Source organism: Mastacembelus armatus, chromosome 13 (genome assembly GCF_900324485.2).
Source record: "Mastacembelus armatus chromosome 13, fMasArm1.2, whole genome shotgun sequence".
Lineage (NCBI taxonomy): Eukaryota > Metazoa > Chordata > Actinopteri > Synbranchiformes > Mastacembelidae > Mastacembelus > Mastacembelus armatus.
Window position 1 is genome coordinate 25,077,520 of NC_046645.1, and position 52,466 is coordinate 25,129,985.

Here is a 52,466-nt window from a genome sequence, read left to right on the forward strand (position 1 = left end):
CTCCTCCAGAGTCATGGGCCCGTCAATCTCTATTTTTAGAAATATGAGATACAGCGTTAAACACACACACACACCCACACACACACCACACCCACACGCACACACACACGCACAAGCACACACACACCTAACCATCACACTTGACCCCACCATAGGTCTCCAGATTCTTACCGTCCTGTCTCACAGGCTCTGAGTCGCACCTTGCTCAGCACGCGTGTGACACATTTCCTCAGCAAATTCCATGTCATCATAAAGCAAGCATCTCCTAACCCCATCAGCATCTGAGATACCCTCGTCCTCTCTGCTTGCATTGTCAATCTTGGCGAACACATCCTGCAGTCCCCACCAATCTGCCCACTGGATAAAGTAAAAATCCTTGAACCATGAGACATTGTCGCCGGACCACACCGGATAGGAGTGAATGTTCCACTCTGTATGATTACACCGCGATACGATTTGCTCTCTATCATCACACACTCTTATCAGAATGAAATCTGAAGTGTGCGCATCAAAACGAATAGCCTGAATAACTGCTGACTGTCAGGACTGGCCCACTGTATGACATAAGCATCGTTCTCATCACCACGCTGGTTGAGATCAGTACATATCTCAGTGCGAAATATCAACCAGTCCTCTCCACCCATACTTCGTGTCCCTCCCTGCCCCCATTGCTCCCCGGTGCACACATTTTCCCCGAGAAACACGACCTTCCCCTCACTATATTTAAACTCGTAAACGTACCCTGTAATGCCCTCGTACAGCCATACGCGGGGACCTGCCGCACCGCTAGACAAATGCCTTCTACGCCGCTTGCGCGGCGCGTCAGGAACAGCCGCGCCAGATGTACCTAGGTCACACGACGCATGTGCGTTGTCACTGTTTCCGCCGACGCGCCCACCGCCACATCCGCCCCTGATAACGACGTCGCTAGAGATTCCGCTGCTGCGCATGGTTGCTTGAAGTCGTACTTAGATTAAAAAATCATACTGAATGACCCACATACACCAACATTTATACACCATAACAGCTACAGCCCACGAGTAACGTCATGACCAATAGGAAAACAGCGACGCCCGATGGGAGGAGAGCGTGACGCCGATTTTATGGCTTTATTATTTTTATGACTGTCATAAATAACGATCATAAAAAGTGACCCCTCCCGCTTGTGCCCAGACAACAAACCATTTCTATACTACTGAGTTCCCTCATGGGATCAGGCGGAAAAGCATCAGTTAGTTAGCCACAGTCTCTTATCCCAGAGTTTCTCCCATATTTCCATGATAACCCTTTGGGAGGACATCTCGGTCAAGTGAAGACTTTACTAAGGGTCCTTGACGTGGCATGGTGATCTAGTGTTCGGAAAGACATATGGGAATACACAAAATCCTGCAAGATCTGTCAACAACATAAAGCTGACAACACAAAGCCCTCTGGTTTACTGCAAAGTATTTAAGTCCAAGCCTTTGGTGAAATGCTTGGAATTGATCTTATGGGTCCTTTTCCTAAAAGCAAGAGTCAAATGTCTACCTCCTAAATATTGTTGACTACTTCTCTAAGGGGGTATGGAGAAGAAACAGCTTCCTATGAACTTTTGTGTGTTGGGGATGCTGACCCGTGACTCCGAGTTTACTGATCGTCTGGAAACATCACATTTGAGACGGGTGAGAGCGATCCATTTTTCTTTGTTTTGATCTTTTGCTAAATTAATGTCGGACTCCGTAGTTTTCTCTGGACCCCTCCCCAATCTGACCAGCGATGACATGTTTAGCCGCATGTCGTCGTTCCGTCGCTGGCTGTCTAGGTGGTGTCCAGCAAACGATGTGGGCTTCATAGACAATTGGGCCACTTTCTGGAGAAAACCCGGTCTGGTAGCGAGAGACGGCATCCATCCCACTTTGAATGGTGCAGCTCTCATCTCTAGGAATTTGGCCGAGTTTCTTAGCCGACCTAAAGCCTGACAATCCAGGGTGGGGACCGGGATGCAGAGACTCAGTCTAAAACGCTTCTCTGCAGTTTCCTTAGAGCCGCCGCCCCCCTCAAACCACATAGAGACTGTGTCTGCCCCTCGAACATATAAATCAAATAAATCAGAAGTTAACAGAAGAGGAGTTATTCATAAAAACTTAATAAAAATTAAGACCACTCCTCTTATTGAACAGAAAAACAGAACTGTCAAATGTGGATTATTAAATATTAGGTCCCTTTCTTCTAAATCTCTGTTAGTAAATGATTTGATAACTGATCACCAAATTGACCTACTTTATCTTACTGAAACGTGGTTACAGCAGGATGAATATGTCAGTCTGAATGAATCAACGCCCCTCAGTCATAAAAATTATCATGTTCCTCGAAGCACAGGTCGAGGTGGAGGAGTAGCTGCAATCTTCCAGTCAAACTTATTATTAAACTTTCATCCTCAGAACAGTTATAACTCATTTGAGAGCTTCACTCTTAGTCTCTCACATACAAACTAGAAAACACAAAAACCAGTTCTACTTGTCATTTTGTACCGTCCACCTGTTCCTTACTCAGAGTTTTTAACTGAATTCCCTGACTTCCTGTCTGATTTAGTGCTTAGATCAGATAAAGTCATTATAGTGGGAGATTTTAACATTCATGTAGATATTGAAAATAACAGCCTCAGCATTGCATTTAATTCTATATTAGATTCAATTGGTTTCATTCAAAACGTTAATAAACCCACCCACTGTTTTAATCACACCCTTGATCTTGTTCTGACCTATGGCATCGAAATTGAACATCTAATAATTTTCCCCCCAAATCCTGTTTTGTCAGATCATTCTTTAATAACTTTCGAATTTAAAATGATGGATCATGCAGCGTCTGGAAGAAAATTCCACTACAGCAGATGTTTATCCGACAACGCTGTTAATAAATTTAAGAAAATGATTCCATCTTTATTTGCATCTATGCCAAGTATAAACATAGTGGAGGGCAGCTGCCTTAATCCTACTCCCTACCAAATTGATCATGTTGTTGACAGCGCTGTAACCTCACTGCGTGAAACGCTTGATTCTGTAGCCCCTCTGAAAAAGAAGTTAGTGATTCAGAGAAGACTAGCCCCATGGTATAATTTACATGTTCGTACCTTAAAGCAGGCATCACGAAGGCTGGAAAGGAAGTGGCGTTCCACAAACTTAGAGGAAATTTTTCTAGCCTGGAAAAACAGTCTATTAACATATAAAAAAGCTCTCCGTAAAGCCAGAACTGCATACTATTCATCACTAATAGAGGAAAATAAGAACAATCCCAGGTTTCTTTTCAGCACTGTAGCCAGGCTGACAAAAAGTCACAGCTCTGTTGAGCCCAGTGTTCCCTTAGCTCTCAGCAGTGATGAATTTATGAGTTTCTTTACAAATAAAATCACAACTATTAGAGATAAAATTCAGCAGATGCTTCCTATACCTGCAATAAATGAATCTTCTACTACAGTAGCTCTTGAATCATCTGTAGGACCTCAGTTATGTTTAGACTGCTTCTCTCCTATAGATCTCTCTGAATTTACATCAGTAGTTGCTTCATCGAAATCATCAACGTGTCTCTTGGACCCCATCCCTACTAGACTGCTTAAAGGCACCCTGCCATTAATGAACTCATCTTTATTGGACTTGGTAAATTTATCTCTAGTATCAGGCTACGTACCACAGGCCTTTAAGACTGCAGTATTCAAACCTTTACTCAAAAAGCCTAGTCTTGATCCAGGAGTCTTGGCTAATTATAGACCAATATCCAACCTGCCATTTATTTCTAAAATCCTAGAAAAAGCTGTTGCTAAGCAGCTATCAGACCACTTACACAGGAATGAACTATTTGAAGATTTTCAATCAGGATTTAGAGCACATCATAGTACAGAAACAGCACTGTTGAAAGTTACCAACGATCTTCTCTTAGCCTCAGATAATGGACTTGTTTCGATACTTGTCCTCCTAGACCTTAGTGCAGCATTCGACACCATTGACCACAACATCTTATTACAGAGACTGGAGCATGTGATTGGTATCAGAGGAACAGCGTTAAAGTGGTTCCAGTCCTATTTATCGGACAGATTCCAGTTTGTTCATGTCCATGATGAACCTTCCACACGAACAAAAGTTAGTTATGGAGTTCCACAAGGTTCTGTGCTAGGACCGATTCTGTTCACCCTGTACATGCTTCCTTTAGGATATATCATTAGGAAGCACTCTATTAATTACCACTGCTATGCGGATGACACTCAGTTATATCTATCTATTAAACCTGTTAACACAAACCAGTTAACCAGACTTCAAGCCTGTCTAACTGACATAAAGGCCTGGATGACCAGTAACTTTTTACTTTTAAACTCGGAGAAAACAGAAGTCATTATATTTGGGCCTAAAAATCTCAGAAATAACTTTTCTAAAATTATAGCTACTCTAGATGGCATAGCCCTGGCCTCCAGCACTACTGTAAAAAACCTTGGAGTTATTTTTGACCAGGACATGTCCTTTAACTCACACATAAAACAAATTTCTAGAACTGCATTCTTTCACCTGCGCAACATTTCCAAAATTAGGAACATCCTGTCTCAAAATGATGCAGAAAAACTAGTCCATGCATTTGTTTCCTCAAGGCTAGATTACTGTAACTCATTACTATCTGGATGTCCTAATATCTTAATAAAAAGCCTCCAATTAATCCAGAATGCCGCAGCCAGAGTCCTGACAGGAACTAGCAAGAGAGATCATATTTCTCCTATATTGGCTTCTCTTCATTGGCTCCCTGTAAAGTATAGAATAGAATTTAAAATCCTTCTTCTCACATACAAATCCCTTCATAATCAAGCTCCTTCATACCTTAAAGACCTCATAGTACCATATTATCCCAATAGACCACTTCGCTCTCAGAGTGCAGGCCTACTTGTGGTTCCCAGAGTTCTCAAAAGCAGAATGGGAGGCAGAGCCTTTAGCTATCAAGCTCCTCTCCTGTGGAACCAGCTCTCAGCCTGGGTTCAGGAGGCAGACACTCTCTGTACTTTTAAGGCTAGACTTAAAACCTTCCTCTTTGACAAAGCATATAGTTAGGGCTGGCTTCAGGCAACCCTGAACCATCCCTTAGTTAGTTATGCTGCTATAGGCCTAGACTGCCCGAGGACCATCGGTGCACTGAGCTCCCCTACCCTAACCCCCCCCTCCCTTCCCCTCCTCTCTCTTCTCTCCTCCCACCTCATGTATATTCCACCATTGAATGTCACTAACCTTGTGCTCTCTCTCTCCCCTAGTTTGTGCTCTCTCCCTCTCTCTCTGTTCTCTCTGTACCTTCTGCAGGTGTCCCTGGTCCTGGAGCTGTTTATCGCTGATGTGCAGTTACTGGCCCCACCACCTTGCAGTGTCTATTTGTTGTTTATTGTTGCTGTTCTTTTCTCTCTGCTCTATCCACTCACCCCAACCGGTCGAGGCAGATGGCCGCCCAAACTGAGCCCGGTTCTGCTGGAGGTTTTTTTCTTCCGTTAAATGGAGTTTTTTCCTCTCCACTGTCGCCAAGTGCTTGCTCATAAGGGAATTGTTGGGTTTTTAGTTTTAGTTTTTGTAAAGTGCCTTGAGATGATTTGTATTGTGATTTGGCGCTATACAAATAAAATTGAATTGAATTGAATTGAATCTCCTGCAAGTAGTTGGAGCTGAGAGCAGAGCGAGCACACACCTCAGCTGCGGTGGCTTTCTTTTGTTTTTTTACTCGACTATTCATGTGGATTACTTTGTCCTCTGGGGTGTTGTTTTTTTTTTTTGGACTATTTTTCTGGATGCCTCACACTACAGTGGACTCTAAAAGAAACTCGTATAAACTGAATGAACTCTAAAGATGATTACTCTATGATTACCCTTGCATAATATATTGATTTTGGATGAATGGGACCTACCTCTGTTGTATTTTTTTTTTTTTATTGTTGTTGTTGAAGTAGGTTGACCAAAGGTTACGAGTAAGCAACAGTCATTGGGTTATTTCACTGTTTTCCTACAATTTTTTGATTGATAACTCCTTACAGACTGTGTGAGCGTTATAAAGTTAATTTCTAGCCCTGAAGGGTAGGACCATGTTGCAGCAATGAGCTTAGTGACCCCGTTAGAGGTCATATATGTGTTATATTGTAGAGGATAACAGATAGGTATTTATCATAGGACATGACATGACACAGCCATGAGAATAAACACGATAAACTTGCAGGAAACAAAAGGGAACAGACACAGTGTGAATGTCTGAGGGAGAAATCAAATTTTTAAACAGTGATAAAGCTGCTTTGTTTCTACCCATAGCAGATTTTCCTGAAGTGATCCTATTAATGTTCCTGAGGTGTCACCACAACATGACAGATGGTCTTGTCCCCTAAGCTGACTCAACTGTGAGGGAGAATCTAAAACACTGTCTCTAAAGTTCCAGGATTAACAAAACAACCTGATCCCACAATCATTATTCTCAGCAAAATAGAAACAATAGCCAACTAACAATTCTTCACCTATGGACTTATAATGGTGAGGAAGGCGATGCTCTAATACTGGAAAATGCCTGAGGCCCTTCAGCATGGGACTGGTTAAATGACTTGTGAGGTACTTTTCACCTGGAAAGACTTGGACACACACACGTCGGCCTCTCACCACCTATGTATATTTACATAATTTTACATGTATACACATTACATAATGTGTATACTGTAAAGATGACAGGTACTAGAATATACAATCAACTTATTGCTCAGTCTGAGATGACATGGTGCACACTATTCTTTCAATGACTTTGGGTATCTTCTTGCGGTCACAGAAGAAAACTGGTTGAACAGCACAGTTCAATTCAATTCTATACAGCTCAATGCAAATAAGAAACATGTAGGACAACTTAATTTGAAGTGTCCACTTTCGAAATCAGACTTTTACATATGTTACGGATTTTGGACATTTTCAGGCCGTACATTACAGGATTGAAGAGCGGGGGGCATGTAAGAAAGTATAATGATAAAAAAATTCGTAACATATTTGGTACACCGCTCATATTATATCTACTCTGTATTATTTCAAAGCAAGCCCCGACAGAAAAATTCAGAAGGGCAGCAAGGTGAGGTGTGCAGGTACTGACAGCTTTCTGTCTGGTCTGTTCTGAACCAGAAAGACACACCTGAAGAATCCTCATGTATGTGTACATGATTGAAAGTAAACAGCCAACAATTGTGCTAAAAGTAGCGATGAGACCATAAATGTTAATTAAACTGGTGTTAGAGCAAGCAAGCTTGACAACAGAATAGGTATCACAGTAAACTTTGTAAATGATGTTCCCACACAGCTGTAAAGGTAAAGCCAAAGACAGCAAAACTATCATTGCAAAGCAAGGATAAAACCATGTTAGAAAAATAAACATGGCAACCTTGTTATACGTCATACGTGTGTTATAATGTAAGGGATCACAGATAGCAAGGTATCGGTCATAAGACATGAAGGCTAAGTTTAAATATTCTACAGCTCCATAAGAGTGAACACAGAAAATCTGCAGGAAACAAACTGAAGCAGAAACAATGTGACTGTCTAAAAAGATCTGAATCATAAGGAATGGAAACAACCATGTACTACCATACAGTCCATTTACAAACAGGCTGCACATTAAAATGTACATGGGCTCATGTAAGCTTCTGTTCATACAGATCACTACAATCAGCAATAAATTGGCACAAACAATAAAAACATATAAAGACAAAATTAACGTAAAAAGTAAGTATTTAAAAACCCCTGTATCAAAGTAGGCTGCAAGTGTGAAATATGAAATTTGTGTTGAGTTTATCATGATGCTTCCTCTGCTTCCACTATACACACAAACAAGAAGTATGTTACCTTTTGATGTACATTAAAAATTTAACCACCTTAAATTTGGACTGAGCCAGCACAATGTGCAACTTAACCATCAAGCACATATGGACATAAGTCAGTGTAGTAATACTGAACACATTCATTATCATGATACAGTTTGAACAAAGGTTCCCAGATGTATCATTTCCTTTTCAAAGTCAAAAATGATGCACAGCTTTGAAACTACTGATAAGACACTAGTGACAGTGAGTCTGAACATTCACCTGCTGTTCTGCTTTAGTCAACCTGAGAGTCTCTCCTGACTGAGTCTCAACTCTGCTTTGACTTTGTTTCAACACTTTAAGACAGAGGACGCCCACAGCGGCACACTGATGTCACAGTGGATGGTCCCACTTACTGAAGGATCCTGGGAATAGTCGGTTAAATTACAAAAATAAATAAAGTTGTGTTTGTTAATGCGTCCCTTATACAGAGTTTTTAACTGAATTTTCAGACTTCCTGTCTGATTTAGTGCTTAGTTCAGATAAAGTCATTATAGTGGGAGATTTTAACATTCATGTAGATATAGAAAATAACAGTCTCAGCATTGCATTTAATTCTATATTAGATTCAATTGGTTTCACTCAAAATGTTAATAAACCCACCCACTGTTTCAATCACACCCTTGATCTTGTTCTGACCTATGGCATCGAAATTGAACATCTAATAATTTTTCCCCCAAATCCTGTTTTGTCAGATCATTCTTTAATAACTTTTGAATTTAAAATGATGGATCATGCAGCGTCTGGAAGAAAATTCCACTACAGCAGATGTTTATCCGACAACGCTGTTAATGAATTTAAGAAAATTATTCCATCTTTATTTACGTCTATGCCAAGTATAAACATAGTGGAGGGCAGCTGCCTCAATCCCACTCCCTACCAAATTGATCATATTGTTGACAGCGCTGTAACCTCACTGCGTGAAACAAGTAGAACTGGTTTTTGTGTTTTCCAGTTTGGATGTGAGAGTGAGGCTCTCAAATGAGTTATAACTGTTCTGAGGATGAAAGTTTAATAACAAGTTTGAGTGGAAGATTGTAGCTACTCTTCCACCTCGACCTGTGCTTCGAGGAACATGATAATTTTTATGACTGAGGGGGGTTGATTCATTCAGACTGACATATTCATCCTGCTGTAACCAGGTTTCAGTAAGATAAAGTAGGTCAATTTGGTGATCAGTTATCAAATCATTTACTAACAAAGATTTAGATGAAAGGGACCTAATATTTAATAGTCCACATTTGACAGTTCTGTTTTTCTGTTCAATAAGAGGAGTGGTCTTAATTTTTATTAAGTTTTTATGAATAACTCCTCTTCTGTTAACTTCTGATTTATTTGATTTATATGTTCGAGGGGCAGACACAGTCTCTATGTGGTTTGAGGGGGGCGGCGGCTCTAAGGAAACTGCAGAGAGGCGTTTTAGACTGAGTCTCTGCATCCCGGTCCCCACCCTGGATTGTCAGGCTTTAGGTCGGCTAATAAACTCGGCCAAATTTCTAGAGATGCGTGTGTGTGCGTGTGTGTGTGTGTGTGTGTGCACGTTATTGTTTATATTGAGGAATTATAGAGTCTTATGGCCGTGGACACAAAAGACCTCTTGAATCTTTCAGTCTTGGCTTTAGGGGGAATTAGTCTGTGGCTGAATGAACTTCCCATTCGCCACAGTTCCTCATGAAGTGAATGGGCAGAATTGTCCAGTATGGAGTTTATTTTGTCCACCATCCTCCTCTCTGCCACAGCCTTCAGACTGTCCAGTTCCAGTCCAACAACATATTTTGCCTTCCTGATCAACTTATTTAGTCTGTTGGCCTCACCAGCCTTGATGCCACCTCCCCAGCACACAACTGCACAGTGCACTCGCTACTACAGACTGATAGAACGTCTTCAGTAGCTTGTTGCACACACCAAAAGAACGGAGTCTCCTGAGGAAGAACAGTGTGCTCTGTCCTTTCTTGAAGAGTGCATCTGTATTGCTTGACCAGTCCAGTTTGTTGTTAATGTGGACTCCAAGGTATGTGTAGGAGTCCACAATCTTTACTTCGTCTCCAAGGATGGAGACAGGGACTGGGGTCTTCCTGTTCCTCCTAAAGTCCACCACCAGTTCTCTGGTTTTCTTGATATTGAGCTTTAGCCAGTTGTTGTTACACCAATCAACAAAGCTTTTTATCAAGTGTCTGTATTCCTCATTGTTATTATTGTTGATGCATCCAATGATTGAAGAGTCATCAGAGAACTTTTGGAGGTGACAGGTTCCTGAGTTGTAGCGGAAGTCTGAGGTGTAGCGTGTAAACAGGAATGGTGCTAGTACAGTTCCTTGAGGTGCACCGGTGCTGCTCTTCACCACATCAGATATGCAGCCATCTAAGCGAACAAACTGTGGCCACCTAGTGAGGTACACTGATTTAAATTTTCTAAGACACTTTTTGTCCAGAAAGGCCATATGCAAGAAGGTGTGGCTCAGGATGAATAGTCATGTGATTTACCTGAGAAGACAAAAGACGCACTGAACGACCAGACAAAGACGCGCATAATGAGCCTTTCAGTCAATGTAGATGGGAGGGGATTAGTGCAGCACAATACAGCTATTTGTCTCTGTGTGGAATATAAGAAGTGCTTCTTCACGTCCGTGACGCTCCATCATCCAAACGCACAGAAAAAGTGAGTAAATTCTATGATGAAGTTTGACGTTTTATGTCATTTCTCGGTGGTGTGCACATATTTACCTGGTTCACCTGAGATTATTTACATGTGAACAGTGGACAGTGTACAAGGCGGAACCGCATTACCTGTAATGAGGTGAGACAGGAAAAAGTGATGATTTGTTTTCGACTTGAATTGTTTCACTCAAAAGAAAACATTTCAAGCTTTCTAGCCATATAATTCTTATTTTTATGAGGCAAGTATTCGCTGAGATTGTGGTTGTTTTATTTACGCGTCTGTGAAGAGAAATGGCAGAGACAGAAAAGACCGAGAGCGCACCCTGTCGGCTTTCTTTATTTAAAAAAAGCACAAAGTTTTGTTTTTATTATGATGGTATACAACTAAAACAACCCTTTACAGATTTGAATGATATATTTCCTTTATCTGTACGATCAGAATTGACGGAGTAATTTAAGTTTGTTTCGGCCTTATCAGGAAAAGGTGTGTCAAAACGCGCCGGCGCGTGCGTCGACCACAGAGGGGAAGACGGGAATATGTTTAAAAGACACTGAAAGAAACACAAATGTCAGGACATGTCAAAATTTGTCCAGGCCTCCAAAACCCCCTCAGACCTCAGAGGGTTAACCCATGCATGGTATGTGTTTTTTATTGTTTTAGGGTTTTAGAGGCTTGTAAATAACTGCCAACAATTTGTTTAGTGCTGGTAGAGGCCTGAAGATCGAAGACACCTGAACAAACATGTGGGGTCTTTTCCAATATGAGTCCACCCCTTTAGACAAAGATATATAAACCTGGTTCTGTAACACAAAGTCAGAGGATTTCTGCAAAGACTCTTCTCCGGGCCCCCGTGATTAAACCTGAGATGATTCATCACACTTGTGGTTGTTTGTGAGAATTAGCAATTCCATGACAAGAGAGAGAGATGATGGATAAGAGAGGCCAGAGTCTGCGGCTGACAGGAGATTGTTGGTGATTTTGACCAGGGCAGTTAAGTTGGCGGAAACCAGATTGGAACTGTTCATATAGGTTATTGGTGGAGAGATGTTTATGGACCTGGTGGTTTTTCAAGAATTTTGGAGGAACGGAAGATTGGAGATGGGCCGGAAGTTGTTTAGGTCTGCAGGATCAAGACCAGGTTTTTTTTAGAATGGGTGTGATGATGGCTGTCTTGAGTGATGGGGGTATAATGCCAGAATTGAGGGACGTGTGAATTATGTGGGTAAGATGAGGAAGGAGGGACGGGAGGCATTAGCTTGATGAGGTTGGTTGGTAGGGGGTCGAGTTTACAAGTAGAAGGTTTAGAATTGAGGATCAAGGAAGAGATAATAGTACTGGCTTGGGTGGTGAAACTAGAAAGCAGTGAAGAAATGGGTGGACGGGATAAGGTACAGTAATGGCAGTTTGCAGTATCGCAGATTGGGGGAAGTTGCTGATGTATGTTTTCAATTTTCGATGAGAAGAAATCCATGAAGTTATTGCACAAGGTGGTGGAGAGTGTGCAGGAGAGAAGAGTATCGGGAGGACACAATAGATTTTTGACAGTGGAAAAAAGAGAACATGTGGGACCGGAGGCAGATGCAATGAGTGAGGTGTAGTAGGCAGTTTTTGTTTGAATAATGGTTTGCTTATATTTCAGTATATGGTTTAGATATAAGTCATTGTGGATGGGTAAACCCATTTTTTTGGAGAGACGCTCAAGGCGACGGGCTTGGGTTTTGAGGTGGCAGAGTTCCATGGAGCAGAGTGCGAAAAGGAGACAGATCTAGTTTTGAGTGGAGCGAAGGTGTCAAGTAGATTACGTAACTCACTGTTAAAATTGAATAACATGTCGGGGAGGGAGGGTGACTTATTAATACATAGAAGATTGTTAAGTGCAGCAGTGAAGGAGGAGAGATCAATGTCCTTTATGTTGCAGAAAGTGATAGTATGGGAGAAGTAGAGTGGAGTTAGAACAGACTAGTTTGTTATCAGAAAAGAGGGTGTCGAGGGTAGAATATGACCGAGCTGTGACGCCAGAACAGCAAACTAAGTCAAGAATGTGGCCATAAGAATGTGTGGGGGAGGTGATGTATTGTTGGAGCCCAAAGCTGTCCAGACAGGAAATGAAGTCCTTTGTTGTAGTGGTGCTGGGATTGTCAAAGTGGATGTTGAAATCGCCAAGAAGAATTATATTTGGTGACTGTGAGATGAGATAGCTAGGTCTGACAGTTCGTCCAGGAATATCAGGTTGGGTTTAGGTGGGCAATAGATGGTAACCAAGAATGTTGGTGAGTCATCCGTCAGTGAGTCATCGTTACTCTGGATCACCTGGGCCAACCTCATCCCTAAAAACATCCACATTGTAGCCGTCATTATGCCTCAAAACAACTTGTACGTCACTAACCAAGGATGGTCCTTTTCAGTAATACATTCAACACACTGCCCTGTCGTGATACCTCTATGGCTCTGTTTACATCATCCAACCTTTCCCTCTCCCATGACCTTGTATGACAATGACTGTCTCACTCTTTTAGCAACCTGCAAATCATCTACACACAGACACACATTTAAAAAATACAGTATATATACGGTATATATCTTGGCTATGAGGGCTAATGGAAGGCTAACCGGATGCTACGTTTAACCCGCAGGCACGCATGCATTCGCCATATGTATACGTCATCACACAGCCGATAGCGCCGTCTGGAAAGCGTAGTAAAATTGTCATTTTCAAATTTGCACAACCCACAACTGCACAGACCAATAGTAAATAGCGCCGCCTAGAAGGTGGAGTAAAATTATGTAATTTACAAATTGGTACCACCCTCAACTTATTGAAACCAATGACAATTAGCACTGCCTAAAAAAGGAGTAGAAATTAATGACATTTATTTTATTGGTTCATGATGTCACGTGGTCATATGATCGGATACACCCACTTTTGACCCCCCTCCTTGTGCCCATCTTTAGATAAACCATTATTATACTACTATGGATGGAGGTGTTGAAGAGATGCATCGACTGTAGGAATGATACACTGACATAAGACTCACCAGACAATGTCAACATGGCAGCCACCACCTTTCTTACAGACCCCAATTGCTCTATCCACTCGCTTGTCTTTTTTCTTTTTCTGTAGACAAAGAAAGAGAGACACATATTACTGAAAAATTCACAATTCTCCTGCTTACATAATTTTTGTTTTCACACCTGATTTGGCAAAGTAAACATCTGTTCCCCGTGCCAGTAAAACACCTTTGAATTTAATTGAGAGAACTGCTGTATGTATAATCCATACAAATATGTATGTCTTGACTAAAGATTAAATTAATTGCCTATAAAATCACTTAAAAAAAAAAAAAATTGGATTTCAGCAGAAATAGCAGTTTCTCTGATAACGTCTATAGCGCAGTGGTCATGAACTACTTCATAAGGCATTATTGGAAAGATTAAATGAAAATGACATAGAAACTTTTCTGAAGACAGTCGGTTCCCTTCAGATACAATCATATAAAACAAAAAAAACCTGCGCCGCTTTTTGAGTGTGAAACATGTAGTGCTCATGTTTATTTAAGTCAAAGCCTTTTTGAAAATCTATTTGTGGCGGTCAGTCTTGATATTGTGGCGAGCATTTACATTAACTGTGTATAACTTACCAATGGCAGAGTTCAGAGGCTTTTAGATTGGTCCCGCTATCTGTGCTGCCGACCTGGCGGTCCTCGCTGAGTCGCCAGAAGGCGAGCGCATCTGTTAGTCCAGCTGCAATTGCTTCGCCCGTGTGATACTCCGGAAAGTAGACCGTCTGCAGGCATAAGCTGACAAAATTCCAATCTTTGTCAATAAAGTGGACTGTCAGACTCAGGTATGGTTCTGAGGTTCAACTAGACCAAAGGTCAGCTGTGGTCACTAACTTCAGTTGCTCCTCCACCCTATCCCTGACTTCACCATGAAGTGCAGGTATAGCTGTGTGTGAAAAATATTTTTGACCTGGGGTCAATGGCTGACATCATTTTCCTGAAGCCCACATTTTCCACTGTACTAAACGACATCATGTCCTTAGCCAAGAAGTTTGTAACAGCTTTAGTAATGTCTTTATGTCGTTTAGACTGTTTGTCAAAAGGTATGTATGAAGCCATCTGTGTTTGCTGCATGGACTTCTGTTTTGACCCGGCTGGTGTTGGGTGTGGTGATGGTGATGGTTCGGAGACAGGTTGGCTTAAACTTTTGTGGTGCCTCATCTTCTGACTGTCAGAATGTTCTGTCAGGTGGAACTGCTTCAAATGGTGGAACAGATTTGACGTATTCCCGCTGCTAGTCGGCACCACATTTTGCAGCGGACTGAAACCTGAAGTTTATCTGAACTTAAATAGCCGAACCACTTCCACACCACTGAATTAGTCTTTCCTCTCTTATCTACTATTTCGTCTGCTTTACTTGTGGAAGCTCGTTCAGTCACAACTGTATTATGTTCAGGGGTACTCATTTTGTAGCTAAAACTTGCCGCGACGGAGCTTAACCAACTACTGTTGAGCACTGGCTGCGTGTCTGTGATGTACGTCATCACGCAAGTGGCGGCTACTGAATGTTATTCAGTGACAAATGCGGTAATATATATCGAAATATCGTAAATGGGTTTAAAAATCACATCACCATTATTGAAAAAAATTTAATCACGATATAGGCCTATATTGATATTGAATTACTGTCCAGCCCTACCGTCTGTTGGTGTACGCATGGTCTAGTGTATTGCTACACATGGTTGCTAGAGAAATGCTGAAAAATGTGGGAAAATGTCCCCCAGTTTTGCCCAATTCAAGTCCCCTGCTACTAGGATGAAAGCCTCCGGATGCTTAGTCTGGAGCTCACAGATGTGATCGTGTAGCTCCTTGAGCGCTGCTCCAATTTTAACCACTGGTTCAACCACTGTTCTCATAAAGTACATGTGGTTTATTTTGTTTGTTTTTTTTATTATGTTTTGTTTTTATAAACACAGACATAATGTCTACAGTGACATTCAGTGAAACATGGTGGTGGGAGCATCATGTTGATTGCATCACCGACAAGATGGCGACCGACAAGATGGCGATCGACACAACCAGCCAGGCTCCTACAACGCCACCAACACCAAGAGCAACAACAACAACGCCAACACTACCTGACAATACCAACTCGGACAATGCCAATCTACTACTCCGTCTAGCAAACAATGAAATCACCAAATTAAAGCAGGAAATACGCCGCCTCTCTCACGATCTCCAACAGAAAGACTCCATACTGACTAGCTTCAGGGACGTTGCCCTCGAGCAGTCGAGGAAGATCTCCACACTTACCTTCACTCTCCAGGACACTGCCCCATGGGACCCGTCAACCTGTCCTCGACCCTCCTCCTCTTCTACACCATGTCTTCGGTCCTCCTGGACCGAGGTTGCGGTTCGTGGGCGGAAAAGATTTCACCACGGGTCTCCGCGTCCCTCTCTAGACCTCTCCAATCCATTTGCACCTCTGTCTTCTGCCACCCCGGACCTACATACGGCCTCATCCGCTAACCACGTACCGGATCGTTCCGCTCCGGTTTCCCAACAACCCCCGTCACCCGCCAATGTCGTTCAGCGCCGTCACCTGCTCTCGCTCCCCTCTGACGACACCCGCCGCCCCCGCCTTAGTCCAAGTGCTCCTCGCGGAGCCCGTTGCCACGGCGGAAAACAGTCTCCATCCCGCTCAGCTACTACATCCGTGCGCCGTAGGATCCTTCGCGAGGCCGTGCTCAGGCACACTCACGGGCTCCCTAGCTACGGACCAACCGAACTGCCGCCTCCATCTTCCACCTCAGTACCCGATGTCACCGCCCCGCCTCCCCGCCAGTCAGCAAGACGACACGACTCAAACGGCCAACTACTGGCGTCTTCTCCACGCCCCCTTTTTCCCCCAACCACGTTAATCATCGGAGACTCCATTATAAGGAATGTACGCTTTTTCAACGCCACTACTCACTGTCTCCCTGGAGCTATGGCCTCTGACATCTTGGCCATGCTTCCTGGATTACTGCCAACACATCCGTCTTCCATCTCTAGAGTGATTGTTCATAATGGAACTTGTGACACGTCACTCCACCGGTCTGAACTGACTAAAAAGGATTTTATCTCTCTCCTCCACCTCCTAAGCAACTGTGGTAAGACTATTTTCATGTCTGGTCCCATCCCCACGTTTGGAAGAGGCTCTGGCCGCTTCAGTAGAATCCTCAGTCTCAACACTTGGATCAAGTCTGTCTCCCTGTCCTACAATCTCCAATTCATCGACAACTTCAACCTCTTCTGGAACCGACCTGCCTTCTTTGCAGGAGATGGTCTGCATCCTAACCGCCTGGGCTCCCATATACTTTCCACCAACATTCAACATGCAGTTCACTGTACCCCACACGCTAACACTGGACAATCTGTCCATTCTGTCCCACATGCCTGACTATCTGACTCCATACTACCAATCCCCTCCATCTGGTCATCCTCCCGACCTCAGCCTAGAAAATCAGGTATACGCCAGATCAACCACTCTGTACTAGCTAACATCCCCAGAAACATGGACTCGACACCTTTCCACAACACTCATTTTGGGCTTCTTAACGTTCGCTCCCTCTCTCAAAAAGCATCCCTCATCTTTGACATTATTCTTAAACACAATCTCGACATCCTGTGCTTAACTGAAACCTGGCAGCAGCCCAACGACTTCACTGAACTTAATCAATCTATTCCTCCTGGCTTCACATATCTCACCCATCCACACCTCTCGGGACGCGGTGGCGGCCTCGCCATACTGTACAACCTTAAATACAAAATATCCATCCACCCCACTATCACCTTCCGGTCCTTTGAAGCTCTCATAGCACGTATTCATGGTCACACACCAACCTTCTTGGCCACTATCTACCGCCCACCAAAACCTAACCCGACCTTCTTGGACGAACTGTCTGACCTCTTAGCTGACCTCATCTCTCTGTCAGCCAACATAATTCTTCTTGGTGATTTTAACATCCACTTCGACAATCCCAACAACACCGCTACAAAAGACCTAATTTCCTGTCTGGACAGCTTTGGGCTCCAACAATACATCACCTCCCCAACACATTCTCTAGGCCACACCCTCGACTTAGTCTGCTGCTCTGGCGTCACAGTTCAGTCATGTTCTACCCTCGACACCTTCTTCTCCGACCACAAACTAGTCTGCTTTAACTCCAAACTACCTCTCTTCAAAACCCACCTCTCCCGCACCATCACCTTCCGTAACTTAAAGAACATCGACCTCCCCTCCTTCACTGCTGCTCTCAACAACCTTTCATGTACTAATTACACACCGTCCCTCTCCAACATGTTATCCAATTTCAACTGTGAGCTACGAAATCTACTCAACACCTTCGCCCCACTCAAAACTAGATCTGTATCCTTTACGCACTCTGCTCCATGGTACACACCCGAACTCCGCCTCCTCAAAACCCAAGCCCGTCGCCTTGAACGTCTCTTCAAAAAAACCGGTTCATCCACCCACAAGGACTTATACCTAAACCACATACTGAAGTACAAGCAAACCATTACTCAAACAAAATCTGACTTCTATGCCTCGCTTATTGTATCCGCCTCTGGCTCCACGCGTTCCCTCTTCTCCACTGTCAAAAATTTATTGGGCCCTCCCGATACTCCTCTCTTCCCTTCACTCTCCACCACCTTGTGCAATAACTTCCTGGATTTCTTCTCATCAAAAATCGAAAATATACACCAGCAATTTCCCCCCATCTGTGACACTGCGAACTGCCTCCACTGTACCCTTCCCTCTCTACCAGTATCCTCCCTGCTTTCGAGTTTTATCATTCCACCCACCACGGTTATCTCTTCCCTGATCCTCAAATCCAAACCCTCAACCTGCAAACTTGACCCCCTACCAACCAACCTCGTCAAGCTCTGTCTCCCCTCTCTCCTTCCTCATCTTACCCACATTATTCACACTTCCCTCAGTTCTGGCATCGTACCCCCATCACTCAAGACAGCCATCATCTCACCAATTCTAAAAAAACCTGGTCTCGATCCTGCCGACCTTAACAACTTCCGCCCTATCTCCAATCTCCCGTTCCTCTCCAAAATCCTGGAAAAAGTTGTTCACCACCAGGTCCATACCCACCTTTCCGCCAATAGCCTATACGAACACTTTCAATCTGGTTTCCGCCAACTTCACAGCACTGAAACTGCCCTGGTCAAAATCACCAACGACCTCCTAGTAGCCGCAGACTCTGGCCTTGTCTCCATCCTCATCCTCCTTGACCTAACTGCAGCTTTTGACACCATCTCACACAATATTCTCCTCCATCGCCTTGCTTCCATCGGCATAGCCGGCTCGGTCCTCTCATGGTTCACCTCCTACCTATCTGACCGCACCCAGTCCGTCCATCTCCAGAACTTCCACTCCCAGCCCTCTACTGTCAGTTGTGGCGTGCCTCAGGGCTCTGTCCTGGGGCCCCTCCTCTTTATTATTTATCTCCTTCCTCTCGGAAATATCCTTAGGCAACATAACATCAATTTCCACTGTTATGCAGACGACACCCAGCTCTACCTCTCTGCTGCTCCATCTTCTACCCTCCCCCCCTCCCTCCCTCCTTACCTGCTTACATAATATCAAATCCTGGTTCACCCATAACTTTTTGAAACTCAACCCTGACAAAACTGAAATTCTCCTCGTGGGCACCAGATCCACCCTTTCTAAAACCAGCACCTTCTCCATTCAAATTGACAACAATACTGTCCCCCCCTCCCCCCAAGTTAAAAGCCTGGGTGTCATCCTAGACGGTACTCTCTCCTTCACTCAGCATATCAATACCACTACCCGGTCGGCCTACTCCCATCTCCGTAACATAAACCGCATCCGTTCCTCACTCACCACCGATAGCACGGCAATACTCATTAACGCCTTTGTCACCTCTCGTTTGGATTACTGTAACTCACTCCTCACTGGTCTACCTCTCAAATCACTTCGCAAACTTCAACTTGTCCAGAACTCTGCTGCCCGAATCATCACCAGAACTCCATCCTCACATCATATCACCCCTGTCCTTAAACAACTTCACTGGCTCCCTGTGTCCTTCCGTATAAACTATAAAATCCTCCTTCTCACCTACAAAGCCCTCCACTCTATTGCCCCACCATACATCACTGAACTACTTCATATCTATTCTCCGCCTCGTCCTCTCCGCTCCTCCAGTTCCACTCTCCTCTGCACCCCTACAGCGCGCCTGGCCACCATGGGCGCTAGATCCTTCAGCCACACTGCGCCCCGCCTTTGGAACATTCTCCCTCATCGCATCCGGTCGTCTCCGGACTTATCAACTTTTAAATCATCACTCAAAACATATCTGTTCCGTATAGCGTTTTCCACCTAACTCTCTTAACTTCTCAAAGCAGCCCGAGATGTCCTACCACCCTCTGCCTATTTCATATTGTCTCATACTGTTTCATATTTGTTGTTCTGTCATCTGGGTTTCTGTATTTCAATTTACTTTTACTGTACTTCGCCCACTTCCTAGATAATCCACGCTTTTGCCTTTACATTCTCTCCCGCCGTTTATGTATTCTTGTTACTGTTGTTTTAATGCACTCTATGTATATCATGCTGTATGCTTCCTTTTCTATCTGTAAGGTGACCTTGAGACTTTGAAAGGCGCCATGAAATAAAATGTATTATTATTATTATTTATTATTACAGTACCCAGCTACCACCCAAGTGTGTCTTTGTTACTTCTAGTTTGGTAAATGGGCTAAATACAGAGACTGGAACCAAAATTAAAACACCTTTGCAGTCGTCAAAAAGCAACTAACATTTTCACATACCACACAGTAGTGAGTACAATAGCTGTCTGCCGAAATAAAACAAAATGCAGTGGGTCCAATATTGATGCTTGAGAAACACCTTTACTCACAATCTGGGAACTTGAAGCAGCTGTAAGATTAAACATCAACACACTCAGGAAATAGGTAATTTAATAAAATGTTGTGTCAGTATCAGTTAGTCTTGGACAAACCTACAAAAAGTGCAGTCCTGTCCACAGTCCTGCTTTTTATTAGTTGAGTTAACATAGTCCACAACAGAAATTGCTGCAGTAATTGTGCTATGAGCAAGTCTAAAGCCTGAATGCTGAGGCTGAAGGACATTATCTTCATCCAGAAGACAGAGTTGTGAGTTGACTGAGGCTTGTAGGATTTTGGAGAGACAGAACCACTGTAATAGTTTGATAGATGTTAAGGTGACAAGTGTCGCCACCTTCATGTAAAAGAAAGCACCTAAGTGGTTTTCCATATTGACAGAACTGTGGCTCCAATTTGAATTAAAAATGTGTAGAGGTTGGGCAGCAGGTGAAGGATATGTCGGCCAAAGTTGTCCTCAGTTTTAGGAAAGGAAATTTTTCTTTAAGAGGGGGTGTGTACATTCAACAAGCCCGCTGCTGATTGGCTCAGTGGTTGTCATGGGAACATTCTTATTGTTGAAAAATATGGTACTTCTGGCTCCACAAAAGCAAAATGGTGACATCCATTATGGCCCAAAATGGCGACTGAATTACTTAATTCTCACTATGGGTAACATCACACTATATAGGTCCACCCCCCTATACACCATGAATTGTAACACTACGGGTGATGTCCCACTATATAAACCCCCCCCCCATACACTGTCAATGGTACCGTTACAGGTGATGTCACACTATATAAATCCACCCCCTATACACTGTCAGTGGTGTTAACATAGCAAGCTCTACCAAGGCCCGAGCACCACTTACTCTGCACTAGCTCCTGCAACAGGAACAGAGTCTGGATCTAAAACCACATTAAAAACTAAGGTGCTGCTGTAGCAGACTTTACACTGCATAGATTAAAGAAAAGGACAAATTCAGGATGTATTCACAAAGTGATTCGTTCAGATTCAACAGGAATTCAACCGACTATTCCCAGGATCCTTCAGCAAGTGGGACCATCCACTGTGACATCAGTGTGCCGCTGTGGGCGTCCTCTGTCTTAAAGTGTTGAAACAAAGTCAAAGCAGAGTTGAGACTCAGTCAGGAGAGACTCTCAGGTTGACTAAAGCAGAACAGCAGGTGAATGTTCAGACTCACACACTGTCACTAGTGTCTTATCAGTAGTTTCAAAGCTGTGCATCATTTTTGACTTTGAAAAGGAAATGATACATCTGGGAACTTGTTCAAACTGTATCATGATAATGAATGTGTTCAGTATTACTACACTGACTTATGTCCATATGTGCTTGATGGTTAAGTTGCACATTGTGCTGGCTCAGTCCAAATTTAAGGTGGTTAAATTTTTAATGTACATCAAAAGGTAACATACTTCTTGTTTGTGTGTATAGTGGAAGCAGAGGAAGCATCATGATAAACTCAACACAAATTTCATATTTCACACTTGCAGCCTACTTTGATACAGGGGTTTTTAAATACTTACTTTTTACGTTAATTTTGTCTTTATATGTTTTTATTGTTTGTGCCAATTTATTGCTGATTGTAGTGATCTGTATGAACAGAAGCTTACATGAGCCCATGTACATTTTAATGTGCAGCCTGTTTGTAAATGGACTGTATGGTAGTACATGGTTGTTTCCATTCCTTATGATTCAGATCTTTTTAGACAGTCACATTGTTTCTGCTTCAGTTTGTTTTCTGCAGATTTTCTGTGTTTACTCTTATGGAGCTGTAGAATATTTAAACTTAGCTTTCATGTCTTATGACCGATACCTTGCTATCTGTGATCCCTTACATTATAACACACGTATGACATATAACAAGGTTGCCATGTTTATTTTTCTAACATGGTTTTACCCTTGCCTTGGAGTGTTAGTTTTGCTGTCTTTGGCTTTACCTTTACAGCTGTGTGGGAACATCATTTACAAAGTTTACTGCGATATCCACTCTGTTACCAAGCTTGCTTGCTTTAGTACCAGTTTAATTAACATTTATGGTCTCATGATTACTTTTAGCACAATTGTTGGCTGTTTACTTTCAATCATGTACACATACATGAGGATTCTTCAGGTGTGTCTTTCTGGTTCAGAACAGACCAGACAGAAAGCTGTCAGTACCTGCACACCTCACCTTGCTGCCCTTCTGAATTTTTCTGTCGGGGCTTGCTTTGAAATAATACAGAGTAGATATAATATGAGCGGTGTACCAAATATGTTACGAATTTTTTTATCATTATACTTTCTTACATGCCCCCCGCTCTTCAATCCTGTAATGTACGGCCTGAAAATGTCCAAAATCCGTAACATATGTAAAAGTCTGATTTCGAAAGTGGACACTTCAAATTAAGTTGTCCTACATGTTTCTTATTTGCATTGAGCTGTATAGAATTGAATTGAACTGTGCTGTTCAACCAGTTTTCTTCTGTGACCGCAAGAAGATACCCAAAGTCGTTGAAAGAATAGTGTGCACCATGTCATCTCAGACTGAGCAATAAGTTGATTGTATATTCTAGTACCTGTCATCTTTACAGTATACACATTACATAATGTGTATACATGTAAAATTATGTAAATATACATAGGTGGTGAGAGGCCGACGTGTGTGTGTCCAAGTCTTTCCAGGTGAAAAGTACCTCACAAGTCATTTAACCAGTCCCATGCTGAAGGGCCTCAGGCATTTTCCAGTATTAGAGCATCGCCTTCCTCACCATTATAAGTCCATAGGTGAAGAATTGTTAGTTGGCTATTGTTTCTACTTTGCTGAGAATAATGATTGTGGGATCAGGTTGTTTTGTTAATCCTGGAACTTTAGAGACAGTGTTTTAGATTCTCCCTCACAGTTGAGTCAGCTTAGGGGACAAGACCATCTGTCATGTTGTGGTGACACCTCAGGAACATTAATAGGATCGTCACTTCAGGAAAATCTGCTATGGGTAGAAACAAAGCAGCTTTATCACTGTTTAAAAATTTGATTTCTCCCTCAGACATTCACACTGTGTCTGTTCCCTTTTGTTTCCTGCAGGTTAATTGTGTTTATTCTTATGGAGCTGTAGAATTTTTAAACTTAGCCATCATGTGTTATGACAGATACCTCTTTATCTGTTATCTGTCATGATATGTTTGAGTTCCTCATTACAGCTGTGTGGGAACATTATTTACAACGTTTACAGTGACAACTACTCCATAATTGAACTGGCATGTTTTGATACCACTGTAATGAACATATATTGGCTCATTGTGGCTTTTCTTACAATCATTGTTCCTGTTTTTTTAATCCTGTACACATACATGAGGATTCTTAAAGTGTGTTTTTCTGGTTCTAAACACACCAGACAGAAAGCTGTCAGTACCTGCACACCTCACCTTGCTTCTCTGCTCAACTTCTCTTGGGGGTTTCCTTTGAAATTGTACAGAAAAGGTTTGATATGAGCAGTGTGCCAAATATTCTGAAGATTTTCTTATCATTATACTTTCTTGCATTCCAGCCGCTCTTCAATCCTGTAATGTACGGCCTGAAGCTGTCCAGAATCCATCTCATATGTAAAAGTTTGATATCAGAAGTGGCCTCGTTCCAGGCTTAAAATCAAAGTAGACTGAGATCATGATGTTTTTGCTTTATCCTTTAGATCTCTCTCTCTGTTAAGGTCTGTTTAGGCTTGCCTTTGAATGGTTGTCTTTTTGTCCATTCATTAACTACAATTTCGATGAGATCTGCTTAGTTTGAGGCTTTTGAGATGTGTCTTATTGCTTTTTGTTACAACTGAATTTCTCTGCCAGGGGAACAATAAAATGTTATCTAATATAATCCAGTTAAGGTAATTGAGAACAGCCTACAGAAGGCTCAGTTTGTAGTAGGACCAATTGTATAAAAATGGTATTATCAGCATAAAATGAAAATTGCAGTGTTAAATTTCTGACATATCACATTCACAAGATCAGCATGGATGAACATGAGGTCACTATGACCTTGACCCTTGAGCACCCAAATCTAATCAGTTCCACTTTAAGGCCAAGTAGACCCTCATCCAATCCATTCCAGTCCACTTTATTTATAGAGCACATTTAAAACAACTAGGCTGATCAACATGCTTAGCATAGTGCAGTTAAATTTCTACAATGAAACTAGAAAAAAAGAAAAATATAAACAATAAAATAAACACAAATAAAACCAATCAGCAATAAATAAAAATAATAAAAAGAAAATAACCTAAATAACATCTTCGGAATCTCCAGGAGCAGCTGATCAGTTGACTTGAGGGACTTTGCAGGGGCGTAGGGATTCAAAAGCTCCAAGATATAAAGGGGGACAAAACCAATAAGAGCTTTAAAAACAAACAATAAAATCTTAAAATCAACTCTAAAATGGACCGGAGGCCAGTGAAGAGAGACTAAAATAGGTGTAATATGCTCATGCTTATGGGTACTGGTTAAGAGCATTCGGTACTAGCTGTAAGAGAGTGAGTGAAGATTGAATGACACCTGCATACAGGGCATTACAATAGTCAAGCCATGTTGTGATAAAAGCGTGTATGACAGATTCAGTACACTCTGTACTTTTAAGGCTAGACTTAAAACCTTCCTCTTTGACAAAGCATATAGTTAGGGCTGGCTTCAGGCAACCCTGAACCATCCCTTAGTTAGTTATGCTGCTATAGGCCTAGACTGCCCGAGGACCATTGGTGCACTGAGCTCCCCTACCCTACCCGCCCCCCCCCTCCCCCTTCTCTCCGACCTCATGTATATTCCACCATTGAATGTTACTAACCTTGTGCTCTCTCTCTCCCCTAGTTTGTGCTCTCTCCCTCCCTCTCTCTCTCTCTCTCTCTGTACCTTCTGCAGGTGTCCCTGGTCCTGGAGCTGTTTATCGCTGATGTGCAGTTACTGGCCCCACCAACCTGCAGTGTCTATTTGTTGTTTATTGTTGCTGTTCTTTTCTCTCTGCTCTATCCACTCACCCCAACCGGTCGAGGCAGATGGCCGCCCAAACTGAGCCCGGTTCTGCTGGAGGTTTTTTTCTTCCGTTAAAGGGAGTTTTTTCCTCTCCACTGTCGCCAAGTGCTTGCTCATAAGGGAATTGTTGGGTTTTTAGTTTTAGTAAAGTGCCTTGAGATGATTTGTATTGTGATTTGGCGCTATACAAATAAAATTGAATTGAATTGAATTGAATTCAAAATTTGACATAGATAAATATGGTTTAACTTTGGATAAAAGCTTTTACAACATTGTTAATCTGTTTGTCCAGTTTAAAGTGATGGTCCATTTTCACACCAAAGTTTGTCACTACAGGCTTGACAAATGGCTAAAGTGGGGCCAGGTCCAAAAGCGAGTCAGAGGAGACTTTACTACTGAAAATGAAAAGAAATGCCATTTTCTTTTTTAAATGGAACCAAGAGGTACAAAGAAAACAGGATGGTCCCAAGAATCGAGCCTTGGGGGACACCATACAGGAGATGAGATGGGGTCCCCAAGGCTTACCCTAAAACTCCTCTTAGATAGGTATGACCTGAACCACTTCAAGGCTGCAACTTTGATCCCCACACAATATTCCAGGCATGAGATCAATATAGCATGATCTACAGTGTAATTAAAAGATAATTAAAACCCTTAGATGTGCCGATTCTGTGCTGGGAAAAGCTTTAAAACCTGACTGGAACACCTCAAGAATGCCATGAGAATCTAGAAAAATCTGCAATTCTAGAAGCACAGCCCTTTCTAGAATCTTAGATATAAAAGGGAGCTTATAGATGGGTCGGTAATTTGACAGCACAGAGGGCTCCAGACTGGGTTTTTTCAATTGAGGCTGCAGCACAGCCCATTTAAAATATAAGGGAACAATACCAAATGACAAACTGCTATTTATGATCTCCAGAATGTTAGTCCCAATTGTGCCTCTTTAAAAAGCCAAGGTGGAATGATATCAGAGGGAGAGGCAGAGGGTTTCAAATGGGCCACAATATCTGTAAGAGACTTCAGAGACAGTGGCTTAAAATGATCAGAAGTAGCAGTACAAGGTAAAATGACAGAAAGGTCAAAAGAGGGTGGAATTCTAGGACGGAATTCTAGCTCTAATTCTGTTTTTTTTTGTTCACAAAAAAGTGGAGAAACTATTCACAGGTCGCAGGGGAAGTCTCACAATTAGTGGGTTGGGGAGAATGAAGAATGGAGTTTACAGTTTTAAAAAGAACACAAAGTTTATGACAATTATTTAAAATTCTTACATGTATTTCAATTTTTCATCTTTAACTACGGTCTGGTGATTGAGCCAACTGTCATTAAGAATGTCATAGGACACTTGTATCTTTTTTCCTCCTACGCTTGGCCCTCGTGCACTCGTCTGGCAGAGCGTGTTATGTCATTTAGCCAAGGTTCAAATTTGGGTTAGAATGCATAGTTTTAAGAGGTGAAACGGAATCTATGACATTACTACATAGGGAGAGAAATGAGGTAGTTAGCTTGCTTGTATCTACGCACACGTTCAATTCAATTCAATTCAATTTTATTTGTATACCACCAAATCACAATACAAATCATTGCAAGGCACTTTACAAAAACTAAAACTAAAAACCCAACAATTCCCTTATGAGCAAGCACTTGGCGACAGTGGAGAGGAAAAACTCCCTTTAACGGAAGAAAAAACCTCCAGCAAAACCGGGCTCAGTTTGGGTGGCCTTCTGCCTCGACCGGTTGGGGTGAGTGGATAGAGCAGAGAGAAAAGAACAGCAACAATAAACAACAAATAGACACTGCAGGTTGGTGGGACCAGTAACTGCACATCAGCGATATACAGCTCCAGGACCAGGGACACCTGCAGAAGGTACAGAGAGAGAGTGAGAGAGAGAGAGCACAAGGTTAGTAACATTCAATGATGGAATATACATGTGAGGGGGGAGGAGAGGGGAAGGGAAGGGAAGGGAGTGTTAGGGTTAGGGCAGGGGAGCTCAGTGCACCGATGGTCCTTGGTCAGTCTAGGCCTATAGCAGCATAACTAAGGGATGGTTCAGGGTTACCTGAAGCCAGCCATAACTTTACGCTTTGTGAAAGAGGAAGGTTTTAAGTCTAGTCTTAAAAGTACAGAGAGTGTCTGCCTCCTGAACCCAGACTGGGAGCTGGTTCCACAGGGGAGAAGCTTGATAGCTAAAGGCTCTGCCTCCCAGTCTGCTTTTGGAAACTCTGGGAACCACAAGTAGACCTGCACTCTGAGAGTGAAGTGCTCTATTGGGATAATATGGTACTATGAGTTCTTTAAGGTATGAAGGAGCTTTATCATGAAGGGATTTGTATGTGAGAAGAAGGATCTTAAATTCCATTCTGTAGTTTACAGGGAGCCAATGAAGAGACGCTAATATAGGAGAAATATGATCTCTCTTGGTAGTTCCTGTCAGGACTCTGGCTGCAGCATTCTGGATTAACTGGAGGCTTTTTATGGAGATAATGGGACATCCAGATAGTAATGAGTTACAGTAATCTAGCCTTGAGGTAACAAATACATGGACCAGTTTTTCTGCATCATTTTGAGACAGGATGTTCCTAATTTTGGCAATGTTGCACAGGTGAAAGAATGCAGTTCTAGAGATTTGTTTTATGTTTGACTTAAAAGACTTGATCTTGTCAAACTTCCTGGACTTCCTGGTCAAAAATAACTCCAAGGTTTTTCACAGTAGTGCTGGAGGCCAGGGCTATGCCATCTAAAGTAGCTATAATTTTAGAAAAGTTTATTTCTGAGGTTTTTAGGCCCAAATACAGTACCTTCTGTTTTCTCTGAATTTAAAAGTAGGACGTTACTGGTCATCCAGGCCTTTATGTCAGTTAGACACGCTTGAAGTCTGGTTAACTGGCATATGACATAGCCTAACGGAAGCATGTACAGGGTGAACAGAATCGGTCCTAGCACAGAGCCTTGTGGAACTCCATAACTAACTTTTGTGCGTGTGGAAGGTTCATCATGGACATGAACAAACTGGAATCTGTCTGATAAATAGGATTGGAACCATTTTAACACTGTTCCTCTGATACCAGTCCCATGCTCCAGTCTCTGTAATAGGATGTTGTAGTCAATAGTGTCGAATGCAGCACTAAGGTCTAGGAGGACAAGTATAGAAACAAATCCATTATCTGAGGGTAAGAGAAGATCGTTGGTGACTTTTTACAGTGCTCTTTCTGTACTATGATGTGCTCTAAATCCTAATTGAAAATCTTCAAATAGTTCATTCCTGTGTAAGTGGTCTGAAAGTTGCTTAGCAACAGTTTCTTCTAGGATTTTAGAAATAAATGGTAGGTTGGATATTGGTCTATAATTAGCCAAGACTCCTGGATCAAGACTTTTTGAGTAAAGGTTTGAATACTGCAGTCTTAAAGGCCTGTGGTATGTAGCCTGATACCAGAGATAAATTTACTAAGTCTAATAAAGATGAGTTAATTAATGGCAGGGTGTCTTTAACCCTCTGGGGTCTGAGGGGGTTTTGGGGGCCTGGACAAATTTTGACATGTCCTGACATTTGTGCTTTTTTCAGTGTCTTTTAAACATATTAATGTCTAAAGTCTAATAACACTGTAATCAGCACAAAATTGGCTACAATAATATGTGAGCAGCAAGTTTATACATGATTGTGTTTTTGAGAAAAAAGTGTTTATGCATGGTTAGTGAAAAACTACAATTTTTTACTCACTGAAATAAGACCATAAAACACAAACAGAACATTGGTTCACAAAACTTTGGAGACCAGCATGTTGTAGGCTAAAGTGTTTACTTCAGAGTGCTGTGAATGTCATCTTGTTCACACATTCACAGTAAACAATACACTGATTTAAATTTTCTAAGACACTTTTTGTCCAGAAAGGCCATATGCGAGAGGGTGTGTCTGAGGATGAATAGTCATGTGATTTACCTGAAAAGAAAAAAGACGCACTGAACGACCAGACATAATGAGCCTTTCAGTCAATGTAGATGGGAGGGGATTAGTGCAGCACAATACAAAACAATGAGGAGCCAAACGATCCTCATTTGAGTTAAAATCAGTGTTTTTACTCTGAGGACAAGGTAAACTGTTTGTCTCTGTGTGGAATACAAGAAGCGCTTCTTCACGTCCGTGACGCGCCATCATCCAAACGCACAGAAAAAGTGAGTAAATTCTATGATGAAGTTTGACGTTTTATGTCATTTCTCGGTGGTGTGCACATATTTACCTGGTTCACCTGAGATTATTTACATGTGAACAGTGGACAGTGTACAAGGCGGGACCGCATTACCTGTAATGAGGTGAGACAGGAAAAAACGGACTTCTCCTTACATTCATACGAATTAAATCAAAAGTGATGATTTGTTTTCGACTTGAATTGTTTCACTTAAAAGAAAACATTTCAAGCTTTCTAGCCATATAATTCTTATTTTTATGAGGCAAGTATTCGCTGAGATTGTGGTTGTTTTATTTACGCGTCTGTGAAGAGAAATGGCAGAGACAGAAAAGGCCGAAAGCGCACCCTGTCGGCTTTTTTTATTTAAAAAAAGCACAACGTTTTGTTGTTATTATGATGGTATACCACTAAAACTAGACCCTTTACAGATTTGAATGATATACTTCTTTTATCTGTACGATCAGAATTGACGGAGTAATTTAAGTTTGTTTCGGCCTTATCAGGAAAAGATGCGTCAAAATGCGCAGGCGCGTGCGTCGACCCCAGAGGGTTAAGCAGTCTAGTCGGGAATGGGGTCTAAGAGACACGTTGATGATTTAGATGAAGCAACTACTGATGTAAATTCAGATTGTTCTTATTTTCCTCTATTAGGGATGAATAGTATGCAGTTCTGGCTTTATGGAGAGTGTTTTTAACTTAATAAACTGTTTTAACAGGCTAGAAAGATTTCCTCTAAGTTTGCTGCATGATCCATCATCTCAAATTCAAAAGTTATTAAAGAATGATCTGACAAAACAGGATTTTGGGTAAAAACTATTAAATGTTCAATTTCAATGCCATAGGTCAGAACAAGATCAAGGGTGTGATTGAAACAGTGGGTGGGTTTATTAACATTTGAATGAAACCAATTGAATCTAATATTGAATTGAATACAGTGCAGAGGCTGTTATTTTCAACATCTACATGAATGTTAAAATCTCCCACTATAATGACTTTATCTGATCTAAGCACTAAATCAGACAGGAAGTCAGGGAATTCAGTTAAAAACTCTGAGTAAGGAACAGGTGGACGGTACAAAATGACAAGTAGAACTGGTTTTTGTGTTTTCTAGTTTGTATGTGAGAGACTAAGAGTGAAGCTCTCAAATGAGTTATAACTGTTCTGAGGATGAAAGTTTAATAATAAGTTTGACTGGAAGATTGCAGCTACTCCTCCACCTCGACCTGTGCTTCGAGGAACATGATAATTTTTATGACTGAGGGGGGTTGATTCATTCAGACTGACATATCCATCCTGCTGTAACCAGGTTTCAGTAAGATAAAGTAGGTCAATTTGGTGATCAGTTATCAAATCATTTACTAACAGAGATTTAGATGAAAGAGACCTAATATTTAATAATCCACATCTGACTCTTCTGTTTTTCTGTTCAATAAGAGGAGTGGTCTTAATTTTTGTTAGGTTTTTATGAATAACTCCTCTTCTGTTAACTTCTGATTTATTTGATTTATATGTTCGAGGGGCAGACACAATCTCTATGCTGTTTGAGGGGTCGACGCCTCTAAGGAAACTGCAGAGAGGTGTTTTAGACTCTGCATCCCGGTCTGCATCCCGGTCCCCACTCTGGATTGTCAGGCTTTACACAGCACACAGTCATACTTAGTCATGATTTCTGACAGGAAATCAGAGAAGCTACCGGTGAAGTCTTTGTTGTATTTGGGAGGGCGATATTTGACAGCACACAGAATGGGGCTGAAAGCGCCCCACTTCAAATTTGCACAGCTCAAACGACGATACAAAAAACAATGGTAGCTGCTTACAGTGGTATTTCTCCTTAAACATGACAGCAACACCCCCGCCTTGAACTGTATTCATGGGAGCATTAAGCCGTGCACCGGCAGGGGATCCAGGAATCCACAGCTGCGCAGAAATCAGGTACCAGGCAGCTGTTGACAGGTGCTAGAAAGCACCAGGAAGCAAGTTTGAGATAATTTAAACCACAATGCCTCCAGAGACTACGAGGAACATACTATATAGGTCCACCCCCTATACGCCGTCAATGGTAACATTACGGGCGACATCACACTACATAGGTCCACCACCTATACACCATGAGTGGTAACATTACGGGCGATGTCACACTATATAGGTCCACCCCCTATACACCGTGAGTGGTAACATTACGGGCGACGTCACACTATGTAGGTCCACCCCCTATACACCGTCAATGGTAACACTACCAGTAGTGTATAATGGTTTGTTTTCTGGGCTATTAAGGGGGGTCAAATATGGTGGTTTATTGATAGTCATAAATCAAGATATAAAACAATAAAAACGACGTCACGCTCTCCTCCCACCGGGTGGCGCTATTTCCTATTGGATGTGACGTTGTTTCTAGGATGTGGCGTGATATACTGTATAAATGTGGTTGCGTGTTGTCCCTGCAGTGTGATTTTATCTAAGGCTGACTTCAGTAACCATGGGTCACAGCGGTGTGTCTAGCGGGATCGGAAGCGGAAGCGGTGTCGGTCGTGTTGGCGGAAACAGCGGCAAAGGGGGCGCAGAGTGCGACTTAGGTACGTGTCGTGCTGCTGTTCCTAACGCGCCACGAAAACTGCGTAGAAGGCATGTGTCTAGCGGGACTACGGGTCTCTGCGAGTTGCTGTATGAGGGCGCTACAGGATACGTTTACAAGTTTAAATATAGTGAGGGGCGGGTGATGTTGTGTGTGGAAAACGTAGCCAGCGGTGATCAGCGGGGTCTGGGTGGGACACATAGCATGCACATAAAGGATTGGGCATTATTTCTCAATGTGGTATGTCCTGACCTCAACCAACGGGGTGTTGAGAACAAGGCTTATGTCACCCAGTGGGCCAGTTCTGATGGTCTAGAGTTATACAGGGTGCTCGCCAATCATTTTGACGCGTATGCTACAGATTTTATTTTGATAAGAGTGCCAGGAGTCTTGGCTAATTATAGACCAATATCCAACCTGCCATTTATTTCTAAAATCCTAGAAAAAGCTGTTGCTAAGCAGCTATCAGACCACTTACACAGGAATGAACTATTTGAAGATTTCCAATCAGGATTTAGAGCACATCATAGTACAGAAACAGCACTGTTGAAAGTTACCAACGATCTTCTCTTAGCCTCAGATAATGGACTTGTTTCGATACTTGTCCTCCTAGACCTTAGTGCAGCATTCGACACCATTGACCACAACATCTTATTACAGAGACTGGAGCATGTGATTGGTATCAGAGGAACAGCGTTAAAGTGGTTCCAATCCTATTTATCGGACAGATTCCAGTTTGTTCATGTCCATGATGAACCTTCCACACGAACAAAAGTTAGTTATGGAGTTCCACAAGGTTCTGTGCTAGGACCGATTCTGTTCACCCTGTACATGCTTCCTTTAGGATATATCATTAGGAAGCACTCTATTAATTACCACTGCTATGTGGATGACACTCAGTTATATCTATCTATTAAACCTGTTAGCACAAACCAGTTAACCAGACTTCAAGCCTGTCTAACTGACATAAAGGCTTGGATGACCAGTAACTTTTTACTTTTAAACTCGGAGAAAACAGAAGTCATTATATTTGGGCCTAAAAACCTCAGAAATAACTTTTCTAAAATTATAGCTACTCTAGATGGCATAGCCCTGGCCTCCAGCACTACTGTAAAAAACCTTGGAGTTATTTTTGACCAGGACATGTCCTTTAACTCACACATAAAAGAAATTTCTAGAACTGCATTCTTTCACCTGCGCAACATTTCCAAAATTAGGAATATCCTGTCTCAAAATGATGCAGAAAAACTAGTCCATGCATTTGTTTCCTCAAGGCTAGATTACTGTAACTCATTACTATCTGGATGTCCTAATATCTTAATAAAAAGCCTCCAATTAATCCAGAATGCCGCAGCCAGAGTCCTGACAGGAACTAGCAAGAGAGATCATATTTCTCCTATATTGGCTTCTCTTCATTGGCTCCCTGTAAAATATAGAATAGAATTTAAAATCCTTCTTCTCACATACAAATCCCTTCATGATCAAGCTCCTTCATACCTTAAAGACCTCATAGTACCATATTATCCCAATAGACCACTTCGCTCTCAGAGTGCAGGCCTACTTGTGGTTCCCAGAGTTCTCAAAAGCAGAATGGGAGGCAGAGCCTTTAGCTATCAAGCTCCTCTCCTGTGGAACCAGCTCTCAGCCTGGGTTCAGGAGGCAGACACTCTCTGTACTTTTAAGGCTAGACTTAAAACCTTCCTCTTTGACAAAGCATATAGTTAGGGCTGGCTTCAGGCAACCCTGAACCATCCCTTAGTTAGTTATGCTGCTATAGGCCTAGACTGCCCGAGGACCATCGGTGCACTGAGCTCCCCTACCCTAACCCCCCCCTTCTCTCCCACCTCATGTATATTCCACCATTGAATGTTACTAACCTTGTGCTCTCTCTCTCCCCTAGTTTGTGCTCTCTCCCTCCCTCTCTCTCTCTCTCTCTCTCTCTCTGTACCTTCTGCAGGTGTCCCTGGTCCTGGAGCTGTTTATCGCTGATGTGCAGTTACTGGCCCCACCAACTTGCAGTGTCTATTTGTTGTTTATTGTTGCTGTTCTTTTCTCTCTGCTCTATCCACTCACCCCAACCGGTCGAGGCAGATGGCCGCCCAAACTGAGCCCGGTTCTGCTGGAGGTTTTTTTCTTCCGTTAAAGGGAGTTTTTTCCTCTCCACTGTCGCCAAGTGCTTGCTCATAAGGGAATTGTTGGGTTTTTAGTTTTAGTTTTTGTAAAGTGCCTTGAGATGATTTGTATTGTGATTTGGCGCTATACAAATAAAATTGAATTGAATTGAATTGAATTGAGTGTGCGAGAACAGGGAGAAAATCGTAGCGCGTCCTAATCATGCCGCATGTGTCGCACACCCATATCTGGTGTGGCAGAATGACTGTGTACCATGGTTTCAGGAGTTGTTTTTCATGCAGTGGGCAGACTGGTATGGGCTGCAACATGTGTTTGCCGAGATCGACGAAGCAATCAAGGAGGAAAAGGGCGTCACAGATCTTGAAGGGGTTAGGAAATGCTTGTTTTATGATAACATGGAAAATGCTGGGGAAATGTGTCACTCAGCTGCTGTGCAAATGGCGACTCAGAACCTGTGAGACAAGACAGTAAGTTTCTGCATCCTTATGCCTGTGCGAAGTATGATAGTTAGGAGTGTGTGTGTGTGTGTGTGTGTGTTTAACTGTGTTTCTTATATTTCTAAATAGAGAATGGCGGTCCCCTGTCTCTGGCGGAATTGTCTCGGGGCATTTACCCATCAGCATCGCCACAAACCGGAGAGCAGTCAGTGGTCTTTGTGAAGACGATGGAATTGGCCGTGGAGCACCTGCTGTGCAAGGCGCTTGCTCAATTTTGGGTTGACAGGGAGAAATGGTGCCAAGCGTGTTCAGTGGACTGTTTGTCCCAGGAAAATCACGAGTGTCTTTGGGGGTTCCCTGCCGACTTCCTGGTGCATTGTTTTGACCTCGTTCTGTAGAAACTCTGGACAGACGGTCCAGAGACCGGCTCTCTCAGCATTCCTGCGCAAGAGCGGCATAGTTGCTGACAATTCACGGATCACAGGGGCTGCTGAAGTTATTCTACAAAAGCTGAAGACTTCAGAAAAATGCATCAACATCGAGCCACTCCGGGGTTTCAAGAATTTTGCAGAAATTGAAAGTCTGGCAGTTCTTGTGGACACATGGACAGCAGGACTTAACTATGTCTAGTTGGTGGGAGGGTTTTGACAAAGACTGTCTTCCCGCTATTAGAAGGCCCACTTACAATCATTGTAAAAGGATGCATTAGACGCCCATCAAACTCAGAATCAGAATCAGAATCAGAATCAGAATGAGCTTTATTGCCAAGTGAGTGTGCACACACACACACATAAGGAATGTGTTTTGGTACGGGGGGGGTGTACTCCAGTGCAAACAGACATAAATACAAATGCTACAAAGGGTCAAACAGTAAACATAAATGCTACAGAAATGCTACAAAAAACTAAAAGACTAAGAGAAAAATGCACAGATAACCTGAGAAACAGGATGAAAGGGGAACTAATTGGTGTGCAAAGAGCAAGAAGGTGCAAGTGTCATAGTGCAGGTGGTGGAAGGGAATGGTGGAGAGCTACGAGTTTAAGAGTTGGATGGCCTGAGGGAAGAAGCTTCCTTTGTGCCGGGCTGTCTTGATGTTTGGAGCTCTGAAGCGCCGGCCAGACGGTAAGAGCTGGAAGAGGTGGTGACTCGGGTGGGTGGCATCCAGAGTGATTTTCCGAGCTCTTTTTCTCACTCTGGAGGTGAACAGGACTTGGAGGGTGGGTAGGGTAACACCGATGATCTTCTCAGCGGTCCGGACTGTCCTCTGAAGTCTTCGGATGTCTGATTTAGAGGCAGAACTAAACCAGACAGTGATGGAGGAGCACAGGACCGACTCGATGACCGCTGAGTAGAACTGGGTCAGCAGCGTCTGTGGAAGGTTGAACTTCTTCAGCTGGCGCAGGAAGTACAACCTCTGCTGGGCCTTCTTCGTGATGGAGTCGATGTGGAAGTTCCACTTCAGGTCCTGAGAGATGGTGGTGCCCAGGAACCTGAATGACTCCACTAGTGCCACAGTGCTGTTCATAATGGTGAGAGGGGGGTGGGTGGGGGCATTTCTCCTGAAGTCCACAACCATCTCCACTGTTTTGAGCGTGTTTAGCTCCAAGTTGTTGTGACTGCACCAGCGAGCCAGCTGCTCCACCTCCTGTCTGTATGCAGACTCTTCACCGTCCTGGATGAGACCAATGACAGTGGTGTCATCTGCAAACTTCAGGAGTTTCACAGAGGAGTCACAGGAGGTGCAGTCGTTTGTGTAGAGGGAGAAGAGCAGTGGGGAGAGAACACACCCCTGGGGGGCGCCGGTGCTGGTGATGCGGGAGCCAGAAGTAAATTTCCCCATCCTCACTAGCTGTTGCCTATCCGTCAGGAAGCTTGTAATCCACTGACAGGTGGAGTCAGGAACAGAGAGCTGGGAGAGTTTATTCTGGAGGAGTGATGGGATGATGGTGTTGAATGCTGAGCTGAAGTCCACAAACAGAATCCTTACATAAGTCCCTGGTTTGTCCAGATGTTGCAGGATGTAGTGCAGCCCCATATTGACTGCATCATCCACGGACCGATTGGATCGGTAGGCAAACTGCAGGGGGTCCAGGAAGGGTCCAGTGACGTTCTTCAGATGGGCCAACACCAGTCTTTCAAAGGACTTCATGACCACGGATGTCAGAGCCACTGGTCTGTAGTCGTTGAGTCCTGTGATTTTTGGCTTCTTGGGGATGGGAATGATGGTGGAGCGTTTGAAGCATGCAGGGACTTCACACAGCTCCAGTGATCTGTTGAAGATCAGAGAGAAGATGGGAGCCAGCTGGTCAGCACAGGTTCTGAGGCATGATGGTGAAACCCCATCTGGTCCTGGTGCTTTCCTTCTCTTCTGCTTCCTGAAGAGCCGACACACATCGTCCACACTGGTCTGAAGTATCAGAGCGGGGGAGAGGGGGTTGATGGATGGAGGTGTTAATGGTTGCTCTGGAGGACAATCAGAGCGGGTGGGGGGTGATTCAAATCTGCAATAAAACTCATTCAGATCGTTCACCAGCGTTTGATTGCCTATTGAGGAGGAGGATGGAGTCCTATAGTTGGTTATTGTCCTCAGGCCTCTCCACACTGAAGCAGAGTCGTTAGCTGTAAACTGGTTTTCCAGCTTTTTGGAGTAGCTCCTCTTAGCTGCTCTGATCTCCTTATTCAGTGTGTTCCTGGCCTGATTATACAAGACCCGATCACCACTTCTGTAGGCATCTCCTTTGGCTTTACGAAGCTGTCTGAGTTTTCCAGAGAACCATGGTTTGTCGTTGTTGTATGTTAAGAAGGTCCGGGTGGGAATGCACATGTCCTCACAGAAACTGATGTAAGATGTAACAGAGTCCGTGAGTTCATCCAGGTTTGTGGCAGCAGCTTGAAAAACACTCCAGTCAGTGCATTCAAAGCAGGCCTGTAGCTCCTGCTCTGTTTCCCTGGTCCATCTCTTGACAGTTCTCACTACAGGCTTAGCAGATTTAAGCTTTTGCCTGTATGTTGGTATGAGGTGGACCAGACAGTGGTCAGAGAGTCCTAAAGCTGCTCTGGGGACGGCGTGATATGCATCCTTTATTGTGGTGTAGCAGTGGTCCAGAGTATTCCCCTCTCTGGTGGGGCACTTGATGTGCTGCCTGAATTTTGGCAGTTCGTGGCTCAAGTGTGCTTTATTAAAGTCTCCGAGGATGATAAAAACAGAGTCCGGGTGTTGCTGCTCCGTGTTTGCGATCTCCTCAGCCAGCTGATGCAGCGCGTCGCACACGCGCGCTTGCGGGGGAATGTAAACACTGACCAGAACGCACGAGGAAAACTCCCGCGGTGAGTAGAAGGGTTTACAGTTAATGAAAAGTGCTTCCAGGTCAGGACAGCAGATCTTCTTCAACACTGTTGCATCTGTACACCAACTCTCATTGATGTAAAAGCATGTCCCACCACCGCGCGATTTCCCCGTTGCGTCTGAGTTGCGGTCCGCTCTGATCAGCTGGAATCCGGGCAGATGGAGCGCGCTGTCCGGTATGGCTCCATTAAGCCAGGTCTCCGTGAAACACAGAGCAGCAGAGTTCGAAAAGTCCTTGTTTATCCGGATAAGCAGGTGTATTTCGTCCATCTTGTTGGGTAGCGAGCGGAGATTCGCCAGGTGTATGCTGGGCAGCGCTGTCCTGAGGCCACGCTGACGAAGTTTCACCAGCGCACCAGCGCGCTTCCCGCGTTTGCGCTTTCTGAGAAGCGCAGCTGCTCCGCCAGCTAAAACGCTCCACAAAACGTCCGAATGTGCAAAAATTGGAGGAAAAATATCCTGGGAGTGCTGCCGAATGCTTAGCAGTTCAGCCCGAGTGAAACTTAATAAGTTACAGAAACAAAGTGCAGGACAAACTAGCAAAAATAACAAAACAACTGGAGAGCTCCAGACTCCAATTTAGTATCCATAAGGCAATGTTCTGTAGTCAGGCAGGACCCTGCGTTTGTTGTAGACAACGCAAACCTTCTTCACAACACTGGCATTCTGTAAATGAAACTTTCTTTTATCACGTCTGATGGTGTCAGTCTCTGTGATGATGTGCCTATCTGATTGCTGATCAGCCACAAATGATTTAACAAGCCCCACTAGAGACTCCTGAGTCACAATTGCCGCATTAGGTGAATTCAGAGTTACCCCTTTACATTTCACGTTTCTTCCCTCTCTGCATGTGGTAGGCATAGCATTTGAGGCCACCTGAGACAAACTCTGTGATGAAATCATCCTCCCCGCCCTCATCACACAACTCATCTGTCAAGTCCCCTAGGTACGGTCCTAGAGCCGGCATCCAAGACAGTGCATTTGACAAGCCCAAAATAATTTTCAATGCTGTCAAAATTTCCTACAATTTTTTCAGGATGGCCAATCGGATAATCTTTCTTAGCCTGCACAATAGGATACAGGCTTGTGAAATCAAAATAATGCACTTTTTCTCCCTCTGCACACTCTGTCACATGCAAGAGCTTCATTGCATTTGACCTACAGCGGTGATAATAGCCACTGTACAGACACATCTGCCTTATTCCAGGTACATCCCATCATATGTGAGAGCCAGAGTGTCCCGAGGCAGGAAGAGCTTCTTAAAAACACCCATACAACTTGATGCCAGAGTCGTGAACGCAAAAGGGTCAGTGTTACGCCCCAGCCTAGGGGTTACCGGAGCGTAAAACGATGTCGAGTTTTTCTCCAAACCTCTTCCGCTCTCAACAAACACGAACGAATGAACTACAATTAACAAGAATATTTATTCTGTCAAAACACAGAATACAATACAGAATGTTCAAAACAAACAAAACGCTCCATGAGCCCTACAATGTTACACGAACAATGGAAAACAAACACAAACGCTAAAGATAGCCCTACTCAAACAAAAACGCTCTGTGAGCCCTACGATATCAAACAAACGAAAATCAATAACAGAAACGCTACAATAGCCCTACGATCTCAATCAAAAGAAACAACACAAAATCACAGGTCGCTAGCCTGGAAACTCCTAAAACAAACAGGAGAAAACAAAACACAAACGTAGCCTAAGAGTCTAAATATCTAATCTAAACAACGAAAAACTACTATTACCACTAAACCTACAAAACGAAACAAAACCTAATCTCTAACTAACTAATTTACGAAAACGAAGTCGTTATCAAAATAGCTGGGAATGGCAAAGGTGGGAGAAAAGCTCTCCTGAGCAGCAGTCCGTGCTTCTTATCGTTCTTCCGGGAAGTGTTGGGCCAATCCCGGAAGTCCAATCCACGGCTTCGAGTCCACGCCCACTCCAGCATCTGACACACACACACACACACACACATACACACACACGAAATGGGGAGGGGAGAGCCAACAACACACCAACCACACACATAATGACCCCTAGGGTCATAACATCAGTCTCTGTACACTGCATGAACGCTGAGCGATAAATACTGCATGCCTGTCGCAATACTTCCACATAATTTCGACAATAATGAGCTAACTCAGCCTGCATTTTAATAGGCTTGTTTTTAACTTCATTATACCACTGCATGAATTTCACCTGCTCACTCTGGGGAATCTTGTCATACCCATAGTAGTCTGGGGAGGGGTAGGGTCCTTCTTAAAATTCATTTTCAACAGTGTTGAATTTATGAGGAAAAGTAGCCTTTGGACATACCATGAAAGCCTAAGGCGGCTAGTGTTTTAGCCAGGCTCATAGGCAGAGAGCTGTACCAATCGATCCAGCGGCAGAGGCTGTATGTACTGATGTACCATGCCTCCTCTAAGCGCCCCACAGTGTCTGCACCGGGGGGCTGAACATCTGTGTTTACCACTCTGTTTACAAGTCCTGTAAATTTTTCCACACTGCTCACAATATTTAACATTAGCACCAGGAATCATATGGTGTTTAGGGTCAGGCAGTTTGTGATTCTGGAAACACTGCATAGATTTACAAATGCGCTTGCACAAGTCACATTTGACTGTGGGACCAGGATGCTGCTCGCACATTACACCTGTGTATGCAATTATGTAGCAAGAGTGTCTCATAGGTGTTGTAACAAAATTCACAGGCATATGAGCCACCAAAAAAACCCTTAGGGTTTGTTATCAGGTAATAGTGCTCTGCATGTAGATAGAGCCAGATGGTGCAGGGATCCGTGCGTTTGGAAGCAGATCGGCTGTTTTCTGCCACCACCACTATGATGAAAAATTATTATGTTTGCATCTATTTCCCTCTCAAATCTAGTGATATCACTAAAACCCACCTGCTGTGTGGGGCAAAAACCTACAGATTCTTGTAGTTCTTTAGCCCTGTGTAATATTTCCAGAGCCCGCTCCCTAACAAGCGTAGGAATCTGTTCAGGATTGGTATCAATGTCAACATCTCTGAAATGAATAGGCTGTCTCAGCTCTATACCATCAAATGCTGGAATATCTCTGACTGTAATTAAACCTGCCCCATGCTGGAGAGCGCTAGGGCTGGAGGGATTGTTATCTGTAAACCCACCAGCCAGAGGAGGGTTTGAATCAGCATCAGCACTTCCAACAACATCATCACGCAGCATACAATGATCATATACATCCTCAGCAGGTAAACAGGGTCTGTTGCCCCGTGGAAGAAGGTTGATTCTTCGCTTGAGCTGTACAAGGCGGGTGTTTTCAGACCATCTGTTGAAATCGGCAGTACTTGGTGCATTGAGATATTCAGAGTTTGGTGGAGGATGAGTGTTCAACATTTTCATGAATTGAGCTTTTTTTGCACACATCTCAACAGCCCAGCGTGAGAATTCAGCATGTGACATTGTATTCCCGAATGTGTCATTAGCAACAGAGCTGGTATTTTGGTTGTCATACCCTGCCATTTTTGTCTAGAGAGGTGGAAAGTAGATTTTGTGTTTCTGTTACGTAGTCGGTTAACTCTGCAACTGTGTGCGAAACGTACGCTTCTAGACGTCTGTGTGATGTGACAAACTGTTTCACCCCACTGCGTCACAGAGATTTGACAATAGTTCAGCAGCGTTCTGATTTACAAGGAATGTGTTATCACCACTAGGCTGTCTAGCAACATCCGATGCACCAGCAGGTGTCACAGCTACAGAACCAATATCTAGGACTGACACACCACTAATCTCTGAAGCTGCAGAATAACAGTCATCACTGTCTGAGTCTGAGTCACTGTCTGAGTCACTGTCTGAGTCACTGTCTGAGTCACTGTCTGAGTCACTGTCTGAGTCACTGTCTGAGTCTGAAGAAGTCTCAGAGTCGCTCGTGTATGCACTACTACCTAGTAATTTAAGCATAGACAAGTGTTTGCCACACTTCCGGACCAGATCAACAGGAGGAGGAGGAGTGACACATGACGTATGCAGCAGCGACCTCTCACACGCTACCTCAGTGTGGACCCCTGACTGGAAAACAAATCGCCAAAGTTTATGTTAGGAAAACATACAGCCACATCACCTTGAGTTGAAACAGTGGATTCCTCCCGATCGCACTGAGCTGAATCAGCTGCAGCAGATTCCTCCTGAGCACACTGTGTCGATACTGCGGTATTCTCCTGATCACGCGGAAACTGCAGCTCCTGCTGCTGGTCCAGGAAGTGTGTTGCGGCTGCAGTCTCTGCAGCCCACTCTGCAGCCCACAGGTCGATCTCCTCAGCGGCTAGCGGTGTCGCTTCAACACCAATAGCGGTATTCTTCTTCTGCTCCTCCTCCTTCTTCCTTGCACCTCTTGGAGTCCTGTACGCAGGATCATCATCTAGATATAAACACAGACAAACCGGTTTTAAAAGTATTTAAATATGGTTATGAACAACCAGTTTATTTAAATGTGAGGAGGTGCATTTTTATCAATTTCCCACCATCGCTATCGTAATCACAGAATCGTATGCGCGGAGTTATCACACGCACCTGACGGAGATTCGCCAGTCTGGGGCCCTCTTCCTCCCTCAGCAGACCGTCGGGGATTGCCGGGCGTACCGACCCGCTGGGGCTTTCTCATGGCCGCCCGCTCACTGAGCCTATATTACCAGATTGTACAAAAGATAATCGGCTACACCCCACCGATAAAACAATACTTCATCTTTTTTAATATGAACCTACCGCCATATGCATACTCACCCTGACTTTTATTTCGGCTAAAATTGTTCGCTCTCTGCGTCTCTTTAAAGACAGACGGCCTCTTCGCGGCCCTGCAGGATTTTCTGCAAAGCACACCAACGATTTGTAAAAATCAGGAGTTCCTGTTAGCATTAAGCAATGGCCCTACTTTAAGCGCAAATACATACTAGAATAACTCTTACCTTTATCACGCAGGTATTCTGTGTTCCGGTTATCCAATTCAGTGCGGCCCCCAGCGCTGGATCCTGTTGAGCGATCCGTTTTTCATTAGATCCACTTCTGTAACAGTCACCCCCCAAAATAAAATACTGTATAAAAAACATTATAAAAGCATACCTTCATATCTCCAGCAACCGACTGGGGCTGAGAATCCTTATCCACCAATGAATCGGCTGCGCTACCTGATGGAGTCAGTATTTTGAAATACAACGTTTTCAATGTAGACGATCTCGTATTCTCAATTAAACCGATGAACAAAGGACACACGTACCTGAAGGAAAGACCAGCATGATTTTTCCCACAGTTTCACTAATAAACACGCGGTAGAAAAGGCCAGCTTGCGCTTAAAGCAGGTATTTAAACACCCCCCTGACCGGACGACACGTGATACATGCAGACGTAACGGTATTCATGTCAGCACGCCGCATCCCACAAACAACGTCACATGCAATAGGAAATAGCGCAGCCCAGTGGGAGAAGAGCGTGACGTCGTTTTTATTGTTTTATATCGTGATTTATGACTATCATAAAACCGCCATATTTGACCCCCCTTAATAGTCCGGAAAACAAACCATTGTACACTATACTGCTATGGGTGACGTCACACGATACAGATCAACCCCCTATACACTGTCAGTGGTGTTAACATAGCAAGCTCTACCAAGGCCTGAGCACCACTTACTCTGCACTAGCTCCTGCAGCAGGAACAGAGTCTGGATCTAAAACCACATTAAAAACTAAGGTGCTGCTGTAGCAGACTTTACACTGCATAGATTAAAGAAAAGGACAAATTCAGGATGTATTCACAAAGTGATTCGTTCAGATTCAACAGGAATTCAACCGACTATTCCCAGGATCCTTCAGTAAGTGGGACCATCCACTGTGACATCAGTGTGCCACTGTGGGCGTCCTCTGTCTTAAAGTGTTGAAACAAAGTCAAAGCAGAGTTGAGACTCAGGAGAGACTCTCAGGTTGACTAAAGCAGAACAGCAGGTGAATGTTCAGACTCACTGTCACTAGTGTCTTATCAGTAGTTTCAAAGCTGTGCATCATTTTTGACTTTGAAAAGGAAATGATACATCTGGGAACCTTTGTTCAAACTGTATCATGATAATGAATGTGTTCAGTATTACTACACTGACTTATGTCCATATGTGCTTGATGGTTAAGTTGCACATTGTGCTGGCTCAGTCCAAATTTAAGGTGGTTAAATTTTTAATGTACATCAAAAGGTAACACACTTCTTGTTTGTGTGTATAGTGGAAGCAGAGGAAGCATCATGATAAACTCAACACAAATTTCATATTTCACACTTGCTGCCTACTTTGATACAGGGGTTTTTAAATACTTACTTTTCACGTTAATTTTGTCTTTATATGTTTTTATTGTTTGTGCCAATTTATTGCTGATTGTAGTGATCTGTATGAACAGAAGCTTACATGAGCCCATGTACATTTTAATGTGCAGCCTGTTTGTAAATGGACTGTATGGTAGTACATGGTTGTTTCCATTCCTTATGATTCAGATCTTTTTAGACAGTCACATTGTTTCTGCTTCAGTTTGTTTCCTGCAGATTTTCTGTGTTCACTCTTATGGAGCTGTAGAATATTTAAACTTAGCCTTCATGTCTTATGACCGATACCTTGCTATCTGTGATCCCTTACATTATAACACACGTATGACGTATAACAAGGTTGTCATGTTTATTTTTCTAACATGGTTTTACCCTTGCCTTGGATTGTTAGTTTTGCTGTCTTTGGTTTTACCTTTACAGCTGTGTGGGAACATCATTTACAAAGTTTATTGCGATACCCACTCTGTTACCAAGCTTGCTTGCTTTAGCACCAGTTTAATTAACATTTATGGTCTCATGATTACTTTTAGCACAATTGTTGTCTGTTTACTTTCAATCATGTACACATACATGAGGATTCTTCAGGTGTGTCTTTCTGGTTCAGAACAGACCAGACAGAAAGCTGTCAGTACCTGCACACCTCACCTTGCTGCCCTTGTGAATTTTTCTGTCGGGGCTTGCTTTGAAATAATACAGAGTAGATTTAATATGAGCGGTGTACCAAATATGTTACGAATTTTTTTATCATTATACTTTCTTACATGCCCCCCGCTCTTCAATCCTGTAATGTACAGCCTGAAAATGTCCAAAATCCGTAACATATGTAAAAGTCTGATTTCGAAAGTGGACACTTCAAATTAAGTTGTCCTACATGTTTCTTATTTGCATTGAGCTGTATAGAATTGAATTGAACTGTGCTGTTCAACCAGTTTATTTCTGTGACCGCAAGAAGATTCCCAAAGTCATTGAAAGAATAGTGTGCACCATGTCATCTCAGACTGAGCAATGAGCTGAATGTACTATTGAAAGAGGTGGAATCAAAGTTACGTGTGCATTCAATACATATTAGGATATTAGTACTAAGTTGAAAGCTGAGTAAAAATCTCATGATAGGAAAGCAGAAACAGCTGAATGTTAAAGTTTAAACAGATGAGGTACTACAGTTAAAAGTTGCATTGAATTGAATTAAGTTGAAGTTTAAAATGTCTCTCTCTCTATATATATATATATATATATATATATAAACTAGAAACGTTTCACCGCTTTGTGCAAACCACACAAGCTAACAGTGAACACAGATATATTTGGCTGAGCTTGCATGCAAACAGCAAGCGGATGTCAGGGTGTGCATTGCATGGAGGGACAGTCGTCCAGAAGGTCATGAGTGTAAAAATTAGTATGAACTGTCCCAAGGTGGGGATTTTGGCAGTGTTCACAATGGGGAAATCCCCCTCCCCTACTTATGCTTAGGGTTCTCTTAAAATCCCTGCAATTGGAGATTAAAAGGGACCCCAAGGTCTGGCTCGCTCTGGAGTTTGTCTTACTCCAGGGCTACCCATAAGATAAAAGCTTTGTCATTTTTAGCCTTAACTTATTTTTTAAAACCTAAATCCCATATACTCTTATTGATTAAAGTCTGTTAGTGTGAGTGTTAGTCTTACTACCTGTGTAACGTTTTTCTTCTGCAAAAGAGAAAGGGTCTCTTTAAAAGACGATTCAGACGAGCTCCCTAAGGTGAGCTTTAAGCTCACACACACCTCATATAGGTTTTTGGGGTAGAAAATCTCAACAGGATCTTTTCATTTATATAAAAAGAACTCTTATTATAAGAGAAACATATAGCTGATCTGTTTTCTAAGGAGAATTCAATTCAATTTTATTTGTATAGTGCCAAATCACAATACAAATCATCTCAAGGCACTTTACAAAAACTAAAACTAAAAACCCAACAATTCCCTTATGAGCAAGCACTCGGCGACAGTGGAGAGGAAAAGCTCCCTTTAACGGAAGAAAAAACCTCCAGCAGAACCAGGCTCAGTTTGGGCGGCCATCTGCCTCGACCGGTTGGGGTGAGTGGATAGAGCAGAGAGAAAAGAACAGCAACAATAAACAGACACTGCAGGTTGGTGGGGCCAGTAACTGCACATCAGCGATATACAGCTCCAGGACCAGGGACACCTGCAGAAGGTACAGAGAGAACAGAGAGAGAGGGAGAGAGCACAAACTAGGGGAGAGAGAGAGAGCACAAGGTTAGTGACATTCAATGGTGGAATATACATGAGGTGGGAGGAGAGGAAGAGAGGGGAGGGGAAGGGAAAGGGGGGGTGGGGAAGTTAGGGTAGGGGAGCTCAGTGCACCGATGGTCCTCGGGTAGTCTAGGCCTATAGCAGCATAACTAAGGGATGGTTCAGGGTTGCCTGAGGCCAGCCCCAACTATATGCTTTGTCAAAGAGGATGTACTTTTAAGGCTAGACTTAAAAATACAGAGAGTGTCTGCCTCCTGAACCCAGACTGGGAGCTGGTTCCACAGGAGAGGAGCTTGATAACTAAAGGCTCTGCCTCCCAGTCTGCTTCTGGAAACTCTGGGAACCACAAGTAGACCTGCACTCTGAGAGCGAAGTGGTCTATTAGGATAATATGGTACTATGAGGTCTTTAAGGTGTGTGAGTTAAAGGACATGTCCTGGTCAAAAATAACTCCAAGGTTTTTTACAGTAGTGCTGGAGGCCAGGGCTATGCCATCTAGAGTAGCTATAATTTTAGAAAAGTTATTTCTGAGATTTTTAGGCCCAAATATAATGACTTCTGTTTTCTCTGAGTTTAAAAGTAAAAAGTTACTGGTCATCCAGGCCTTTGTCAGTTAGACAGGCTTGAAGTCTGGTTAACTGGTTTATGTTAACAGGTTTAATAGATAGATACAACTGAGTGTCATCTGCATAGCAGTGGTAATTAATAGAGTGCTTCCTAATGACATATCCTAAAGGAAGCATGTACAGGGTGAACAGAATCGGTCCTAGCACAGAGCCTTGTGGAACTCCATAACTAACTTTTGTTCATGTGGAAGGTTCATCATGGACATGAACAAACTGGAATCTGTCCGATAAATAGGATTGGAACCATTTTAACGCTGTTCCTCTGATACCAGTTACATGCTCCAGTCTCTGTAATAAGATGTTGTGGTCAATGGTGTCGAATGCAGCACTAAGGTCTAGGAGACCTTAGAAACAAGGTCTAGAAACAAGTCCATTATCTGAGGCTAAGAGAAGATCGTTGGTAACTTTCAACAGTGCTATTTCTGTACTATGATGTGCTCTAAATCCTGATTGAAAATCTTCAAATAGTTCATTCCTGTGTAAGTGGTCTGATAGCTGCTTAGAACCAGCTTTTTCTAGGATTTTAGAAATAAATGGCAGGTTGGATATTGGTCTATAATTAGCCAAGACTCCTCGATCAAGACTAGGCTTTTTGAGTAAAGGTTTGATTACTGCAGTCTTAAAGGCCTGTGGTACGTAGCCTGATACTAAAGATAAATTTACCAAGTCTAATAAAGATGAGTTCTTTAATGGCAGGGTGTCTTTAAGCAGTCTAGTCGGGATGGGGTCTAAGAGACACGTTGATGATTTCGATGAAGCAACTACTGATGTAAATTCAGAGAGATCTATGGGAGAGAAGCAGTCTAAACATAACTGAGGTCCTACAGATGATTCAAGAGCTACTGTAGTAGAAGATTCATTTATTGCAGGTATAGGAAGCATCTGCTGAATTTTATCTCTAATAGTTGTGATTTTATTTGTAAAGAAACTCAAATTCATCACTGCTGAGAGCTAAGGGAACACTGGGCTCAACAGAGCTGTGACTTTTTGTCAGCCTGGCTACAGTGCTGAAAAGAAACCTGGGATTGCTCTTGTTTTCCTCTATTAGTGATGAATAGTATGCAGTTCTGGCTTTATGGAGAGCTTTTTTATATGTCAGTAGACTGTTTTTCCAGGCTAGAAAAATTTCCTCTAAGTTTGTGGAACGCCACTTCCTTTCCAGCCTTCGTGATGCCTGCTTTAAGGTACGAATATGTAAATTATACCATGGGGCTAGTCTTCTCTGATTCACCAACTTCTTTTTCAGAGGGGCCACAGTATCAAGTGTTTAACGCAGTGAGGTTACAGCGCTGTCAACAACATGATCAATTTGGTAGGGAGTGGGATTGAAGCAGCTGCCCTCCACTATGTTTATACTTGGCATAGATGTAAATAAAGATGGAATCATTTTCTTAAATTTATTAACAGCGTTGTCGGATAAACATCTGCTGTAGTGGAATTTTCTTTCAAACGCTGCATGATCCATCATTTTAAATTCAAAAGTTTTTAAAGAATGATCTGTCAAAACAGGATTTGGGGGAAAAACTATTAGATGTTCAATTTCGACGCCATAGGTCAGAACAAGATCAAGGCTGTGATTGAAACAGTGGGTGGGTTTATTAACGTTTTGAATGAAACTAATTGAATCTAATACAGAATTATATGCAATGCTGAGGCTGTTATTTTCAACATCTACATGAATGTTAAAATCTCCCACTATAATAACTTTATCTGATCTAAGCACTAAATCAGACAGAAAGTCAGGGAATTCAGTTAAAAACTCTGAGTAAGGGACAGGTGGACGGTACACAGTGACAAGTAGAACTGGTTGTTGTGTTTTCCAGTTTGGATGTGAGAGACTAAGAGTGAGGCTCTCAAATGAGTTATAACTGTTCTGAGGATGAAAGTTTAATAATAAGTTTGAGTGGAAGATTGCAGCTACTCCTCCACCTCGACCTGTGCTTCGAGGAACATAATTTTTATGACAGGGGGGTTGATTCATTCAGACTGACATATTCATCCTGCTGTAACCAGGTTTCAGTAAGATAAAGTAGGTCAATTTGGTGATCAGTTATCAAATCATTTACTAACAGATTTAGATGAAAGAGACCTGATATTTAATAATCCACATTTGACAGTTCTGTTTTTTGAGTCTCTGCGTCCCGGTCCCCACCCTGGATTGTCAGGCTTTAGGTCGGCTAATAAACTCGGCCAAATTTCTAGAGATGAGAGCTGCACCATTCAAAGTGGGATGGATGCCGTCTCTCGCTACCAGACCGGGTTTTCCCCATAAAGTGGCCAATTGTCTATGAAGCCCACATCGTTTGCTGGACACCACCTAGACAGCCAGCGACGGAACGACGACATGCGGCTAAACATGTCATCGCTGGTCAGATTGGGGAGGGGTCCAGAGAAAACTACGGAGTCCGACATTAATTTAGCAAAGTTACACACCGACTCAACATTAATTTTAGTCACCTCCGATTGGCGTAATCGGGTGTCATTGCTGCCGACGTGAATAACAATTTTTCCATATTTACGATTAGCCTTAGCCAGCAGCTTCAGATTTGACTCGATGTCGTTCTGGCCCCAGGAAACATTTGACTATGGTCGCTGGTGTCTCTATTTTCACGTTCCTGACTATGGAATCACCAATTATCAGTCAGTTTCTCAGCGGGTGTATCGCTGAGCGGGGAAAATCTATTAGAAACGTGAACAGGCAGGTGATGAGCCGTGAGCTTCTGCTTAGGAGTACGTTTCCGTCGGACTGTCACCCAGGCTAATTCTCCGGGCTGCTCCGGAGCTGCCCTTGGACCGCTAACAGACCCTGAGCTCGGTGGCTCCACACCAGCTAACGGGGCTAGGCTAGCTGGCTTTTGTTCGAAGGTGCGGAGCCGCGCTTCCAAATCAGTGATCCTCGCCTCCAAGGCTAACAGAACCTTACAGTTATTACAGGAATCATTATCGCTAAAGGAGGCAGAGGAATAACTAAACATGTGGCACACCGAGCAGGAAAGAGAGAGAGAGGGAGAGGCCATGTTAGCTAAGCTAACTAGCTAGTTAAGCTAACCGGTAGGCTAACGAGCGCTAAGTCAGGAAATAGCAATAAATACCGGTCAAAAATAGAAAGGTACTTGACTAGTACCGGAATGTAGCAGTTAATGAATTGTTTAGAAGTTAGCTAGTTGGTTTTTAGGTGTGTTAAACTATAGCTACTCTGTTGCTAATCTGTAGACGAACTGTACAACACACACAACACGATACGCTTGCAAGACAAAAGTGATTCGCTTACCCGGAGAGCAACACGGAGAAAGTCTGGGAGTCCTTCATGTGTTTTTTGGCAAACTCTATGCAGGCTTTCATGTGTCTTGCACTGAGGAGAGGCTTCCGTTGGGCCACTCTGCCATAAAGCCCCGACTGGTGGAGGGCTGCAGTGATAGTTGACTTTGTGGAACTTTCTCCCATCTCCCTACTGCATCTCTGGAGCTCAGCCACAGTGATCTTTGGGTTCTTCTTCACCTCTCTCACCAAGGCTCTTCTCCCACGATTGCTCAGTTTGGCTGTACGGCCTCTGACATGCACTGTGAGCTGTAAGGTCTTATATAGACAGGTGTGTGCCTTTCCTAATCAAGTCCAATCAGTTTAATTAAACACAGCTGGACTCCAAATGAAGGAGCAGAACCATCTCAAGGAGGATCAGAAGAAATGGACAGCATGTGAGTTAAATATGAGTGTCACTGCAAAGGGTCTGAATACTTATGACCATGTGATATTTCAGTTTTTCTTTTTTAATAAATTTACAAAAATTTCTACATTTCTGGTTTTTTCTGTCAAGATGGGGTGCTGAGTGTACATTAATGAGAAATAAAATGAACTTTTTTGATTTTGGCAAATGGCTGCAATGACACAAAGAGTGAAAAATTTAAAGGGATCTGAATACTTTCCGTACCCAGTGTATATGCAACGTGCATACATGTAAAATTCTGTAAATATACATAGGTGGTGAGAGGCTGATGTGTGTGTCCAAGTCTTTCCAGGTGAAAAGTACCTCACAAGTCATTTAACCAGTTCTGTGCTGAAGGGCCTCAGGCATTTTCCAGTATTAGAGCATCGCCTTCCTCACCATTATAAGTCCATAGGTGAAGAGTTGTCAAGAATTGTCATTGGGGTGCCGTTTAGTTAGATTTCTCCCACAGATGTAGTTGAGAAGAGCTGTAAAGCAGGATAAAGTTGAAATATTCAGGTAAAGAAGTAGAAACTCCAAACTGCACAGAGGTGTAACCACTGATTAAATGTACAGCCGGTTTGACTGTTATCATCCTATTGAAAATCAGAAACAGGTTTATTGCCAAATAAGTGGCAATAAGTGGTTCACATTAGTTCACATTAGTCACAAAAGCTTTGTCCTCATACATTGGTTTTTGGTAAAATTGGAATTGGTTCTCCAAAAAACTATTTTAAGGATCTGTGTGTTTCTCTGAATTTGATCAGATTAATTGAGAGCCCCACACGCCTAAATGTTACATTTCCAGACAAGTTGTCCCTATTTTATTTAAGTTTAACAAATGTTCCACACAGATACCCACAAATGATGGCATATGATGACTGTGACATTGCATCCAGCACAGGACGTAAATTTCCCAAAAACGAAGCCTCCTATAGTCACTAAACGTAACATGGGGGGTTTTTGGAGCAAGTTTTTATTCCATGATTTGTATTCTGCAATCTGTCTGACGTGTTCATGATACTTTCTGTGGCCTTTTAGAGTAAAGAGTAGGAAGACTTGTCAGTATTACTGCATAAAAGAAACAAAGCTTGGAGTAAGAGAAGAACACCTGGTCAGATGTTATATCTATATCTGTATTTACTTATCTACACATACTGTAACATGGTGTAACACCACCTGGCCTAACCTGTGCCTCTACCTGACTTACATGAAAATACACTGGCACCTGGTCTTCTTGTCAGCCTGGTATATTTGCATCAAAATGTTCTAAAATTATTAAACTTCAATTAAAGTCAAGACAACTGATATGAAGGACAACTACTAGTTATTTCTGCTACTCCAACACTGTCATAGTAAATTACATTGCACATGCTGTAATTACAAACAGTTTCCCTCTGCTATTTAATGCATTGAG

The 52,466-nt window shown here is 42.9% G+C and overlaps 3 protein-coding genes and 1 pseudogene across 3 annotated transcripts; 3 read left to right on the top strand and 1 right to left on the bottom strand.

Annotated features, from left to right (window-relative positions):
• Positions 1 to 6,870: 6,870 nt before the first annotated feature.
• LOC113144927 (olfactory receptor 4M1-like) lies at positions 6,871 to 7,806 on the bottom strand. Its single transcript, XM_026331250.1, has one exon. The coding sequence runs from the start codon at positions 7,804 to 7,806 to the stop codon at positions 6,871 to 6,873; it is 936 nt and encodes a 311-aa protein (XP_026187035.1).
• Positions 7,807 to 21,920: 14,114 nt separating this feature from the next.
• Positions 21,921 to 22,856, top strand: LOC113144919 (olfactory receptor 4D1-like). Its single transcript, XM_026331237.1, has one exon. The coding sequence runs from the start codon at positions 21,921 to 21,923 to the stop codon at positions 22,854 to 22,856; it is 936 nt and encodes a 311-aa protein (XP_026187022.1).
• A 422-nt stretch (positions 22,857 to 23,278) lies between these two features.
• Positions 23,279 to 24,090, top strand: LOC113135002 (olfactory receptor 52K2-like; annotated as a pseudogene).
• Positions 24,091 to 44,399: 20,309 nt separating this feature from the next.
• LOC113125276 (olfactory receptor 4D1-like) lies at positions 44,400 to 45,335 on the top strand. The gene has a single exon (XM_026298630.1). It carries the CDS (start codon positions 44,400 to 44,402, stop codon positions 45,333 to 45,335), a length of 936 nt encoding a protein of 311 aa, XP_026154415.1.
• The last annotated feature ends 7,131 nt before the right edge of the window (positions 45,336 to 52,466 follow it).

Coding starts and splice junctions, on each gene's coding strand:
- LOC113125276 (XM_026298630.1), top strand. CDS start 44,400: ATGATAAACTCAACACAAATTTCATATTTCACACTTGCTGCCTACTTT.
- LOC113144919 (XM_026331237.1), top strand. CDS start 21,921: ATGATAAACTCAACACAAATTTCATATTTCACACTTGCAGCCTACTTT.
- LOC113144927 (XM_026331250.1), bottom strand. CDS start 7,806: ATGATAAACTCAACACAAATTTCATATTTCACACTTGCAGCCTACTTT.